The sequence below is a fragment of the Benincasa hispida genome, chromosome 8 (genome assembly GCF_027475165.1).
Source record: "Benincasa hispida cultivar pf3 chromosome 8, pf3_genome.v1.1, whole genome shotgun sequence".
In the NCBI taxonomy this organism is placed as follows: domain Eukaryota; kingdom Viridiplantae; phylum Streptophyta; class Magnoliopsida; order Cucurbitales; family Cucurbitaceae; genus Benincasa; species Benincasa hispida.
The window spans coordinates 50,841,705-50,913,793 of record NC_143485.1 but is presented as its reverse complement, the minus strand read 5'-3'; the positions used below and the strand labels follow the sequence as shown (position 1 = coordinate 50,913,793).

General features: G+C 33.0%; 5 protein-coding genes and 1 long non-coding RNA gene across 7 annotated transcripts; 4 read left to right on the top strand and 2 right to left on the bottom strand.

Moving 5' to 3' along the window:
• Positions 1-19,087: 19,087 nt before the first annotated feature.
• Positions 19,088-21,039, bottom strand: LOC120083672 (uncharacterized). The gene is made up of 5 exons (XR_005483494.2): positions 20,664-21,039; positions 20,476-20,549; positions 20,219-20,386; positions 20,063-20,134; positions 19,088-19,333 (listed from the first exon to the last, which is right to left on the bottom strand). It is a non-coding gene; the product is annotated as an uncharacterized LOC120083672 (long non-coding RNA).
• Positions 21,040-32,068: 11,029 nt separating this feature from the next.
• Positions 32,069-34,904, top strand: LOC120082653 (glyceraldehyde-3-phosphate dehydrogenase, cytosolic). The gene is made up of 12 exons (XM_039037909.2): positions 32,069-32,132; positions 32,290-32,313; positions 32,437-32,537; positions 32,650-32,765; positions 32,860-32,959; positions 33,294-33,440; positions 33,539-33,599; positions 33,695-33,792; positions 33,890-34,032; positions 34,161-34,244; positions 34,392-34,481; positions 34,592-34,904. The coding sequence occupies exons 1-12, from the start codon at positions 32,129-32,131 to the stop codon at positions 34,635-34,637; spliced, it is 1,014 nt and encodes a 337-aa protein (XP_038893837.1). The 5' UTR covers positions 32,069-32,128; the 3' UTR covers positions 34,638-34,904.
• A 373-nt stretch (positions 34,905-35,277) lies between these two features.
• LOC120082654 (glyceraldehyde-3-phosphate dehydrogenase 2, cytosolic-like) lies at positions 35,278-39,443 on the top strand. The gene is made up of 12 exons (XM_039037910.2): positions 35,278-35,657; positions 35,771-35,794; positions 35,877-35,977; positions 36,060-36,175; positions 36,282-36,381; positions 37,104-37,250; positions 37,350-37,410; positions 37,521-37,618; positions 37,703-37,845; positions 38,184-38,267; positions 38,915-39,004; positions 39,092-39,443. The coding sequence occupies exons 1-12, from the start codon at positions 35,654-35,656 to the stop codon at positions 39,135-39,137; spliced, it is 1,014 nt and encodes a 337-aa protein (XP_038893838.1). The 5' UTR covers positions 35,278-35,653; the 3' UTR covers positions 39,138-39,443.
• A 1,270-nt stretch (positions 39,444-40,713) lies between these two features.
• LOC120082652 (uncharacterized) lies at positions 40,714-45,119 on the top strand. 2 transcript variants are annotated; one of them, XM_039037907.2, is made up of 8 exons: positions 40,714-41,421; positions 42,020-42,187; positions 42,301-42,396; positions 42,485-42,586; positions 42,707-42,826; positions 43,077-43,208; positions 43,669-43,989; positions 44,619-45,119. In XM_039037907.2, exons 1-8 carry the CDS (start codon positions 40,909-40,911, stop codon positions 44,904-44,906), a joined length of 1,740 nt encoding a protein of 579 aa, XP_038893835.1. In that variant the 5' UTR covers positions 40,714-40,908; the 3' UTR covers positions 44,907-45,119. The 2 variants fall into 2 exon arrangements, with proteins under 2 accessions (XP_038893835.1, XP_038893836.1); XM_039037908.2 differs by having other exon boundaries at positions 40,752-41,421; positions 44,598-45,119.
• Positions 45,120-50,165: 5,046 nt separating this feature from the next.
• On the top strand, positions 50,166-53,597 carry LOC120083701 (lysine histidine transporter 1-like). Its single transcript, XM_039039545.2, has 6 exons — positions 50,166-50,233; positions 50,407-50,793; positions 51,077-51,576; positions 52,074-52,165; positions 52,543-52,611; positions 53,402-53,597. The coding sequence occupies exons 1-6, from the start codon at positions 50,181-50,183 to the stop codon at positions 53,498-53,500; spliced, it is 1,200 nt and encodes a 399-aa protein (XP_038895473.2). The 5' UTR covers positions 50,166-50,180; the 3' UTR covers positions 53,501-53,597.
• A 2,777-nt stretch (positions 53,598-56,374) lies between these two features.
• LOC120082604 (AtIII18x5-like protein) lies at positions 56,375-57,973 on the bottom strand. Its single transcript, XM_039037853.2, has one exon. The coding sequence runs from the start codon at positions 57,639-57,641 to the stop codon at positions 56,655-56,657; it is 987 nt and encodes a 328-aa protein (XP_038893781.2). The 5' UTR covers positions 57,642-57,973; the 3' UTR covers positions 56,375-56,654.
• Between the last annotated feature and the right edge of the window lie 14,116 nt (positions 57,974-72,089).

Below are 72,089 nucleotides of genomic sequence, written 5' to 3'. Positions count from 1 at the left end.
GGAATGGTAGACGAAAAAGTGGAAACTTGAAGAAAAGAGGAAATTTGGAAGTTTAACTTTTGGGAAAATTTTGGAAATTTGGCTAAGTATAAATTTAGGATGATGGATGCGTTGGATGCGTTGGATGCGTTTGGAATGCGTTGGGATGAAGATTCGTTGGAATGCATTTATGCGTTGGATGTGTAGATGCATTGGATGAATGGATGGCCGTTTGGATGCATTGGTGAAGGAAAGAAAATGGAAGTGAAGGAAAATGGAAGTGAGTCATTGGGATGGCAGGTGCTGGAGGGTGGCATGATTTCTACAATTCTCGACCAAATGCCCTAGCCATGCATCGAGCAGCCTCGACTAGCGCCCAACGCACATGCGTCTATCCTCAGCCACACCACCATGCAATGGTGCCGATCAGCCTCGCGCAGCGCCCATGCAATGCATCAAGCAGCCTCAGCCAGAGCGCCTTCGCAATGCGCGAGCAGCCTCGAAACCAGACGCCCTGCCATGCATCGAGTGGCCACACACATGCGTTGAGGCACCCTGCCGGAGCAAAAAAAAGACCATGCCCGTAGCGTCGAGGGTGCCTTCCCATGCAGCCAAGCACACAGCCCATGTAGCCAAATCAATGCAGCCCATGTAGCCAAGCACGCCCACGAACCGCCCCATGCAGTCGAGCAAGTGAGCGATGGCCAATATACACCACACGCCCATGAATCGCTTTCGAGCGGCTACCTGAGCAGCACGCCCATCGCAACGGTGGCCATTACCCATGCGCCCATAGCCAAGCAATACCGTGCACATGCTACCTAGTGCGAGAAGCCATGCGTCGATGATGGACGATCACCCTATGCATTGGATGGTCACCCTATGCATAGGTGATGGTTAGCCTTTTTGCGATGGAAAAGGTGAAATTTAAATGATAGTGAATTGGCATGTTATGAGTTGATGATAGGCTATGCCGGGGGGGGGGGAGGGGGGTGGAGGGGGAGGGGGGGGTATGGATTATGTGTTGAACATCCAAGAGTTGGACGCATACAAAGGATGAGATCATCAAAAGAACATCATCAAAACCATGTGTCTTCTTGGGAGGAAAGCCTTAAGCCTTAAGAATTTGAGGTGGTGGCATCATATTGGAGGCCCATGCGTTGGCAACGTAGGAAGAAGACACTTAGGTTACGTTGATTATAGCATTGCGTTGATGGGGTGAGAATGAGACACTTGGACATGCAGCCAAGTAGGTGGTGTCAACTCTGGAAAAGGTTTGGACGCCAATAAATAGAGCCAAAAGACTTCATTTTTAGATCACACAATTCAGAAATACCGTAAAAAGAGTGGAAATGTTGAGCAAACCTTGCGTTGGAGCCAAATCCGTGCGTTAGTCATAGAATTTAAAAGAGGACGCATTGGACAGTGAAGTCTAAAGAGGACACATCAACTTGGACGAGGAGTTCTCCCAATTTACTCGTGCATTTAGAGTGATTCCAAAGCCACCCAAAAGCTCTGAGAGTCTATTTTTTAGGTAGGGCTACCGGAGGAAAAGCTCAAAGGGATCGAGCTGGAATCTAAGTAGAAGACAGAAGGATCGGGCTGTCGGATCCGTTTGGGCCAGTCTTGAAGATTCTGTGATTCCGAACAAACCACGAGGATTTGTGAGCTCAAAGTATAGGGTAAGCTTCCTGAGAACTTTTAGAATATGTTTGTAGAAGGAAGTATCTCAAAATAAGATTTAGTAGCTCAAAGTATAGTGGCTAAAACGTTTTGACTAAAACATTTGCTTAAAATGTTTGATTACAACGTGTTATAGAAAGCATGTTTTAAAGAAGATTATTCTCATGCCAGTTAGTTTTACAAAGTAATTTCTAAGCAAACTATGAGTTATGTTTTAAACGCATGCATGTATGAGAAATTGTTGAAAAGCGATTTATATGTGTTAAATATACTCAGCATGCATTAATACCGTTAAAGCCATGTTTTTATATGTGTTATACTTTACATGCTTTAAAGAGAGAAAGCCATTTATGACTAGTTTTACTTAAAACATGATATCGAAGGACGTTTGAGAAGGTATCTGCTCAACTAGATACCGAAGGACTTTGAGAAGGTATCTATTAGTACTGAAGGACGTTTGAGAAGGTACCAAACCAGATACTGAAGGACGTTTGAGAAGGTATCTATACAAAAGTACCAAAGGTATGACGGTACTTAGTATGGCCACGTGCACGTAGGTAGTTAGAGTCAAAGATTGAGGAAAAGGGTTCTCTCTTGACTAGCAATTGGTGTTGGGATTGTTTTTACCCACCATGGGATTGTTCTCGACTGAGAAATTGTTTTACTGTTTTATGTTTAAAATAGCTTTATATGTTTCATGCTTGGAAAATGTTTATACTGCAGTACAAGTACTGTAGAAGCTTATTTCAATTAAATTCTTTATTGAGATTTTGCATGAGAATCAATTACCTTTATTAAGTCACTCACTGGGCGCAAGCTCACCCTATTTTCAAATGTTTTCTCCACCCCCCCCCACAGGTAGTAGTCAAATCCTCTGAAGATAACTCTGCATCTGCTCTGCCACTAAAGAATAAAGAGATTTGTAACCCGTCTATTTAGGTGGTTACTGTTAATATTGTACACATGTTACTGTTGTTCATATAGGGACTAGAGTTTTTGGGTTTTGGGACTTGTAAATCTAGTGTTGTAATAACTCTAAATATGTTATGCTTCTAAATTAATAAATTTTGGCTAAAGATATTCCGCTGTATATGAGTTATATATTGGTATCAGAGTTATTCCGCAAGAGTTATTAGGCAGTAAGTGTTAGCCAAAGGGTTGATAACTGCTGCAGTCACGCCCTTCTCTAGGCTAAGAGGGTGATCTGGAATGGGGTGTGATAGTTTGAGACTGACTGTGAAGATTATACAAAGGATCGTAGTATGCGGTGGCAAGTCTTTATGTATGAAACAGAAATAGAAGGGATAATTAGTACAAACATCACAAGTTATTAATTGCGTTAAAGATATAACTAAGGTTCCGCTTTCCTTTGGTGTACACCTCTCGATGATCAGCCGTGTTCCCACATCTCTGTGGTGAAACAAGGATGAACGTATGAACGCAAGGTTGCTTCCATCTCTGGACGTACTTCTCGCTTTAGTTAATGCATTCTTTCAACCTTCTCTCGACATGAGGAATGGCATCTTCACTTCTGCTCTCACAGGTGACGATGCCTTCTAGTATGCTTTAGCTAAACATATTTATTTCCTTAGCACAGATTAATTTCCTTGCTTAATTCTTACTAATTACCAGGGGATTAAGAAAACATCATGGAGAAAGCGATTTACGGGTGAACGGAAATAGACAGAAAGAGGGAGATGGAAATGATCATGACATTCAATACTAAGATTTAGCGTCTGATACATGATGTGAATGATAGAGATTAAGGAGATGAATACAATTGATGATAAAGAGATAGAAACAAATACATAAGAGTGCTAATTTTTTGACACAGATCTGAACGGTGGATTTGCTTGCCGACGTATGAAATGGATGAAGAGAAGAGCTTCCCTCTCAGGCTTTCTCGTCCGGTAGAAGTGACCTTGGTAGAGAGCTTCAACGGCGGGGATTGAAAGATTTGCCCTGAGACTCACCTCTCGGCCTTGTCTCTTAATTCTTCCCGGATCTACTCCGATTAGGCTCTTCAGACCACTCTCTCTCTCAATATACAAATATCAAAATATGCCCGTATCAAGTATATCTTCTCAGTGGAATGGCTGGAGCTATTTATAGGCTCAGCTGTGACTCTCTACAGTGTGGACCTCACTTGATTGTTATGGCAGCTCCTGAAATGGTGGAATGAATATTCCTTCTGTTACACAATCAATCCCGTCAGAAATGCACAACGGTCAGCTGTACACGTGTCAGAATCCTCCGCATTTGCGTTGCTCTTTCACATCTTTGATCGTTTGCCTGCATGCGATGTTATTTTTTATTAACACATGTGATTGAAGTTACGTCGATCGCTTAGCTCTTGATCGATTATCGCATGTGTCGTCATTGCGTTGATCGTCTATTCATTCCTGAATGATGGGCGCAATGCAACGTAGATGCGTTGTTTTTATCTTGAACCTTGAACGCATGCGATGATTTGATTTCCTACAAAATATAACTGAAATATTCTTTTCTACCATCGCAATGGTGTCAGTGGGTGTATTGACGACAATTTATAATTCTCGCATTTTTTAGCCAATTTTCATACAATTGATGCAACTTTCCTTTCTTTTGGCCGCAATATCTAAATAAAATAGTATAAATAACTTGTATTTCTACAAGTTATCAACAATCCTCAAAGGCAAGAGTTCCCAACTCAGTCAGGATTGAGGTCATGTTACCTATGGTCATCCTAGTGAAGTGAAGTCTCTGTCACGAACGACATTATATAATGAGACGTTAACACTTCGTGATCCGATCTTATACAAATTCTTTGTATTAGGATACCCCCGCTCGCATGTCCCCACGTGAATGATCAGAATCAGACCATCTGTAGTAAGTCACAATACTTGTAACTATTCTGCAAAATGGGCAGCATCCGTAGCGTTACCAGGATAAGGTTTCCCTCCTATATCCATATACTACAAACCATTTTGGTTATCACTTATGACATGATCCACTTGTATGTCTCCACATACATGCTTAAGTTACAAACGACAACTAGGGATTTAATTTTATTAGTTTGTTGTAAAGCAAATAAAACATCCAATGTTCATAGACAATAAGTGAAGAAAATAGAATATACATCACAAGCGTTTGTTTAAAACTGTGTTTACAAACTATAGGACACGAGAATTTAGGGCATCATCCCCAACAGGGCTGACCTCTGAAGTCTGAAAATGGAGGGTTATACTTACGTAATTACTAAGTGTTAGTAATTTCTGACCGAAAATGGCAACTAAATGACTATAGGAATAGGAGTTATTCATGAAATAGTATTTAGTCAAGAATGTCTTGCTTTAGTGAAGGAGTATTTGACTGCCTCTCGGTAGCACTTGTTCTGACTCACTATAGTATCGTTGTAAATAAATAATGATCATGGGTACATTATTATTTTTTGCTAAAACTTGTTTTGGATTTAGTTGCAATTTACTAATAAGAATTTGTTTAAATTTTCAGCATGCCAAATTCTTCTAAAATACTCACATTCGCATTAATTAATGGTAATAACATTTCAACATGAAAATTACTAGCAAAATATTACTCAAAGCAAGTTTTAACAGAGGATTGTCCTCTATCTCCCAACTCATCTAAAGTTTTGAACTATATAGATGAGAATGCGAAAATCAAAAGACAGATATGATTTACTTATCATCGAAACATGCTTAGTGGAAAATGATTAAAAAAAAAAAAAAAAAAGACCTAGATAATAGATTTAGGTGCCGCTAATCATATTTGTACTTTCTCTCAGGAAACAAGTTCCTAGAGATAATTAACAGAAGGCAAAGCAACCTTTAAGGTAGGAACCTGGGAGGTTGTTTCAGCTAAAGCAGTGAGAGATATGAAGTTATTTATAGGAGATAGATACATTTTACTAGAAAAAGTTTATTACATTCCTTCTATAAAAAGGAATTTAATATTTGTCTCATGTTTAATAGAACAAAATTACAAAGTTTCTTTCGAAAATAGTGAAGTGTTCATTACTTCGAAAGATATCAAAATGTGTTATGCAAAATTAGAAAATAACTTGTACATGTTAAAATCGACTAAGATAAAAAGCCATTTTGAACATAGAGATGTTTACAGCTGAGATTCAAAATAAGAAACGAAAAATTTCTCCAAATGCCTATCTTTGGCACTTGAGACTTGGTCACGTCAATCTCAACAGGATTGAGAGATTGGTTAAGAATGATCATCTAAATCAGTTAGAAGACAGTCCATTAACGCTATGTGAATCTTCTCTTGAGGGTAAAATGAATAAAAGATCCTTTTTTGGAAAAGGTCTTAGAGCCAAAGAACCTTTGAAGTTAGTGCATTCAGACCTTTGTTGTCTGATGAATGTTAAAGCTAGAGGAGGGTATGAATATTTCATCAGCTTCATTGATGATTATTCAAGGTATGGCCATATTTACCTAATGCATCATAAGTTCGAAACACTTGAAAAGTTCAAGGAATATAAGGGTGAGGTTGAGATTCGATTAGGTAAAAGGCTTAAAACACTTCGATCAAATCAAAGGAGAAATAGGACCTTGTTAGACATGGTTCGTTCTTTGATGAGTTATGCTCAGTTACCAAGTTCTTTTTGGGGTTATGGAGTTTAGACTACAGTACATATTTTGAACATGGTTCCCTCAAAAAGTGTTTCTTAAATACCTTACGAGCTATGGAGATGATGTAAAGGTAGTTTACATCACTTCAGGATCTGGAGATGCCTAGCACATGTGTTGGTGCAAAATCCTAAGAAGTTGCAATGTCGTTCAAAGGTATGTCTATTTGGAGGTTACCCTAACGAGACAAAAGATGGTTTCTTTTATGATCTTAAGGAAGATAAGATATTTGTATCGATAAATGAAACTTTCCTGGAGGAAGACCACACTCAAAATCATCAACCTCGCAGTAGGCTAGTAATAGATGAAATGACCAAAGAAATGTCAAATGCATCAACAAGAGTTGTAGATCGCACATATCCATCAACAAGAGTTGTTGATGAAACTAGTACTTCACATCCTTCTCAAGAGTTGAGAGTGCCTCGATGTAGTGGAAGGGTTGTGCAACAGCCTGATTTGGTATATGGGTTTAACTGAAACTCAAGTCATCATACCGGATGATGGTCTAAAAGATCCATTAAATTTCAAACAAGCAATGGAAGATATGGATAAAGACCGGTGGATTAAAGCCATGGAACTTGAAATGGAGTCAATATACTCCAATTCAGTCTGGAATCTTGATCAACCATAAGGGGTAAAACCCATCGATTGCAAGTGGATCTACAAGAGAAAACGAGACCAAGCTGGTAAGGTACAGACCTACAAGGCCAGACTTGTGGCAAAAGGGTTTACCCAAAGAGAGGGGATAGACTATGAAGAAACCTTTTCTCCGGTTGCCATAATAAAGTCTATTAAAATACTCTGTCCATAGCTGCATTTTATGATTTTGAAATCTGGCAAATGGATGTCAAGACAACATTTCTAAATGGCTATCTTGAATAGAGTATCTATATCTCTCAACCAGAAGGGTTTATTGAACAGGGTCAAGAGCAAAAAGTTTGCAAGCTTAATCGATCAATTTAAGGGTTGAAACAAACATCTCAATCCTGGAATATGAGATTTGACACTGCGATCAAATCTTATGTCTTTGAACAGAATGTTGACGAACCTTGTGTTTACAAGAAAATTGTTAACAAAACTGTCGCTTTTCTGGTTCTGTATGTTGATGATATTCTATTCATAGGAAATGAGGTAGAATTTATGGCTGACATCAAGAGATGGCTTATTATGCATTCTAAATGAAATATTTGGGAGAAGAACAGTATGTTCTTGGGATCCAAATAGTTTGAAACCCCAATAACAGAACTTTAGCATTATCTCAAACTTCTTATATAGACAAAATGTTGTCTAGATATAAAATGCAAAATTCCAAGAAAGGAATGTTACCTTTCAGACATGGAATTCATCTGTCTAAGGAACAAAGTCTTAAGACACCTCAAGAGGTTGAGGTTATGAAATGAATCCTGTATGCATCAGTAGTAAGGAATTTAATGTATGCCATATTGTGTACTCGTCCCGACATATGCTATACAATTGGAATTGTCAGCAGATTTCAGTCCAATCCAAGATATGATCATTGGACTGTCGTTAAGAATATCCTCAAGTATCTTCGAAGAATGAGGAACTATATGCTCGTGTATGAAGCTAAGGATCTGATCCTTACAGGATACACTGATTCTGATTTTCAGACCGATATTGATTCAAGGAAATCAACTTCGGGGTCAGTATTCACTCTAAATGAAGGAGCAGTAGTATGAAGAAATATCAAGCAAAGTTGTATTGCTAACTTCACAATGGAAGCTGAGTATGTAGCGTGAAGCAGCAAAAGAAGCAGTATGGCTCAGAAAGTTCCTGTCTGATTTGGAAGTAGTTCTAAATATGCACCTGTTAATCACCCTATATTGTGATAATAGTGGAGCAGTTGCAAACTCAAAGGAACTTAGAAGTCAAAAACGTGGAAAAGACATCAATCGAAAGTACCATCTCATCGGGGAGATTGTACACAGAGGAGACATGATCGTCACGCAGATAACCTCAACAGACAACTTGGCTGATCCATTTACAAAGTCCCTCTCGGCTAAAGTGTTCGAGGGTTACCTAGTGAGACTAGGACTACAAGATACTTAGGACTAGGGAAAGTGGGAGAAATATTGGGTATTTGATACCCTAGTTTATTGTATTTATTCTATGTTATGTTTTACCTCATTGAACTCAATATTGTATATATTTGTATATATATCCACTAGAGTTTTAGTCTAAGTGAGAGTTTGTTAGGTTGAATGTCCTAAAATTCACAGTTTGTAAAGTTAAACATATCCTATTATCAATAAAGATGTTATTTGACATTTATTCAATAAAGTTGTTATTGAATTTTTTAAATTGCATTTGTAAAGACTAAATCCAATAAACTAAGAACCATAGACGTTATATGAATACTTGAACTTTATGTGGAGACATAAAGATGTATCAAGTTCGAGTAAATAGCCAAAACGGTCTATAGTATACGAATAAGGTTGGATACCTTATTCTGGTAACACTATCGGATGTGGCCCACTCTGTAATTATTACAATATGTTGTAAGGTGCTACAAACGAAGTGATCCTGTTTCGTTCATGTATTGACATGATGAGTGGGAGCGTCCTATGCAATGAGTTTTCATAAGATCAGACCAAGAAATAAGTCACTCTTACTTTATAATGTTGTTTACTGTTTAAGACTGACTATTTCGCTTAGATGACCTAGGTAACTCGATCTTAATCCTGAGTTAATTATGAACTCCTGTTTATTCAGGATTATCATTAGATTTGCATAGATGAGGGTTGGCTCAACAGCACTGGCTTAATAAGCCTTCCATTTCAGGGGTAAGATCGAGTAGATAGCTAGGAACATAGGGTGCAAGATAGGATTCAAGCTACTTGATTTAGGGATGGGAGGAAGGTTTTTCTCTATTGAATCTAAGTCTTGAACAAGGGGCCTGATAACTTATAGAAATACAAGTTATTTATACTGTTTTATTTAGATATTGCAGCCAAAAGAAAGGAAAATTGCGTCAATTGTATGGAAATTAGCTAAGAAATGCAAGAATTATAAATTGTTGTCAATACACCCATTGACATCATTGCGATGGTAGAAAAAGTATATTTCAAGTCTGTTTTGCAGGAAATCAAGTCACCGTTTGCGTTCATGGATCAAGATAAAAAGAACAACGCATCTACGTCGCATTACGCCCATCATTCAAGAATGAATAGACGATCAACGCAATGACGGAGCATGCAATGATCGATCCAGAGCTTAACTTCAATCGCATGCGGTAATCAAAAACAATATCACATGCGGGCACACGATCAAAGATGCAAAAGAGCAACGCAAATCCAAAGGATTCTGACACATGTACAGCTGATCGTTGTGCATTTCTAACGGGATTGATTGCGTAACAGAAGGACTATTCATTACACCATTTCAAGAGTTGCCATAACAATCAAGTGAGGTCCACACTGTAGAGAGTCAAAGTTGAGCCTATAAATAGCTCCGGCCATTCCACTGAGAAGATATACTAAATACGAGCATATTTTGATATTTTTATATTGAGAGGAAGACTGGTCTGAAGAGCCTGATCGGAGTAGATTCAGGAAGAATTAAGAGACAAGGCCGATAGATGAGTCTCAGGGCAAATTCTTCAATCCCCGTCGTTGAAGCTCTGTACCAAGGTCACTTCTACCGGACGAGCAAGCCTGAGAGGGAAGCTCTTCTCTTCATCCATTTCATACGCCAGCAAGCAAATCCACCATCCAGATCTGTGTCAAAACATTAGCACTCTTCTGTATTTGTTTCTATCTCTTTATCATCAATTGTATTCATCTCCTTAATCTCTATCATTCACATCATGTATCAGACGCTAAATCTTAGTATTAAATGTCATGATCATTTCCATCTCCCTCTTTCTGTCTATTTCCGTTCACCCGTAAATCGCTTTCTCCATGATGTTTTCTTAATCCCCTGGTAATTAGTAAGAATTAAGCAAGGAAATTAATCTGTGCTAAGGAAATAAATATGTTTAGCTAAAGCATACTAGAAGGCATCTTCACCTGTGAGAGTAGAAGTGAAGATGCCATTCCTCCTGTCGAGAGAAGGTTGGAATAATGCATTAACTAAAGCGAGAAGTACGTCCAGAGATGGAAGCAACCTTGTGTTTATTACGTTCATCCTTGTTTCACCACAGAGATGTGGGAGCATGGCCGATCACCGAGGGGTGTACGCCAAGGGAAAGCAGAACCTTAGTTATATCTTTAACACAGTTAATAACTTGCAATGTTTGTACTAATTATCCTTTCTATTTCTGTTTCATACATAAAGACTTGCCACCGCATACCACGATCCTTTGTATAATCTTCACAGTTAGTCAAACTCAGTATCATGTATCAGTATCCTGTATCCTGTATCATAATAGCTTAGGTTTAATTTTATGCACTTTTATCTTATTATCGCAACTTTATTTTACTGCACAATTTTACTTTATCATAATTTAAATTCATGTAAAAACTAATCTTTTATTAATTGTAAAAACTGGTCGCATGTATCACGAATGTAACACAGTAACGACAACAATCCCTGTGTTCGACCTCGGATTACTCTGAGAAACTTGCGTTGGAATTATACTTGGTTTCAGCGTAAGGAAAATTGTGACAACGCATAGCATACTACAAGCATTCCATTAATAACACATACATCTAGAAGTAGTATCGCATAAAGTGTACATGAGCAACAACACAACATAATATTACATTTTGTGTTACAAGTTTATGGCAACATGAGCTTGTAGCACATCATCAAGCATGCACATTAGAATCAACAAATTTCATGTCAACAGGGGCCTCACCCTCTCATTGGCCCGAGAGGGATCCAGTTTAGTGATTGAATTACAAACCAATTGTTCATTAGAGGATCAGTGGAACTTAAGGAGCTAGATGTAATTTTGGGGATAAAACAGCATATTGACCTAGCTGTTATTACGAACAACCTGTGAAGGGTCGACTTACTACTTATGGTTAAATCAAGTGAACAAAAATATATCTATAGTGAGGAGAGTGCAACCACTGAGCTATAGTGATGTGTCTCGGTCGTTAACGAATATTGATTAATTCAGTTTAAAGAGTTTAGCCCATTAATCTCAAATAGTTGGAGCTCATGATCTATAGGTCCACAAGGTCCCTCTACTAGCTCGTAAATCTTGGATTAGTATATTGAGTGAATTTGAAGCGTTCAAATTCAATCTGGAAATTAAAGTTGAAATTTTCAAATTTTAAATCAAGACTTGAATTTGAATTGTTCAATTTCAAATAAGGGTTTGGATAATTATATTCGATATAATTAACGTTTAATTCATTGAATTTCAATGTAATTGGAGAGTTTAAAATATTTAAATGTTGACTTAAATATCGAATAATATGAATAGGATTCATGTATGAAATAGGTGTTTTATTAATTTAATATTTGATATTAAATTATCAATTAATCAATTAATTAAATCTATTTAATTATTTATTTAATTAAAATCAATTTCATTTTTTGAGAAATTCAATTTAAGAAATTCAATTTTACATTATATTTAATTTAATTGTAAATTAAATATACTTTAATAAAATTGAAAATAGGAAATCGATTGAAGTTAGTGGAAAAATCTAAAATTTTGGGTTTAATAGTGGATTAATCCCAAATGCCAGCACCTAACCACTAAGATTATGCATTTTGAAGTGTCAATAAGCATTATTCTTTAGTGCTTGTATGTAATTGTTACATAAAAAGCTCAATTTTCTCAGATTAAAGGTGATGAATTTCTGGAATTTGAAAAATTCTGCTGAAACTCTCTCTTTCTCAAAAACCCTCTCCATTCCCTCACTCAGTTGTCTTGAATCCTGAGTTCCACTCAAACCTAAGTTTGAGAATATTGGAGAAGATCTCTTGGTGGTTCACTGTTGATTTGAAGCTCAATTTCGTGGAGAGTAGCTTGGAGTTGAGAGAATTCATCAAAGGTATAAGTTCTGAAACCCTCTACTTTGAAATTCTTTTCAACGCATGCTTGTACTTTCCTTTAGAAATCTCACGGTGCAACCTAATGGAGAAGACCACAGGATATGTTGACACATTTCCTTCTCCCACTTACTATGAACTACTTCCCCTATTCACCTTGCTATTGACCCATGCAAACACTTTCCGAATGGAGTAGTCACGGTAAAAGAGACACAAAACCGAGTATGAATCTCACATTGTGAACTCTTAAGAATGTGAGAGCTAAAATTAATATATCATATATATTATTAATCTTCCACTGAAGTGTTCTAGACGGTTTGGGTATACTTTCACTTTAGTATATTTTGGATAATTAAAACAACCTAAATCTAGGAGTTTATCTGAGTATGACTCTTATATTGGATTTAACCTGTGATGTTTAAGTGATAAAACATTTATTACTTCACATCGCTCACACATGCTTATAAAATCGGGTTAATCAAACTCAAACTGGTTCGATTCCTAGGTAGCAGGTATTCTATAAACCATCAACTTAAGTACCTCCAACCTTAGACGGGATCTTGCTGAGTGAATTTGTAACCGAAGTTTTATAAGATAATGACCTATTTTAACTATTAAAACAAATTGTTGTTTGTCAATCCTAGGTGAGTATGCATTTATCTTTGTTATAGATTCTAAATGTCTTATTCATTTTATAACAATTATAACTTAGAAAAATCTATAATATACATCAACATTCCATAATTTAATATAACAGCTTATATCAAATCTCATGAAATCCTAAACATACATACTATACATTATAACATTTATAACATACTTTCAATGCATGTAACATGCTTTCCTGTGGTGGAATTTTTAAATCTACATGGCCTACTTTATGCATAAACAAGATTTATTTAATTAAAACATACATTCATAACGTATAATTAATTAAACACACACTCTAATGGACCAGTTTTAGCATCCTAATCAAGCAAACACCTAAATTATTACAACAAAATTTACAAACTGCTTTGAACCGCTCCTGAACCCTTCGAATCGGCCCAAACCAGCTGAGAATGCTTGAACACGACCTCCAAGGCTGCAAAAGGGGCGAACCGAATCGCCAGGGCTTAAAACTGGCTGAACCAAACCGAAAATGGTTGGTTTAATCGGACCAAAAACTCGTATGTGCGTGTTTCTGAGTTGAACAAAGAACAGTGCCGCAGTGCTCCCATAATTATAGAAAAATTTGAAGAATAATGCCACGGTGCTGTTGAAGAGTGTTGCGGCGCCTCTTGACAAAAGCAAAAACCAATTTCATTTTTCTGCTACGCATGCTCTAAATCTTCTCCAATTACGGCCTAAATTTAATTCTAATTAATTTAGCAAATTTACAGACCCTTCTTAACACACTAAGACCCATAAACAAGGAGTCAATTACAACAATTGTAATATAAATGAAGGTAAACCCAATGCCAAAACTGTAATATATCCATTTCAGCAACCCTTGCATTCATCTCATGAAAAACACCCACCAAGCTAAAATTTACGTAAATTGAGTGTTTAAATCATGCTCTGATACCAATTTTTTGTGTTAACAATTAATATGCAGAAGCAATTAGGATCTTACGCACTCTAATAACATTAATTTTAGAGATTCAACAAGCATGTTCATAAGGAAAAATAGGGATTTGGAGCACAACCTTTGTAGAACTCCAAATTGAAGTAAAGTCTTCTTGTATCCAGAATACTAACTATTTGTGGACCATTACTAGAGTCTTTCCTGCTATTCTCCAGCCTTGGAACGGGTTGTGGGATCCAAATTTGAGAAGAGATTTCAAGGGAATTTGAGATTGGAGAGTTTTGGTGGAGGAATTGAGAAAACAATTTTGTATCAATTTAAAAAATTGCATGAACTTTGTTTAAGCAAACAAAACTTGTGTTTATATTTCAATTCCATGAAAATTAAGTGCATAGTACAATGACACCAAATATTGCACTATCAAACTTGGATTAGGTGTAAGAATTAGTGGGTGTTTTAGAAAAAAACCCACTAACTCAATTTTCAAATAAAAATTGAAATTCTCAATTTCAATTTAAAAGGAAAATTTATTAAATAATTCAACTAATTTGTTTAAATAAATTGATTTTAGATAAAATCAATACTAATAATTAATTTTATATAAAATTAACTTTAAATAATTAATTAAATAATTTAATTAATCGAATTAATTTAATACCAAATATTAATTAATAAAACAACAATCTTGAACATTTAAATCATATTCAAATATTCGCAATTCTTCAATTTATTTAATTTCATAATTAAACGTTTAATTATATCGTATATCATTAATACTTCCCTAAACCGAATTTGAATATTTCAAATTCTCTCAACATACTGCTCCAAGGTTTAGTTCGATATGAGCTAGCAGGGGGACCTAATGGACCCACAGATCATGAGCTCCAACGGTCCGAGATTAACAGGCTAAACTCATTAACATAATTAATCAACATTTGTTAACTACCAGCACACTTCATTAAAGCTCACTAGTTGCACTCTTCTCACTGTAGATATATTTCTGTCCGTTTGATTTAACCATGATTAGAAGTCGATCTTTCACAGGTTGTTCGTAATTATAGTTGGGTCAAAATTACCGTTTTACACTTGTAATTACATCTTTCTCCTTAAAGTCCCATTGATCCTCTAATGAATAATTGTTTTGTGGTTCAACCATCAAACCGAGTCCCTCTTAAGCCATAGAGAGGGCGAAGCCTCTTGTTCAAGATTTGGATACAACACTTAGAAGAACAACCTATCTACTAACCCTAAAAGCGGGTAGGAGTGAATTCTGTCTTGCGGGACTATGTTCCCAGCTATCTACCTGGTTTTACCCCTAAGTGGGAGTATAATTCAGTCAGCGATGTTGAGCCACTCTCATCAATGTAAATTAAAGAATAATCCTGAATAAACAGGAGTTTATAGTTAGCTCAGGATGTGCATTGAATAAACAGGAGTTTATAATTAAGTTGAATTTTGAATTTAATCAAATTGATTAAATCAAAACTATAGGTTAAAATTAATGCACATTAGATTTGCATTAAAACTATAGGTTATGTGGAGGGAACCATTTAAATATGATTTAAATAGTTATTATTTTTATTTATTTAATCTTCATTAAATAAATAATTTTATTTAATCTTAATTAAATAAAATGTAACTCCCTACATAGGGGAGTTAGGGAGTTGACGTGGGATTTCACTTTCACCCTCTCTCTCCCATTGTCTTTGTATCAAAACAAAAGAAAAAAAAAGGCAGAGAAGATCAATTGATCGATAAGAAAAAATTCTCTGCATTTTTTGTCTTTCATCTTCCTCCCAATTCTTAAAAAAACAAAAACAAAACCAAACAAACAAACAAAAAACAAAGAATCCCACAATTCTCATCTCCTCAATTTTCTTGCAAAAGTATGGAGGAATCCAAGTGATGATGCCCAATCCCAATTTCTAATAGAGAAATTCTACCATTAAAAAGTTTGCAAGGTAAGATTTCTTCCTCTATACAATTATGTTTTTGAATTACATGCTTAATTTATTTTTCTATTTTATTCCAATGCAAAATTGTTTGATTTTAAATGCTACTTTTAAATACGTTTGGGTTCTGTGTTTTGGCTTTCGCTGTGCCTTAGGGTTTTCATCCCTTCAACAAGGTCATTCAGACTCTAAAAATTAGTTCTAGCTTCAGATCCAAAATAGAAGCTATCATGCTAGAAACTCGAGGATTCTTGTTGGCTATGGAAGGTTTCCTACACAAATTCACAAGTGTTGTTAGAAAGCTTCCTAACCAAATCTTCTAATGAAATACCTAAATTGACAGAAGAAGTATGCATTAACATCGGAGTTTAGCTAGAAATCTCCCAAGGAGGATAATAATCGCACACAGAACCACGCAAAAACTGAGGACATGCTTCAGATGAATGACCTTGGAATGAACATTAATTTCCCCTACCTTTGTTCTTCTTTCCATTGAGCTTCTTGTCTCGCAAGAAGCTCACAATTGAAGTTTATATCTTCCGCCATATTTTTTTTTTTTAAAAAAAAAAAAAAGTAGACTCAAAGATAAAGAAAATTTTTTTTTGTGTTTTCAAAGTTTACAAGTCAAATTTAAATAAGAAAGAGATTAATTGACTTGACTCCCCGACGATGGTGCCAATTTGTTAGGTCAGGATTTACCGCCCAAATAAACTCTAACCTAAGCAAATAATATTTATAATTCACCGAACCTACTTCTTATACTAACTAATAGCATAAGCGACAAGTTCGGGGTTGAACCTCAGAGAGCCTAGAATTAAATCTCTTCTTAAGCTAAATTCAACCATGGAAAGCAATAAAAATGGGAGGAGGGGGTTTTGGTTTGAATAGAATAGAAAACATGCATGAAATTAAAATGTAAGGGATAAATGTAAACTAGGATTGTTTTATTTAATTTCTAGAGCAAGAGAGACATTCAATGCATTTTCTATCATTGACTTCCGCAAATTAGTTATGCATTTGATTTATGCGTGCACAAAACCTCGCTTGATAGACCGAACTAACCTCTACAAAGATGGACAACTAGCAATGACCGAACCAAGAAAGCGTCCTAAGCATTAATTAAGGTCGAAAAGGCCAAACCCTAACTAATCTACATGCTTTAAATTCTACTAGGTTTGATAGTGTCCATATATAATTAAAAACATGTGCATTACGATTAAGGATTCTATTGTGTTGATTAATCAGTTAGATAGCCTAATTCATTAACAAAAATTATCTTTGAACTTAGCAATTAATGCATTCTAGGAATCACCATCAAATGTACAATTAATTATTGCTACATAAGTGATTTTAGCTAAACATTCTAAAAGAATGTGATGTAACTAAGAATCGATCAATAATGCATGCTTATGAGTGGAAAGTCAACAACAGAAACATACTTATAGAAATTAAAGCGGATTCAAAGATGACATAAATTGATAATGCGATCAATTCAAGAAAACAGAGATCTTAAGAAATTAACAAAGAATAAATGCTCTAAAAACTAGAAAGAATGCTTACCTCATTGGTTCAAAGACAAATTAAAGAGGAAATCCAATCCATGCTTGCAGTCCAAAAGAAATAGAGAAATCTAACCTAATGATGCAAAAAAGATAAAGGAAGGGAAGAAAATGGAGCCTCTCCTTGGTCTTCATCAGTTTTTGCATAAAAATCGTAAAAATCAATTTATAGTTGAAGGGGCAACGTAGCTACACTGATAGGAGCATACCTACACTCCAACTGCAATCTACCCTTTAGCATAAAGCAAGAGTATCAGTAGGGTAATGACGCTAGGCGATTAGAAGGCGCGCGCGCGTGTTGACGTTCGGGCAAAATTCGTAGCATAACAACACTGAGGCTAGCATATTACGTTGCCTTGTATCCTTAGATACTGCCTTGTAGCGTAACGCAAGAATAACTACGCTCCGAGCGATAATGCCAATCTATCTTTAAGTATAGCTTTATGTTGTGTAGAGGGTAGCTACGCTCCATGTAGGGGCATTTTGGTCATTTTTTCTCATGTGAAGCCTGAGTGCTCATTTTAACTCCAATTTGCTTCAAATTAATCCCATTTCACATCTTAAGCTCGATTCTACCTCTTTGATGCTCGATACTTATAAAATAGCATAATTAACATGTAAAATTCATTAACGAGTTTCAACTAAGCCAAGGTGAATAACATTTTTATAGCCCTAACAATTAACTAGACAGAGTCCTTCTCCAATGAAAAGACATTGAAATGGAATTAAACATGTACTTCATTATCTCTAAGGAATAATTGATATGAGTTTATTTTATTCAAATAAATAAAATTTTGATCTAGTTGGTTGTGCAGATTCTGGATATTTATCTAATCCACATAATGTTAGATCTCAAACAGGTTATCTGTTCACATGTGGAGGAACTGCTATATCATGGCGATCAGTGAAACAAACCATAACGATTATTTCCTCAAATCATGCTAAAATTTTTGCAATTCACGATGCAAGTCGAGAATGTTTGTGGCTAAGATTAATGATTCAGTGATAACTTGTAGAAATACAAGTTATTTATGCTGTTTTATTTAGATTATGCGGAAAAAATAAGGAAAAGTTTGGTCGATGGTATAAGAATTGGCTGAGAAATATGAAAATTATAAAGTGTCATAAACACACCCACTAACCCCATTGTGATGGCGAAATGGAATGTCCAAGTCTTTGTTTTGCAGGAAATAGGTCACCGCATGTGTTAATTGCTCAATGACAAAATGTACAATCCATCTACACAGCATGCGCCAATCGATCAAGAATGAAGAAAGATCAACGCAATGGCAGCGCATGCAACGATCGATCATGGATTCTAGCGATCAACACATATCCGCCGCATGCAGTAATCAAAACAACTACACCGCATGTGGCGATCGATCGAAGATGTGAAGAGCACTGCATTCATGAGCGATTATGACAAGTGTACAGCTTTCTATTGTGCAATTCTGACAGATTGATCGTGGAGTAGAGCAAACATTTCCACTACGCCATAGCAGAAATTATCAGAATTACACAGTAGGACCACCAATAACAAGAGTCAAGGTCTTGTCTATAAATAGCTTCCTTGAATTCATTGCAAAGGAGGTTGGTCTAAAGAGACTTTACAGAGAAAATCCGGGAGAACGACGTGTAACGACCGGACCCCCTATGACTTAAGTTAGGCCATTACTAAAATACATGCATGCATGGCACTTAAAGTGACACTTCTTTATGTTGAAATAAATGCTAAATAGATAAGGAAGTTCAAAAGTCCTTTATTAAATGCAAACGTTAAAACAAGAATAGGGTACCCGTAAATCATAAAGGTTAATAAATAATTATGAAAAACAATTCTTACTAAAAAGTTTTCAAACATCAAAACTAGCATTAAAAGAAACATGAAAAGAACTCTAAATCTCATTGTGCGGAAGCATAAAAACTAGTCCCAATGGCTCGATCACGAATTCCGCTTGTCCATCGCCGGTGTATCTCTACCCTTACCTGAAACAACAACATGAGAAAGAATGAGTATAAAATACTCAGTAAGCAACCCCACTACTAGGGTCAGGCTGGGCATCTATGTTCTCTAGATACCCACCTATGGCACATATACATATGAAACAAGAAGGAGACTGATTCCTATTCTACTGTAGTTAAGTATGCCTACTACCTCTGGTGAATCCCGAAGAAGACACAAACTGGTGAATCCCAAAGGAAACACAAACTGGTGAATCCCAAAGGAAACACAAACTGATGAATCCCGAAGGAAACACAAAATTTAATGGGCATCTAACTAATCAATAAGCACATTCACACGGTCTCAACATCAAAATCATCACCGTACGAATCTATGACATACATGTAATCCTCGATACCATGGCTCTACCACATACACATATACCTCAACAGCATGTTCTACAACATTCATGTATACCTTAACATCATAGTTCTACAACATACATGTATACCTTAACATCATAGTTCTACAACATCCATGTATGCCTTAACATCATCAAATCAGATACAATCATATGGAAACACATACCATCTCATACTAGCATTCAAGTATCTATGTGTATATTTAAACAATTCAGATCTCGTGCTAGAACATACTTTGATTCAGATCATACTATAATTTATCATGCTAACATTTGCCATAACATACACTTATCATGCTAGCATACAACTAAAGTCTGGCCCGTGGGCAGTTCCAGTAGTAAGATTACTTACCTCAAATAAAGTCCAAAAGTTAAGTCAAGCGAACAAACTCCTTCTAGCCTTCCACACCTTTTGAATGAGATCCTAGAATATGGACAAAAATCGATTTTAACCTTTAAGCCCAATTTTTAAACATTAAATCATTCCCAAATTACCAGCACAACTTACCCAATAGTGGTTTGACCAAGATCACCTCAAAGTTCTAACACCAAAATTTTGTTGGAATCATACTCAAGTCGTTCGCGTCTAAATTCAAAACTTCTCAAAACTTGAATCTAAAGCCCAAAGTGTAGTTTGTTCCAAATTGTCTTCAATCTCTCAAACAAATGCATTAATCTAAGAAATTCAATAATATTGGTTAGAACCTCAAACAAATTCTAGCAACAACATTTTAATTCAATCCTTTCAAGGCTTAATATACTTACCAAAATGTTGCTTGGTTCAAAATTAGTTTCAAACTCAAATCCATTTGCGAACCCAACTTAATCCTGTGTAATGCCTGACAACACACTTCGACCTTAAAATTCCTTCACTACTTGAATCTAACAATTTTAGCCAAAGCCAACTGAGTAACCAAAATCTTCAAGAAAATTCTAAAAGACTCATATCTTACCCAAAATTTCAACACAATCCAAAATCCGACGAACGACGGCAAAGGGAGGCAGTGACCGGCAGAGATCGGTGGCTGGGCTGGCGGCATGGCGAGACTCAGATGGCTCCTCCGGCTGGCGAGCGAAGCGACTCCAATGGCGGCTCTTCGATTGGGCGAGCGGTGCGAGATTGGGTTTGGGCAGTGAGAGAGGCTGCGGCGAGATCGATTTGGGCAGTGAGGGAGGCGATGGCACGGCAACTGGCTTGGCCCGTGCGGTCTACGACCTTCGACAGCTGGGGCTGGCAGCGGCGAAACCCACGTGGCTAGAGGCGGCGAGCTGAAGGCACGTGAACGGCAGGAAGAATTTTGGGGGAAAGGGTTATGCGTGAGGAAGAAGACAAATTCCCTTTTTATTTTATAATAATAATAATAATAATTATTATTATTATTATAACTAAAAAAGAAAATAGTATAATTATATTTAAATCATTTCCTTATTCCACTTTATACTATTTAATTCATTTCCTTTTCCAAAGAAAATTAATTTCTGCCATTAATTTTCAAATTGAATTTCAAAATTGAATAATTTTCACGCCAACACTTAAATTCCCGCACTTATACTTCAAATCTAAAATTTCAAAAATGCTCTCCAACTAAGGACAATTACTGAATTTTCAAATAATAAAGTTACTAAAAATTACATTATTAATAAATAAAAATGTGCGGGGTGTTACACGACGAGACAAGGCTGAAAGGTGAGTCTCTAAGCAAGAAATTCTTCCCATTCCCGAAACTGAAGCTTTGTGCAAGAGGTCACTTCTACCGAGAAATCAAGCCTGAGAGGGAAGCTTTCCCTTCCATCTCATCCACATGCCGGCAAACACAACGTCTCCGATCGGGATCTGTGCCAAGACATTGACACTCTTTCCGTATTTGTTTCTATTCTTTCATTCATCTACTGTGTTCATCTTCTTTAATCTCTCATTCACAAATCATGTATCAAACGCTGATCTTTAGATTTAAATGTTATTATTGTCATCATTATCATCTCTTTGTTCCTTTCCATACATTTATCATCTATTTTCTCCATCATGTGTTCTTAATCCTCTGGGTAAAGAGGAAGAATTAAGCGAGTGAGTTAATCTTTGTTAAGGTAATCGGCTAAGTTTAGCTAAAGCATGCTCGACGGCATCTTCACATGTGAGAGCATAAGTGAAGATGTTATTTCACCTATCGAGAGAAGGTTGGAAGAATGCGTTAATTAAAGCGAGAAGTATTTTCAGAGATGGAAACAACCTTGCGTTCATCACGTTCATCTCTGTTTCACCATAGACATATGGTAACACGGCCGATCACTGAAAGGTGTAAGCCAAGGGAAAGTGGAACCTTAGTTGCGTCCTTAACGAGATTGACGAACTTGTGATGTCATTTCCCTTTACTCATTCTTTTTCTGATTCATTCACAAGACTTGCCATCGTATTCATTAGATTATTTTGTACAACTTCACTGCCAGTCCTCACTCTGTATCATAGTAGTTTAGACATTTATTTTATCAACGCATTTTATTTACAACGCAATTTACATTTCTGCATAAACCAAATTCTTTATTCTTTATGACAACCGATCGCATTTACCACATTAGTATCGCGTCTAAACAACAACAATCCCCATGTTCGACCTTAGGTCATTCTGAGAAACTTGCGTTGGAATTATACTTGGTTCCAGCATAAGGAAACTTGTGACACACACTACATCATCGCATACTATGAAGCATTTTATCATCAACGCATACACTTAGAACGTAGTATCGCAAAGCACTTGAGCGTATAGCAATCATCATTTTCATTCATCAGCACATAGATAAAGATAGAGATACAAATTTATTATTACAAGTTTATGGCAACATGAACTTGAATCATTCATCTATCATCATAGTGCATGCATATAAAGACTACTATAAATTTAAGTCATCACTCAGCACATTCGTAGAACATGTGGTTTGTCTTCTCGTAAAAATTTTTCAACGATATTATACGAAGACAACACAACATGATAACCCAAATCAAAGAAGGATATATTAAAAGAGATATAACATAGCATATTTCACCCAAGCTTTTCTACACTCATGATCTTGAAGAAAATGACAACATCACTGTACATCAAATTTGTTCGAAGGATAACCTGGCAGACTTATTTATAAAATCATTACCAACTGCAACTTTAAAAAATTGGTGCACGACATTGGAATGTGGTAACTCAGAGATCTTAAGTGATGTTTTAATGGCGGAGAGCAAATATATTGTATTCTCTTAGGAGCATAAATTATATGAAATATGTACTCTTTTTCCTTCACTATGTTTTTTTTTTTCCATTGGATTTTTCCTACTAAGGTTTTAGTGAGGCATATTTAATATATATAATATCACAAAATATGTGTAAATTAGATGTCTATGCTTAGTGTTCAAATACCAAGTGTCACTTCTCAATTACCCCATGTGTTGACCAGAATACAACAACCTATGCTTAGTATCCAAGTGTGCCACATCCTACATTCCAAAATCCCTATAAATAAGTAGTCATTTGTGGATTTTGTTAATGCACACACATTGGTGAGAAAATCTACTTCAAATTCTCATTTTCCATCTTTTCTATTTACATAATTTCTTATATTTTGATATTTTATTTTATGGGCCTTTTTAAATATAAAAAAATTAATATATTTACATTTTATAGCAAAAAGTTCTAAAAGTACAAAGCACTTTTGAAATTTTTTACTATACACAGTAAATATTTTTTAGATTTTTGTTTTTATAAAAAATTTTCTTTATTTTCTTTATTATTATTATATTATATTTGTGCTCCTTTATTTTATAAGGACTAGTATTCCTTTTAAACACAAGTATTAAAAAGACGACTATATTTCAGAATCTTATAAACAAAAAAAGTACGATTTAATTTAATTCTTTTAAGTAGATTAGACAAAACTCATCTTGGACCCTCTTAATTCTACCTCTAATCTAAGCCACACAAACTATATGCCCTAAATAATTATAATATTATTTTAATAAAGATATTCCTTTTTTCAATAATGGTAATAATAATAATTTTTAATTTAAAGAAAGATATAATCATTGGACCGCCTTTTACAAATTGCTTACTAATCAACGGGCGTGGCGACATGCACAAGCATAATAGTCAAAATTGAAAATACCTTCCAAAATTTAAATAATGTTCATTTTCTAAATACCTTTTCTAGGCCCACGTTTACAAATTTGTAATGAAAATTGGTGTAATTGTAATGAGATTTTATTGATAAATATATCATAATGGACTTAAATCACAAACATATTAGATTGTTTTTATCACTTAGAACCCGTTTGGATTGACTTGAGAAAAAAATATTTTTCAAAAAACTCATTTCTCTTTAAATACTTTTGATAAAAAAATGATTAAAATACACTCGAAAAGTTATTTTAAGTAATTGTCAAATACTCAAATTTCTTCTAAACTGACTTATTTTTTAAATAAAACACTTGAAAATGTAGTTTAAACATACCCTTAGAATTATGAATCTGTCATATTTTACTGACACAATCATCGTTATCGTTACTACTTAACCTGACAATAATGGTAAAGATAATAATAAATCTGGTAGGTTCACAATTTTCATATTGTTACCGTGACAATATATATAAAAGTAATTATAACAGTAACAGTAAAGGTAGTGGGTCTCACATAATTTGCAACCATAATCAAATTGGGCACCCTATGTTCCTCGATCAAATTAAGCATTTTGATTACAGATTTAAAAGGCGGGCCCTATAATTCATTACTATTATGGAACATGCGTAAACAACAACAAGTGTAATCAAGTAGGACCAACTTTTTCAAATTACCATTGATAGATTACATTTCACTTACGTAAACGTAACCTTTTAAAAAAATATATATTTGGTCTTAAATCTTAAAATCTCGCATTCTAATACTTGTTGGTCCTAAGACTCAAAATGTTATATTCAAACCTGTAATACCCCCGGAGTTTTTTTTTTCAAGAATGAACTTTCAAGGACGAAAGTTCTTTGAGGAGGGAAGAATGTAACACCCCGCATATTTTTTTAGTAATAATGTAATTTCAGTAACTTTATTATTTGAAATTTCAGTAATTGGTATTAGTTGGAGGACATTTTTGGAATTTTGGACTTCAAGTGTAAGTGCGAAATTTAATTGTTGGCATGAAATTATTCAACTTGAAATTCAAATTGAAAATTAATGGTAGGAATTAATTTTCTTTTGAAACGGAAAGGAATTTAATAGTATAAAACGGAAAGGAATTAAATGTAATTATATTTACTTCCTTTTTTGTTTTATTATTATTATTATTATAAAAAGTGAAGCTCCACCCCCCTTTTCTTCCTCACGTTCGTGAGCCCGTCCAACGCCGCCCAAAGTCGCCACGTCAGTTTCTTCTTCATGACCTTCGTCCACCACTACTCCAACATCGTTCGCTTTTGCAGTCACTGGATCTATCGATTTGGGTAAGATTTCTGCTGTTTGGGTTTGTTTTCGGTTGATTCTTGAATACTCATTTACTTTTGGCATCAATTGGTTGATACCCATTGTGTTTCAACTTTGGATTCAAGTTTATGAAGGTATTGAGGTGTTGTTCAGTGAAGTTAGAGTTTGTTTTAGCGAGTTTTGGTAAGTTTTATGCTTTGATTACTCTCTTGTGGATTAATTTGGTTGTTGAGAAATTTTGGTAAAGTCATTTGGAAGTGGTTTTTTTGACGAAGCTACATATGGATAATTTATTTGAGACATTGGTAGTGAAGTATGTATTTGATTCAAGCTTTATTCATGTAAGCCTAATTTCAAATTATGATTAGGGGGTTGATTCAAGAATTTCATTCAAGATGAAGAAAAGTTTGGTTTACTAATTATTTGGGCTTAAAATTGGAGGTTTGGAAGGTGAATTCGAATTGGACCACACCTTAGGTAAGGTTATCTGGAAATATTTTGTAATATTTGGGTGTTTGAAATTTGGCCTTAACTATTAATTTTAAAGTCTGCTTTATGTTTAGGCTTGATTAAGGATTCAAGAATTTCACAAAGATTCAATTGCTTTTTGGTTCGACCTAATATCAAGGTAAGTAATCTTACTATTGGAACTGCCCACGGGCCAGACATTAGATGTATGCTAGCATGTTAAATGAAGGTTATGGCAGAATGACAGCATGAAAGATTGATAGTATAACATGATTAAAGTATGTTCTGTTACGAGATCCGAATTATTTATTTATGCACATAGACACTTGAATGCTAGTATGAGATGGTATGTGCTTCCATGGTTATATTTGATCTGATGATGTTGAGGTATACATATCTGTTGTAGAATCATGATGTTGAGGTATATGTATATGTTGTAGAGCCACCATATTGAGGTTTATATGTATGTCGTAGATTCGTACAGTGGTGATTATGATGTTGAGACTGTGCAAATGTCCTTACTGATTAGTTAGATGCCCATTAGATTTTGTGTTTCCTTCGGGATTCACCAGTTTGTGTCTCCTTTGGGATTCATCAGTTTGTGTCGTGTCTCCTTCGGAATTCACCAGAGGTAGTGGGCATACTTAACTACAGTAGGATAGGACTCAGTCTCTTTCTTGTTTCATGTGCATATGTGTCCCATGAGGACTAGAGCAGTCTCTCGACTTTTAATTTTGATGTTTAAAACTTATTTTTAAGAATCGTTTTTCAGACTTATTTATTATCCTTTATGATTTATGAGTACCCTACTATTGTTTTAATTTTTGAATTTAATGAAAGTCTTTTGAACTTACCTTATTTAATTAGCATTTATTTCGTCATAATAGAGTGTCGTTTTGAGTTCCATGCATGCATGTATTTAGTAACAGCCTAACTTAAGTCCTAGGGGGTCGGGTCGTTACATCAACCATTGAATTTTAAATTTAGTATTCTTTTTTTTCGTACAACAATTACAGGGTGGGGGATTGAACTTTCAATCTCTTAGATCAGAAAACATGTTAATATCACTGAGTTAAGCTTACTTTGGCAATTTACTATTCATTTGGTTCTTATGTTATAATATTTTACACTTATATTCTTGAGTTTCCACTAAGGCTCATTTTGGCTTCTAACAATGACTTTTAATCAATTAAAAATAATTATGAAGTGAAATTTTATAATTACTTTTAATAGCAACAGAAACTTAGTGAAAACAAATTAATTATCATGTCTTTTAAATTAATCCATATATATTATCAATAAAGATTGAAAGTATGTATTTAGTGTAGAGATGTCCACAAGGACGGGGAAGCCCTCCCCGTCCCCGTCCCTACCCCTATTCCATTTCCCGTCCCCGTGAATTTTCCTCCAGGGATTTTGCGGGGATCGAGTTCCCCACGGGGAAAATTTCTCCACCGTTATTTTTCTCTAACAATTTTTTTTTTCAATTAAATATATATTTTTAACAATTCCTTAAATATATCCAATACAACTTTCATTTAAACAAAATATTGTCAATTTTGGTGATTAAAACAATAATACACATTCAATTTAAAAAGATATAATTAAAATGCTAAATTCTCATAATTTTTATAAATTAAAATTCAACAATTAGAACATCCTATCTTAAATATTACAACATCTAAGGAATTAAAGTAATCAAATCTTAAACTTATATAATTATGTTGGGAATGTCCTAAACTTGTAGTTCGTAAGTATTGTTAACTTATTCTATTTATCAATAAAAGTATTATTGAGTACTTTTTTTTTCAATAAATTGCTGTAAATATTGCATTCTATTATAAAAATCTAATAAACGAATCCACGACTATAATATGAATACTTTAACTTTATATGGTGACATAAAAGAGGATCAAGTTTTAGTATATAGTCAAAATGGTCTATAAGTATATGGATGAGATTGGGTACCTCATCCTGGTGACACTATTGGATGCGACTCATTTTGTATACTGATACAAATGATGTGATCCAAAATCATTCATGTGGAGATATGTGAATGGAGGCATCCTATGCAATGAGTTTGCATAAAACCGGGCCTCGAAATAGTCATTTTTCTTTATAACGACCGTTTGCTGTTAAAACTGACTATTTCAAATTCAATGACCTAGGGTAGCTTGATCTTAATCCTAAGCTAACTATAAACTTCTGTTTATTCAAGATTATCCTTTGATCTGCATAGGTGAGAGTAGTCTAATAGCACTACTCAGTAAGTCTCTCATTTTGGGGATAAGACCAGATAGATAGTTGGGGACATAGTTTTACAAGATGGAATTCACTTCTACTCAACTTAGGGTTAGCAGATAGATTGATCTCTTAAGTGCTTATTCCTAGTCTTAAACAATGGGGTCCCGCCCTCTCATGATTGAGAGGATCATGGTTTATAAGTTGAACTATAAACTAATTATTCAATGGAGGATTAGTGAGAGCTTAAGAAGCAAGATGTATTTACAGGGATAAAACGATAATTTTGACCTAGCTATAAATACGAACGACCTGTGAAAGAACGACTTACCGATTATGGTTAAAATAGACAGAAATATATCTACAGTGAGAAGAGTGCAACTATCGAGCTATAATGATGTGTTTTGGTAGTTAACGAATATTGACTAATTTAGTCTAAAGAGTTTAGTCAATTAATCTCAAATCGTTAGAGCTCATGATCTGTAGGTCTATAAAGTCCCTCTACTAGCTCGTAAATTAGATCTTGAATTAGTGAATTGAGCGGATTCGAAATGTTCAAAATCGAAATTAGAATATTGAATTTGAAGCGTTCAAATTCAATTTAGGGTTTGGTTAATTATATTAGATATAATTAATGAAATTGGAGTGTTCAAAGTATTTAAATAATGATCTAAATATTTGATGAGGTGAAATATAATATTTAGTATTCAATATTAAATTGAATTAATTGAATTAGTTTAATTAATTATCCAATTTAATCTAATTTTGAAATTAGTATTCAAAAATTGACAATTTGATTAATTAGAATTTTGGATTTTTTGAAATTTCAAAAATTATAAAACTTAATTTAGAATTTTATTTTTGAAATATCAAAACTAAAATTAATCCGATTTTATCAAATTAAATTGGATTTAAATTAAACAAGAAAAAGAAAAAGAAAAAGAAGAGAAAGTGAGAATATCCATAAATTGGATTTTCCCACTTAAGATTCCATTTCAGGCCACTTCAATTTCAAGCCATGTTGATTGATTTGCATGGTGTTCATCTATAAATTGAAGTATTGGACCTCAATTTGATGATCATGCAAGTATATAGATGCTAAAAATCTGGAAAAAAAAAAAAAGTTGTTGTTCTTCCTCTCCAAACCCTCCTCATTTTAAGTTCAAATCCTACTCAATTTAGTGTTTTCACCACACAATCTAAGCTAGAGATTAGTAGAGAAGGTCTCTTTGGTGGTCCATTGCTGATTTAAAGCCTTAATTCGTGGAAAATAACAGTGTTTTGAAGAGATTCATCAAAGGTATATGTTTCTTTGCATGTTTTAAAACTCAAATTAAATGTAATTAGAGTGTTTTTTTATTCTAATTTCTTCCGTTGCACGTTAGTTTATTCTATCAAATTAAAATCTCTACAATTATCCTAACAAAGTCTATAATATATATATATATATACAAAATTTATATATAAAAGTCAGGTTGGGGTCAGAGTCGGGAAATATATTCTCTGGCCCCGGCCCCGAATTACAAACAGGAAAAAAGAAATTTCCACTCCTTCCCCTATTCTCCGCCCCTTTTGGGACTTGTCTTCGCAGGGCCCCGATCTTATGGGTTTTTTGGACATCTCTAGTGACAAATCGAACTTAGGAACGAAATGGAAGAAGAGAAACTTAAAACTCAAAGGGTAAAATTTAACCACTTGAAACAGAGAGACTAAAATGAAGATTAAACTTGAAATTCAAAGTGTAAAAGTGTAATACTTAAAATTTATGGAAAAAAAAAAAAACTAAATCCAAATTCTCTAGACCAAAGGGTTTTTTCTTTTTTCTTTCAGAAAAGAGGAAAGAGAATAAAAGAAAACTATATTTGTCATAACCAAAGTCATGGCAACAAATTAAAAATAAAAAAGTTAAATTAGAAATAGAGGGCTGCATGTCCACTTGTCCACTGCATTTTTGTGACATTTCCACTATTTGAAAAAGACATCTGGCTACCCATTATTAATCTTTTATTACAATTTAAAACCATTTTAAATATGTACCACGTCATCGGTGACAGTATCAAAAAAATTTTGGGATTATTCTTTTTTGGAACTTCTAGTAATTTATGTCATATTTCATATTATTATTATTAGTATTATTATTATGTTGCATATATTTAGTATTTAGGACTGAGGAGTGCTATGTGATGTCCGCAAGAAGAATATTACAGTTTATTTTTTCATTTCAAATATATTTTATTTAATATATATATATATATATACACGATGAAGTCTCAATTGTCTGGATTTTAGTTGTTAATTTCAATATTAACTCCGTTAAATATATTAAGTAAAATTATAATTGAATATCCGCCAAAGGATGCAAAATACCATTAAAGTTTATATTTTGCGTAAAAAATACTTTTTCAACTTTTAAAAAATTAAAAAAATATCCTTAAATTTTCAAAACGAATTTAAAACTAACGACAATGGTATTTTTTAAACTCTTTTTTTTAGTTTAAATGTATCTTTAAAACTTTTATAAGTTTAAGGTTATTTTTGACACAAAGTACAAAATTTAAGTGTGTTTTTTTATAATTTAATCTTGAGTCTCCCCAACTCAATTATAATTGAAATGAAAGAAAATATTAAATTTGAGATAAAGGCTTTTACATTCCTAACAATTTGACTTTTTGTTTTTAGTTTTTAAAAACTATCAAGCATATAAACGCTAATTCCATCTCTAAATTTATTGGTTTATTATATGTTTTTTTACCTATTATTTAAAAAACAAGTCAAGTTTCAAAAACAAAAATGCTTTTAAAAAATTATTTTTGTTTTTTGAATTTGATTTAAAAAAATATGCAAACCATGGTAGAGAGAGAGAGAATACACTTAAGTTTTTAAAATGAAAAAAAATTAAGGCATGTTTGGTGATCATTTCATTTTTTGTTTTTAGTTTTTGAAAATCAAGCCTGTTTTCTTCTAAGTTCTTACAATAATTTGCATATTTCTTAAATATAATGATTGAATTTTTAGTTAAATTCCAAAAATAAAAGCAACTTTTTAAAAGTTACTTTTTTAATTTTCAAATTTTGGCTTGTTTTTTAAACCATTGGTAAATATAGATGACAAAAGAAAAATTTTGGAGGAATAAATGGTATCTATAGACTTAATTTTTAAACAAAAAATAAAAAATCAAATGATTATTCCACCCAATATTACATTTTAAATATAAGTAGAAGAAAATTAGGTTCCTTTGAAAGTAATTATATAGAAAGAAGAGTCAACTAACAATTAATCACCAGCCATATTTGTATCTTTTTTTTCTGGTCAAAATTCAAGAAGTAAGAGATGACATGTATGTCTTGTGAACATAATACAAAATGTTAAAATATTATATCTTATATTAAAAAAAATTTAATGTTCAAATTCTCAAACTCCACCCCATTCATGCTCTACCGGTTGAATTCTAAAAAAGGGTTTGGCAAAGTCTTTAAGTTAATAAAATAGCTATCTTTCAAATTGTCCAAATTCAAATAAATATTTATGAAAGTTCAAAAACAAAATATGAAAGTTGAGGAAAAAAAAGGAAAAAAGGATGGGAGAAATGCTAAAACAGATTTATTATCATCAAAATTGCTTATTAATCATAAAATATTTATCCAAATCGTTATATTAAACACGAAAAGTTTATAAATAAAGAACGTATAAACGAAACGGGACCTGGATGAGATTCAAATCGGGATCTCAACTTTTTATAATTTTAGTAACAAAATATTTTCGGAGCAGAATCAAATTGGAAATTTATATTAAAAATAGAATCAAGACTAATCATAACATCTTAATTTAAATTTAAAGAAATGAGAAAAAGAAAAAGAAGAAAAGTTGAAATCTTCACCCATGGAAAGAAACCGAAAAGAAAATGTAATAAAATAAATGAGTCAAAAGCCACACGGCAGCGTTGAAATTGGGCCTAAGAAAAGGGCCTTTCCTTAGAGAACTCTGGGCCTCCGGCCCACAAGAAATTGGGAAAGTGAGTGATGATGAAGCTCTTCACAAACACGGAAATATTGCCTCCTTTACCTAAAATTATAGCGCACTTTTCAACAATCACCGATTCAGCAGCACGGACCATAGATTCATCACCTTAATACCACCGGCAGTTCCGGTTTCCTGTCTCCCTTTCCTTCGAATTTAAACCCCACGCTCCCCACTCTCACCCCATATTCACCACTCTCGCTCTCGAAGTTTCGGACCGATCTCTTAACTTTTTCATCAATCCAATGGGTAAAACTCCCCTGTTCTTCCTAATTTTCTTTCGACGATTGGATTTAACGAAAAAATATGTTATATGTTTGGTTTGGATCATACATCGTATTTGATATCGTGACTGATTGTGTGTTTTTTTTAATTTTTTTTGGTTGGGTTCTGCGTTGATTTGCAGCCAAGATCAAGATCGGAATTAATGGTATTATTACTTGTTTCCTCTATTCTTTTCTTTAGAGCTTGTTTGAAATGAGATGAGTTTCTAGTATAGATCTGATTGATATTGTGTCATGTTCTTGTGTTTGTTGTGGAAATGAAAAATCAGGATTCGGAAGAATCGGCAGGTTGGTTGCTAGAGTTGCTTTACAGAGAGACGACGTTGAACTTGTTGCCGTTAACGATCCTTTCATCACTACTGATTACATGGTATTGTTAGTTTCTTTTTGTCTTTTTGTTTCATGGATCGATCATGGGACGTAGTGACTTAGTTGTTATTTTGTGGATTTTGAATGGTTTCCTGTTTGTTTGGTGGAAATAGACCTACATGTTCAAGTACGACAGTGTCCACGGTCACTGGAAGCACAGCGAGGTGAAGGTGAAGGACTCTAAGACCCTTCTTTTCGGTGACAAGGCTGTCACTGTTTTTGGCGTCAGGTATCATGATTTGTTTCAATTTCCGAGGGCTATTTAATTCGAATGAGAGTATCTTTGCAATGGATTTAAAGTTGAATGTATCATATGATTTTAGAAATCCGGAGGAGATCCCATGGGGTGAGACCGGTGCGGAATACATTGTAGAGTCCACTGGTGTTTTCACAGACAAAGATAAAGCTGCTGCTCATTTGAAGGTTTGTTAATTCCTCTGTTATTTGTTTGTTAGAATTGTTTATTCAATTCTGATGGTTTTTCCAGATGTAGTCAACCCTGTAATTTCTTTATCAGATATTGTCGTTCAAAGATTGGTTTCTTTTGTTGCACTTCTATTATTGTTAATTTTAGAAACTTAGTTTTAGGATCTCTTCTAGTTTACGTTTTATCATTTTTTATACTTTATTGATGTTTCAACAGTGGCTTTTAAGATTTTGGGTTTAGCAATGCGATGATTATAAAAAATGCTTCAATATTAGCATAAATCAAGTGTATGTTTCCTTAGCTGATCTTTATCTTTAATTACTGATGCAGGGTGGTGCTAAGAAGGTTATCATCTCTGCCCCCAGCAAGGATGCCCCCATGTTTGTTGTAGGAGTCAACGAGAAGGAATACAAGCCGGAACTTAACGTTATTTCTAATGCTAGCTGCACCACCAACTGCCTTGCTCCTCTAGCAAAGGTTATTCTCTACTTGCACGCCTGTTTGTTCTCTTGTAATTCCTTGTTATTGATTGCCTTTCTTAAAGTTCTAACTTAATTTCTTACAAAAATTTGCAGGTTATCAATGACAGATTTGGCATTGTGGAGGGTCTGATGACCACTGTTCACGCAATCACTGGTGGGTCTTTGGATTATTTACACTATTTGTATCGAGAGGATCTGTCTTAAATACTCAGTTCTGGGTTTTTCTAAGTCCCGTACTCTTGTTTGCAGCCACACAAAAGACTGTTGATGGGCCATCCAGCAAAGACTGGAGAGGTGGAAGAGCTGCTTCATTTAACATCATTCCTAGCAGCACTGGAGCTGCCAAGGTATTGAATCTTACACTCTGATGCACGTCTTTTGAGCATTGTCTTGAATCTGATTGCTTTAGGCACAACTAAGGTCGTTCATTCCGTCTCTATATAGGCTGTTGGCAAAGTCCTCCCTGCATTGAATGGGAAATTGACTGGAATGTCTTTCCGTGTTCCTACCGTTGATGTCTCGGTCGTTGATCTTACAGTGAGGTTGGAAAAGAAGGCCTCTTATGAGGACATTAAGGCAGCCATCAAGTAAGGATAGTGTGCAGTTTCTACAATTACTTAAAATTGGGTTCTACCAGCTACAACTCGCCCTGTTTATTCAACCTCTTGGTGGGATATGACTGTGTGATTAAAAATCCCTTATTTGTTGTTCTTAGGGAAGAGTCTGAGGGAAAATTGAAGGGAGTTTTGGGGTACACTGAAGACGATGTCGTGTCCTCTGACTTTGTTGGTGACAGCAGGTTTGGCTTCACATCCTTAACTGTTACTGATTTCTTCTCTATAGCCATCTTTCTATTAGTTAAAAGAAACAATGATCAGTTGATGGTATGGCTTTGTTCCAATTCTTCTTCATTGATTATCTTATGTTAATTATGCAACTATTACAGGTCAAGCATCTTCGATGCCAAGGCCGGGATTGCATTGAATGATAACTTTGTGAAACTTGTCTCGTGGTATGACAACGAAGTAGGATACAGGTACATTTTTTAACCGGATCTTCCTCATTTCTAACATTCATCTTGTACTGTTGAGTTGATGAACTAACTCCAACTTGTTTATTTGTTTGTTTGGGTTATTTTTTGGGCAGTACTCGTGTCGTTGACTTGATTGTGCACATCGCATCTGTCCAGTAAGATGGACCTGATGATGAGAAGGGTTTAAGGTTCTACGGTTTCTTCTTGTTTGTTCCCAGTACTAGAGAGACTCAGCGATGAGCGAGACTATTTGAATAAAACAACGTTTTCAAGCCGCCGGTTATTTAAAGTTCTTGAGTCGTAATGTCTGGTTGTCTTTTTTGTTGAGACGATGTTGTGGGATTTCCCACCCCTTTAGTTTGTGTATTTGTAATGTTTTTGATGTGTAACAAAAACTCCCAACTTGAAATAGATTGGTTTTTCCAACCTTCCATCTCTCGGCTATTTTCCATCTCTAATAAATATCTCCAAAAGTTCGTTCTAAAGAGTTCCATGCCCCTTCATTCTTTCAAAAGTCATTGCCCGAATTAAAAGAAAATGTGTGGCCATGACTTAGAATGGTGTGTACAATTTCCATTTATTCTTCAGTTTTGGGTCTCAGTTTTATGAAAAGGATCCAGGGTATATGCTAATTCGAGACAGTGGGCTCAAAACAGAAGTAGACGTGTGAATGAAAATGGAACAAGTTAGGGACTCGAACCAATTTTAAACCAAATATCAATGTCATTTTCCATATCCTTCTGATTACTAGTAATTGCATATTTATATATAAAGAAACTATCATAAAATTGTGGAAAATATAGAACCACTACATCACCATCCCCGTCCCTACCAAAAATTCTGAATCAAAGCGCCTTACGAATTCAAAACATTACGCTAAACTACAACCATGCATTTGGCAGTGGACATCGACCCACCACTTTTAGCTTAATTATTTTGCTCACTTTTCAAGGCTCCCCATTTCTTTCAGCTACCTCTTAACGGACCATCATACATTCCCGTTCCGTTTCAGACCAGTTATCCCTTTCATTTGCCACCGACCGCCGTTCCCACTTTCTTGTCGCTTTCTTTCCTCTGGACTTTAAAACCCTTCTTCCATTCTCAGCCAGTAGTCATTTTGCAAACTATTCACTCCTCTCACCTTATCCCTCAACCTCCTTGTGAATCTCTCTCCAATGGGTATGATTTTGATTCTGCTTTTTGTTTACTTTCCTAAGTAATTTCTACTTTTTGGAGAACATTTCTGATTGTTCTTTCATTTGGTTGGATTCTCTCTCTGCGTTGTTTTGCAGCCAAGATCAAGATTGGAATCAACGGTATTAAATTCGATTTGCCCCTTTGGTTTAAACTGATTAGAATGTCCTAGATCTGATTAATCTTATGGACATGAAATTTCAGGATTTGGAAGGATTGGGAGGTTGGTAGCAAGGGTTGCTCTCCAGAGAAACGATGTTGAACTCGTTGCTGTTAACGACCCTTTTATCACCACTGATTACATGGTACTGTTCAAATTGTCTTTGTTCTTACAAACAATTGTTGGATTCTAAATAGTCTTTTGTTTGTTTGGTTGGTTGGAGTTAGACCTACATGTTTAAGTACGACAGTGTTCATGGCCAATGGAAGCATCAAGACGTGAAGGTTAAGGATTCTAAGACCCTTCTCTTTGGTGAGCAGGCTGTTACAGTTTTTGGTATCAGGTAATAATAAGATATCACTGTTTGTCCTGATCTGTTAGAAGATTTGAGAGTTTCCCTTTTGTATTTGAACTGATAATTGAATGTTGAATAAAATATATAACTTTAGGAATCCAGAGGAGATCCCATGGGGTGAGACAGGAGCTGAATATATTGTAGAGTCCACTGGTGTTTTCACAGACAAAGACAAGGCTGCTGCCCATTTGAAGGTTGGTTTCTCTTTATGCATGTGGGATTTTAATCAATTCCGTAAATTATTGTTTCATTGGTTAGCTTGACAGATATTTATATATTTAAATGGTTTATTATTTATTATGCTTTTGTCCATTGATATACAATAATCTAAATCTATATGTGAATGCACCTAGCCTACTATTGTTCGCTTCAAATATTTAGTTATATTTCTTTTCTTCAGGTTAATGAACAACTAGAATCGAATATTTTAGAGTTTAGGTGTGCTTTAAACATTTGTTTTAATTTAAAAGTTACTTTATTGATGGTACTATCCTTTTGATGTCTTAACCTTTTTATCTTTTGTCTACGGATTCAATTCGATTGAAAAATTAGCAAAAGTAATGATTTAGTTTCGTCTTGGGTTTTGGTGTTTTGGGCCCATATGGGCTTTGGGCCTGTGTAGTATTAGGCCATTTATTTACTGGTAGAATAAGTTTCCAGTCTTGGTAATTAGCCTAAAAATATGCTTCATTTGTACAATTCTTATCCAATTTAGGAATAAAATACAAAGACAGATTCTTGCTACATCAGTATTGCACTTGGTCGTCTTCATTATTTTTTTCCTTATTATTTTACATTCATTTGTCAATTTCTACTGTTTTAACATTTTAGATTCTATCAGTAAACAAAGTGTCTTACTCCAACATGCAATTACGTATATCGCATTCACTAGCTAATCTTTGATGATTTGAGGCAGGGTGGTGCAAAGAAGGTTATCATCTCAGCTCCCAGCAAGGATGCTCCCATGTTTGTTGTGGGAGTCAATGAGAAGGAATACAAACCAGATCTTGATGTTATATCTAATGCTAGCTGCACTACCAACTGTCTTGCTCCTCTTGCAAAGGTTAATTTCTACTTCCATGACTTGTAATTCATTCTTTTGGAAGATAAAACTTGATTATTTGTTGAACTACCTTAACATCTAAACCTAAAATATTTGCAGGTCATTCATGATAGATTTGGCATTGTTGAGGGTCTGATGACCACTGTTCACTCAATGACTGGTGGGTCTTCCGTATTTAGGCAAAATTAGATAATAGCTACTTGACTTAAGAGGTTTATCTGGTGTGTACTTATTTTGTTTGCTTTCTGCTAACTTCTTTCTTGCTTATAGCCACACAAAAGACTGTTGATGGACCATCTAGCAAAGACTGGAGAGGTGGAAGAGCTGCTTCATTCAACATCATCCCTAGTAGTACTGGAGCTGCTAAGGTTGTTGATGAGCCCTACATCTGACTGATATTTTGAATATTGTCTTTCTTAGCATATCCAACTCCGATCTTTGTGTTTGTTTAGGCTGTCGGAAAAGTTCTGCCCGCATTGAATGGAAAACTTACCGGTATGGCCTTCCGTGTTCCTACTGTTGATGTCTCCGTAGTTGACCTTACAGTGAGGTTGGAGAAGCCAGCATCGTATGATGATATTAAAGCTGCCATCAAGTAAGGATACAGTTGTCTTCTTCAATGAAATCCAGGCTCCCTGTTATTGAAATTTATGTTGGTTTGATGGTTTCTTTTCAATTTTTCAACTATGGTTTGCATGTGTTAAAGAAAACATTTAAATTTCTAGTCAAATTCTAAAAACAAAAATATGTTTTTAAAAACATTTTTTTCCTACAAAGCTTGGCTTGGTTTGAAAATAATATAGAAACTTTTGGGTTGAAGTAGTGTTTATAAGTTTAATTTTCAAAATTCTAACGTGTTATTACAACTTGATCTTTTTCGTTTCAAGAGAAATATTATCTTCATTTTGATTCATCCTCTCTTTTGGTTACTAGGGAGGAGTCTGAGGGAAAGTTGAAAGGAATTTTGGGTTACACCGAAGATGAGGTGGTGTCCACTGATTTTTTGGGTGACAACAGGTATGGTTTCTCATGGTTTTGTCATACTTATTTTTTGAACTTGTTTGGATTGACTTTTTAAGTGCAAAGAGGTCATAATTATCTCTAGTGCTTTACTTCACTCTTATTGTGTTTGAATCGTTCTATCAGATACTTTTACATCTAGGATCTTAAAGATCAAATGCATATTTGAGAGTGATTTTGAAATGGTTGAAACATCCGTGAGTTTCAAAATCACTCACACATCTTTTAATCGCGTAGAATCATTTTTTTTTAGTATAAATTGATTTTGAATGATTAAAAGCATGTTTTGTATAAATATGTCGAAAAAAGTGATTTTAACTATTTCAAAATCACTTCCAAACATGTCATAAATCTACGGTGATAAAGCTTTATAAGTTGGCAAATATAGCCTAAGCTAATTCGCTACATCCATTTACCCCCATTGAATGAATTAGATAGCTGGCTAATTTAATATACTTGGAGACTGGAGCCATGTTAGGTTTAATTATGAATTTACATGAACAAGATGTATTACGATTGTAGTTGTACGACTGACAACTTTATCCTTGACTCAAGGAGACAAGATTTGTTAAGGACTCAATCATTACATTATTAAAAACAAGTCTATTATTTCTAAGACATGTTGCTCTGCAACCATCCACCAGGTCAAGTATTTTCGACGCCAAGGCCGGGATCGCACTGAATGAAAACTACGTGAAGCTCGTCTCGTGGTACGACAATGAGTTAGGCTACAGGTAACGATGAAGCCTTTGCATTTCCATATTAATCATGTTGGGGTTCCATTTCTGATCCCATTTTCTTTTGATTGTTTTGTTTTGCAGTACTCGTGTTATTGACTTGATTGTTCACGTCGCTTCTGTCCATTAAGGGAAAGATGCAATGGGCTTCCATTCAATTGCCCGTTAGTTTTCTTTCTTCAGCAGTGTTCCGAGGCTCCATCGATGAGTGAGTTGAGAAATTATAATAATAAAAAAAGAGTTTTCAAAGGCTTCTCTTTACTCTTTTGAACTTCTTCCCATTTTATGAAAAGCTCTGTTGCTTTTCAAATGTGACACTTCAATTTTCCCAGCATGTTCTGTTCTTCTTCCTCGGTGAAGATATCTCATGTTTTCTGTGATATTTCTACTTGTTGATGTATTCGTTAATTCGAGTTATGGAATTTTTTTTTTTAAATTTGGATTATTATTGATGATTGATATTTTCTACGATGTTTGTTTCATTGCATTTTAATGTCCATGGAAATTGGTTGTTACGTTGGATTTTTCGATCCACACATATATTTTTAATAACTATAGGCGAAACGATAACAAATACTCTTGAATTTTCTTCTTTTGTTTCTAAATTACCATTGCAATATTAGTCTCAACTCTCATTCAAATTACTTTGGAATATAATATCATTTTAAAATTTTGAAGAGAAATCTAGAAGTTGTGTGGTGAAGACCCGACAACTTTTGAAAGGACGTTCAAATGTTATTATGTTCTATATTATTTCTTAGAGAAGTGTTTTTACACAAGTTATAGTTATTATCAATTGATTGAAAGCGATCTCAATATTTTTTACGGTTTAAGATGAAAGAAATTAAAGGGTAATTAATAGACAAATCAAGACTGGATTTGTCCAATATTACTTGATGAATAAAATACTAATTGATACATACTAATTTAACATATCAAGCAGTTTTTAAATTCAAACACATATAAATCATGATTGCAAAAATTGGAAATATATTTTTCTCTAAATTTACATCACCAATTCGCCATTTATAAGGTTCAATATCATAATAACTTAATAAAAAATAATGTTTGAAGTTACAATTTTAAGGGTTGATATGAATGAGTTCAATTTAACACTACGTATAAAAAATGATGTTAGGACAGTGATAGGGACAGATTGTGTGCATATCAATTTAACACTATATAAAAGTTGATGTTAGGATAATGATAGGGACAGATTGTGTGGTTTAATTTAAATGAAACGATCATGAACTTTGCTTGGTCCTAATTAATCTATAATAATTTTATGAGATTCGAGGTTCAATTCTTGATATTCTCACATTAGATAGGAATCAATTGAACTATATAATTTGAATATAAACTATCAAAACTAGAAGGAACCGAATTTTAAGAATCAAAATAAACTTAAACTCAAACTTTGAGGGAAAAAATGTAATTTACCATTTTCTAACTAAAAAATACAAAAATTTTCTCATTAAATTTTCTCCAATGTTGAAAAAAAGAAAGAAAGACAGAGAATTTAAGTCTGGAATTTAATTTTGGTTTTCAAGAGAAGAGAGATAAAATTTAGGGTAGAAATTGTTTTGGGGAAGTTTAGGGTAAAATCCACCTGTTACCTTTTTATTGCATTCATGCGCCACCGTGGACCATACGACATGGTACAACTACCACATTTAAATTCCAATAATAATAATAATAATAAAATTGCTCCAAAAATAATAATAATAATAGTAATTCAAAATTCATATAATTTCGATCTCTCCGCCAAATCACGTTACTGTACTTAGCTCCTCTTTCTCTCTCTCTCAGAGACCTCCAATGGAATTTTCTTTGACTGCTTAAAATGGCAGTGTTTCAAATTTCAAAATCTTCAACTGTGTTTGTTTGATTTTCAATTTGAAATGGCGTCCTCTGCTTTCAAATCCACGACGAAACGGACGCCGATCGGAGCATCGGTGCCTTCAAATGATGACTCCGCTTCCACCAATCGGAGTTCGATTCACCGCCGCTCTCGTAGTCTCAGCCGATTTTCCCACCCTCTACCGTCGTCTCCCATCGACAAGGGCTTTGGTGAGGCTTCAGCTCCCCGCGGTAGGTTTGTCAACACTTCGAGAGGCTCGGGGTTCCCTGAAATCAGTCTCGATGACTTGGCGGTCGAATTCTTTGGTTCTGGTGATCGAGGGCGGTCCGCTGCGAGAAGCTTCGAGTCGAGTGGTGCTACGAATGCTGCCGTGGCTTCTAATAGACGAGGGAGGTCGGTTTCGAGACACGGTAGCGCTAAAACTAATGGCGGTGGTAGCGAGGGCAAAGGACGAGCTGGTTCTGGTGTTTCTGTGGGGAAAGTGGTTCCGGAAAGTAATTCGAGAAGAAGACGCTCTCTCTCGGTGGTTCGCTACCAGATTAGTGATTCCGAGGTGAATAATCCATTCCATTTTATCCGGTTCGGTTTTGGTTTGAATACTTTCCTACTTGGCTATTGCATGGATATGAATTCAATTTTGAGGATCGGAAGAAGAATTGAACTTTTATTCTTATAAAAGGTTCAGATTGGACAATTCTTAATTTATTATTATAAGTGATTTTTAACGGAAAGTGGAAAAGGTGTCCAATGTATATACTGTGAATGCTTAAGTTCTAATTATGTAGAAATGGTAAGCTTACGAGCTACATGCGGATACTGTTGTATTATTGCACGTATATCTGTGTGAGTTTCCCTTTTGTAAAGAATTAATGGCTTAACAATAGCTTATAAGAAGGACATATTTGTTATCTAAGAATAAATGCCTAAAGCAGTTCTAATTTTCCTTTGAGGAAAAATATTGTATTCATAGAAAAAATGGAGACTGAGATCCAGTGTTTGCTGCTTTTGCTTCGTCTTCATGTTTTAAATTTCTTATTTCCATGTGGATTCAAGTTGGTGCTATTGCAATTAGATGTTGATTACGTTGTATTTTGATGGATATAGTGGGAAATTTTGTACTAACCCCATGAAAATGTTCCATTGCAACACAGAGTGATCTTGATCGATCGCAGAGTTCTGGAACTCGTGTCAAAGAAATGAGCTTTGGTATTGGAAATAAGCAGAAGCCAATATCCCATAAAGCTGATGATTCAAACCGTAGACCAACGTTGCGAAGATCTCTTAGCCAGAATGATTTTAAGTGCCATGATGGCTATTCAGTAAGCTCTTCCCCCTTTTAATTACCGTCTATTGTATTCACTCACAGCAGGGGACGGGGAGGAGGGTTTGTATTATGTGGTTTTCACCCTTTTATGACCACTTCCTTTTACAGAGCCATTCTTCAGTTCTAACTGATGATGAAGGCAAGGATGCTTACTTCGGTAATAGTGTAATGGAGAAGACTATTCGATCAATTTATGCAAGAAAGGTCCATCACTCTCCAATATACGAAAGTTGCAAACACAAAATTTGAGACTTTATCCATGACATATCTGGGTTTACGTCATATTTTTCAGGCAAAGCAGGCCAACGGGGGTGTTGTTGACAATGGCTTGTATGAAGCAATGCGGAAAGAACTCAGACATGCTGTGGAAGAGATAAGGGTGGAACTTGAGCAGGTGTGTGAGATCCTTCTCATTGGTTCAAGTTCTACTCTCCAGTAGTAAATAACTTTTATTTTGGACCAACTTATCTTAGTTGTTTATCTAAACTTCATCACGAATCTTTGGATAATACAGGAAATGGTGAACAGAAATTCGTCTGTTGAAACTTTCAGTGATGACTTGCATTCCAGTGATTCTGGTGTTCGTCAGCATACATCTCCATTTACAAGAAACTATTCAACAAAACAAGAACAAGTAAGGACACATATTTTTTTCTTGTGATTCATCTTTGATGTTTTCTATAATTAAACTAGTATCAGATCTGCCCTGACATCAGCTGGAAATTTCTATTGTGAGTTATGGTCTTTTGGATGTTCATCTACTTTAGCTTCTCTTCCACTTATCAGTATCTTTTCTTCTCTGGCATTCTATTATAAGATCTTATATCCTAAGTAAATTATTCTATGTTCTGGTGGTTACCAAAAATCTATGTCTACAATGACAGTCAGAGAAGCGTAGAGAGTCATTGGGTAAGATGGTGATGGAGGAGCAACGTGGTCAAGAACTTCCAAAGATGGTTAAAAATTTGCCTCCTGATATGAAAAATGTTGCAGAAAACTCCTCACGAACCAGAAAGGTGATTGATTCTTGTTTACACTTTGACAGAATACTGAGGCAAGATATCTTAAATGACTGTTCTCATCTAGGAACACGGACACTCTGAAATTAGTTTTGATGCACTTTCGTGACAAATGTCCAAAACATCTAAGCAAATGGCAATCTCTTTCCATTTCAATCAAGGGTGAAAAATGCCAAGGATAAAACTAAGACAGATGGACCCAAACTTAGGACTCTTACCGCATTGTTTTACAATTTTAATTGTAGTTAAGATTAATTGGGCTATTCAGCTACGTCCACCTGGAACTCGAACCCAGTCCTTCTAATTAAGAACATTCAATCTCCTACATCACCTACTTCCTCCTTAAACTGGAACCTTGCCCCACCACCAAATAACATTTAACCTCCTGAAAGTGAAACAATTCAGAATCTCTCTCTTTTGTCTAATATTTATGATTATTTCTGTTTCTATCTCTCAGAGGAGTAACGATAGAAGTAGGATGTCTAAACGATTGAGTGAGGAGGCAGAAAAATACATTGAGGACTTCATTTCCAATGTCGAAGATACAGATATTTCATCTCTTGATGGCGACAGGAGCGACACCAGTTCATCTTTAGGGGGAAAAGCAAAACCAAATTTCAAAATTTCGGCAGCCAGCAGATGTGTTCCTCCTGGAATGGATGGTGTCCTACTTCCATGGTTGCAGTGGGAAACCAGTAATGATGCTACTCCTTATCCTCGAAAGAATATGTTCGAACCTCCTACAACTCCGCAAACTTTTCCATGGGATGTAAATCAGGTAAAATCTAATTCTTAAGGCATCTAAAGACTAATACGCTTTGTATTGATATTTTATGTGAGCCAATCCGAGTGTAGCTCACCTGGTTAAGACATATATCTTTGACTAAGAGGTTGGAGGTTCAAATCTCCATTTCCATGTGTCGTTGGACTAAAAAAAATTGATAGTTTCTGTCAAGCCATTTTTTATTCATAAGAGCCTAAGAAGCACAGATATAATGACATGCCATTTTTTAAGAATCTGGGACACGGACACGGTAAGGACACATTTATTAAAATATACATTTTTGAAACTACATATCATTTATATATCAGAAGATAACTAAAAGTAAATGGCTTGATGCATTTATATGCTGAATAAAATAATTTGATGTATTTCATATTCAAAATTTATCAATATTGTCATTTGCGTCTTTTAGTCCACTTGATAAGTGTTTTATGCATGTCTAACACATCTATTGTACTAACAAGTGTTCAATACGTGTCTAACAAGTGTTGGTGTGTCTAAGTATCCAACACGGACATGCTAGACAAATCAAATTGTCCGTTCTTAAGAACCCAGTAAAGTTAGGATATTAATTATTCAGATTCTTTACCTCCAACCTTTAGAAGTTGGGATTTTTGTCTTAGGATACAAGCAATACACAAGATATATGTAACCATTCTGGTAGCAGCCAAGGAAGTTGGAGCCCTGGAGTTACCATTGGCATTTCTCGGAAAGTTGTTGAAGATATAGGAAGTAGATTCAAGAAACTTGGTAATTATCAGAATCAGTCCTTGGAATCAAGAGAATCTCGGTTCGACATAGACGAATATTTAAAGCGTCCAAGCAATGAAAATTTTCTCCTAGAAAGATGGAAGCAGCAGCACAAAATCAACTGCAGTGGTCTCTTGCTTTGTAATCGTGTATTTTTATAGGTTTTTTTTCTCTTTCTCACATAAGATTGTTTTGGTGACAATATGTGAGGTGGAGGATCGAACCTCTAACCTCGAGATTGATAGTACAAGCTTTACGCTAGCTGATCATGCTCATTTTGGTTCTTTCTCTCTCTCTAGTCTTGACCAATTGTAAATTAGAGTTCTATCTGGGTAAATTATAAAAATAGAGTCCTATAAGGATTTTCTTGTTGATGTTAATGACTCTTTTAGGCTGAAGTAGGCTTAGTTTAGATTTAAAAAGAAAAGAAAAAGAAACCTGTGACTTTTGGAGGCTGTTTATATTTAATATTCTTTCAATAATATTTGTTTTCTCCAATTATTTATGTATTGTTTATAATTTTATATAGGGACAATTAAAATCAACTAACTTAGAGTGAGTTTTGGATGTCTTGAAGCAATTTGAACATTTATATTTAATGTAGACATTTGTCTTGTTAGGTGTTCTTAATTTGTACTTTTAGAAAATTCTAAACTACCTTTAATTATCAAAAAATTAAAAAGATAGTTTTAATAGTTTAAAAACAGTATTTAAAATTTTACCAAATATTCGTAGTTTGTTGTTTTTGTTCTTTTAATAAAAAATTTAAATTAGTACTCCACATAAATTTTAGTGGTTTCTATCAAATTTGAGCAATTCTTTGACCTTATATTTTTTCTGTTTATTTAGAAAGAATTGTGTGATAACTTTTTTAACTAAATTAGATTGGTTTGGTTCTCACTTTTATTATCCAAGTTGGATTTGATTCAGTTTGATTCTTGATTATCCAAATTGACCCATAAAATGAGTTAGGGTTTCTCATTTTCTAATCAAACTTTCCCTCCATTGCAGTAGTTAATCTCTTCTAAGGTGACAATGCATCAATTCCTTACACAAACAACAACTCGGGCGAATCATCGATTTCACACAATTTTTTGGCTCTTTGACAAAATTATATCCTTAAACTTTAGGAGGTAATTGGGCCGGGTTGGGTCGATATTCTTTTTCCAAAATTGACCCAACTCGACCCATTTTCACCTCTACTACTTTATTGAGATTTTGGGAGAAAAAATAGTTCTATTTAAATGATTTTTAATTGTAATTGGAACAAAGTAAAAATAGCTATATATAACTAACAAAAAGTCTAAATTGAATAAGATAGGTAAGTTCAAAGATAAGATTGCACAATTATTAGTTTGAGATTTTAATTGATATAACTTCCAAAACTTAAGGATATAATTTGAGCTTTTCCTTTAATAAATTTATATTTATATTTATATAACATTTCCTTAAGAAAATAATGTATTATCATTGATTAAAAATATTTCTAACTTATAATAGTACTTTATTTTATAATTTTTTAGATAGATATTTATTTATTGAAAAGAAAACCCAAAGTGCCACAACATCACTCAATTGTGAGTTATTTGTTTATTGATTGGTTATATTCAAATGAGAAAAAAAAGATATGGAATTTGGACCTAAGATCTCATATCAAAAGCTTATGCTATAAAATTAAAGATAAACTCAAAATTTATTTCAAGTTGCTTTCTTCAAAAGTACAACATGTTGGGTATAAAATGCAAAAGAGAAAAAAGCACCAAAGCCATGAAGAAGAACCATTGAGAAACCTTTTCCTTGTACAACTTAATATATTTTGGGACCCACCATATCCATAATTTAAACTAGTTTTATTTGAAATTTTGAAAGGTATTCCTTTAATCCCTGTTAGAATAATAAAGCACAACTTAGCCAAACAAGCCAATACATAGAAGACACCCAAAAAAATAAAATAAAATAAAATAAAATAAAAGGAGAAGAGAGATCAAATATGAAGAACCAAATTAGAATGGTAAAAATTTTGACTTTGAGTAGGATGAATGTGACTGAAACTCCAAAAGCTATATTTCTTCTAAAATCAAAACTTCTCTTTAATACACATGCATTCCTCTCTATGTGTACAAAGCCACAATCAAATAAATTAGCATTAAGTTTTGGTAACTTCCAAATATGTTAAAATATATTGTTGATTTAGGCTTCTCATACATATTTCTCTCCCATTATATATATATATATATATATATATATATTGGATAATTAACATTTCATCGACTATAATTTTAAATGGTGATTAAGTTAAATTACAAGTTTGGTCTATGAACTTTTAAGGTTTGTGTCTATTTAGACCTTGAACTTTAAAAAGTGTTTAATAAATTTTAAACTTTCACTTTTCTTGTCTAATTTGGTTTTTGAGTTTTCGAAATTATGTCAATAAGGTACTTGACAAATTTTAATTAAATTTTTAAGCATGAATTGTTTTATTAGATATACACTTGAATTTTATATCTAATAAAATCCTTAATGATCATTTTGATACCTAGTAAATCTGTGATTCTTTTTTAAAAAAAGTTTAGAAATTGTATATATAATTTTGAAAGTGAAAGATTAAATAGACACAAATCTCAAAGTTGAGAGAATAAATTTGTTATTCAACCAATACTTTATTATGATTGTACATAAAAAAAAAAAAAAATAAGAAAAAAAAATAAAAACTTTCAAAAGTGAGTCTGCAGAAGGAAATTGGTATAAAATATATACCTTATAATAGATATAACAATGTTGTTTTAGGTAGAACGAGTGAAATATAGAAATTTGAATCTCCAACTTAAAAAAAAATGAATACATGTGAATTATCATTTAATTATATTCACTTTTGTCATGTAAAAGTTGAATTTCTAGGTCAACTTTAGACAATCTTTAACCCTAGGAGTGTTCGTGAGTTGGGTCGGATTGGGTTGAAAGACTTTTCAGACCCAATCCTTTCAACCCAACCTAATTGTTCGGGATATAAATTTTTTCAACCCAAATAACCCTTATTAAAAAATGAACCTAACCATGAAATATTTGGGTTGGGTTGGTTCGGGTTAATCGGGTCATTTATTTAAAATTTTATTCTAAAAAAAAGCAAAACGTAAATATGTAAAAATCTAATTTAATTATTTTCATATATTGAATTAAGATTAACAACTCAATTTCAATTTATATAGTGAAAATTTTCTTTCTAAAGTGCAAAGAAACTAATTTTGAGAGTTGTTAAAGAATAAATTATTCAAAAAAAATATTAAAATTAAATAAAATTAAAATCAATATATGTATAAATAATTGTGTTATGAGTAATAAAAAAACATATTTTAAAGTTAATAATAAATTCGGGTTGGTCCGGATTATATTAGGTGAACCCATGAACTAACCCAACCCATAAAATTTTGATTTATTTGAACCCAACTCAACCCATATGAGTTGATAACCAACCCAAATTGCACGGATTGGGTTGGGTTGATCAGTTTTTTTGGGTCATCGGATTTTTTGAATACCCCTATTTAACCACTTTGCGTTTACTCCCTCTCTCTTTAATAATAACGATGCAAAAATACATTTTTTGTTTTTAAATTTTGAGTCAGTTTCTATTTGATTCCTAATTCTAGAGTTACATTAAATCCTTAAATATTGAGTTTGATTTCAATTTAATTCTTAAGTTTCAAAATCTATTAATTAATTAAAAATAATTATGAAGTTAAATTTTAAAATTAATTTTAATAATGATGAAAAATAATTAAATTTAAATAATTATAATTTTTTTATTCTATTAAAATCAATTAATAGACATTTTTACTAAAGATGAAAAATAAATATTGATTAATCGAAATTAAAATTATAAAAATTGAATCTAATTAAAGATTAATTTAAAACAAAACTCAAATATCAAAGATATAAAACTATAACATTTTGAAATTTAAAGACTAAACTTAAACCATACTAAAAACATAAGAATTAAATGTATAACATTTTGAAACCTAGGATTAAATAGAAACTAAATCCAAAACTTAGGAACCAAAAATGTACTTTTCCTTAATAATAATAATGAAGGGACCAAAGTTGTCATTTTGGTCTCTTCATTTTCACTTTTAAAGGATAAAAATGATCATTTTTTGAAGTTCAAGGATCAAAATGAGCCAAAATTGAGAATACATGGACCAAAATAAACACTAAAGGTGTGCTTGGAGCGAAGATTATCCTAAGATTATTATAACACCTCTTGCTACACTACATACTATTTTGTATTCTCCAATTAGCTACAGTCAAGATTATTTCAAATCCCTCATTTACTATAATATTTACTATTTGCTACAATTTTTATTATTTTACATTCACCGTTTTTTATTCATAACTATAGTGTTTACTATTTCATTCTCAAACTAAAATGGCGTTTGGGGCAAAGAGTTGATTATTATAGTCTTAGGTTATTATAGTTGGGTTATAATAGTGTATTTGGATTATAGATTATTTTAGTTTGGATTATAATAACAATGTTTGAGGTGTAAATTATTTTAGTTTGAAAATAAAATAGTAAATACTGTAGCAAGGATTTAAAAGAATGATTAATATAAAATGGTATAAAATGTAGCAAATTGGGATTTTGAAATAATATCGACTGCAGTTGATTGAAGATTTTGAAATAGTATATATTGCAAGATGTGGTTATTATAATTTTAGGATAGTCTTTACCCCAAACGTCCCTTAAGTATATGAATAGAGTTAGCAATGGGGTCAGGGCTGAGTAGGGGGACTCCCCATCTCCGTCCCTGCAGAGGTATTTCCCCCGTCCCCGTCAATTGAAAGAGAGGATGGGGACGAGATTCTCCATCGAGGAAACAGGTCTCATGGGACCCATCCTCACATACATACATATATATATATATATATATATACATACATATATATATATATATATATATATATTTAAAAAAAATTAATGAAAGTATAATGAAGAAAAATCAAAAGTATAATAATTAAGGTAGTATTTTAAACCTAATAATAATATCAAGAACACATTATCCTATATTGATTAGGACACAATCTATAAAACGAAAATTTGAAGGATAATAAAACTTTAATTTAATTTGAATTTTATTGTTTTCCTAATTAAATAAGACAACAATGCAGAAACCTATTTGTATTAGGATATTGAAACCTAAGAGGATTCCGAACCGTGCATTATAAATATAGGGTTTGAACTTCTCATCTTCCATTATTTAATAGAGAACTCTGAAATTAAATCAAGTAATATAAGAATGGAGATTAAGAATAACGGAGGAGATTGGCAGAAGTCGTCGGAAGCCACGGCGGAGGTGGAGACGGATTTGAACAACTGGCTTCCGATTACGCAATCGAGAAACGGAAACTGGCAGTACTCTGCTTTTCACAATGTCACCGCCATGGTTGGCGCTGGAGTTCTTGGTCTCCCTTTTGCCATGTCGCAGCTCGGATGGTAACCCTTAGTATAATTTGCTGTTTATTTAGGCCGCGATTTATAACAATTTTGTTTTTTATTTTTGTTTTTGAAAATTAAGTCTATAAATCATAAACGTGCAACTTCCAAATAAGTTAAAAAAAATATAATAATAAATATCTTATCCACTAATCTATCTGGTTTGTTTGCAGGGGACCGGGAGTGGTAGTAATAGCATTATCATGGATAATAACATTGTACACGTTGTGGCAAATGGTGGAGATGCACGAAGTGGTACCGGGAAAGAGGTTCGATCGGTACCACGAGCTTGGACAGCATGTGTTTGGGGAGAAGATGGGTCTATGGATAGTGGTGCCACAACAACTAATGGTGGAGGTCGGTACTGACATTGTGTACATGATCACCGGTGGCAATTCTCTGAAGAAAATCCATGACTTGGCTTGCCATGGCAGCTGCAAGTCGATCAAGACCACTTACTTCATCATGATCTTTGCTTCTGTTCACTTCTTTCTTTCTCATCTTCCTAGCTTGGACTCCATCACTCTCGTCTCTCTCGCTGCTGCTGTCATGTCCTTGAGGTAACTCTATTAATCTTTGGTTTTTTCTTAAGTTACGAAAATTTATCACAATACCTATTCCAACTTTTGAAAAACAAAAAAAATAAATAAATAAATTATAAATTTGTCTCGAGGAAGAAAATTAAAATTTAGTCCTATAATTTTAAAGCTTAGAATTTAATTTTTATCAAACCATAATGACTAAATTCTATCTTTAAGACCAAATTCTAATTTATTTAACGAATAAAATAAAATCCATACATACATAAACTCAATATTAATGGGAATTATTATATTATTGCAGTTACTCGATCATAGCATGGGCCACTTCAGCTCACAAAGGTGTGATTCCAGACGTGAGCTACGGACCCAGAGCCTCGACCACAACAGGCAATGTCTTCAACTTCTTATCAGCCTTAGGGAATGTGGCCTTTGCATTTGCAGGCCATAATGTGGTTCTTGAGATTCAAGCCACCATCCCGTCGACCCCTGATCGCCCGTCGAACAAGCCCATGTGGAAGGGCGTCGTCATCGCCTATCTCATTGTGGCACTCTGCTACTTCCCTGTTGCGCTTGTTGGCTACTTCGTCTTCGGCAACTCCGTCCAAGATAATATCCTTCTCTCCCTTGACCGACCCGCTTGGCTCATCATTCTCGCTAATATCTTCGTCGTCATTCATGTCATTGGTAGCTACCAAGTCTATGCTATGCCTGTTTTTGATATGATGGAGTGTTTCTTGGTTAAGAAGATGAAGTTTAAACCTTCTCGTTGCCTTCGCTTCGTCTCTCGATCCCTTTATGTTGGTACGTACGATTTTCCAATACTTTCTATAGTATTTGCTTGTGATGACCAAACTAAGAGTGTCTTTTATTTAAATTTTTAAATATTCAATTTTGAAAATAAGTCATTTTGAAAAAAAATATGGAATATCTTTAACAATCGTTCAATATAGTTTTTGAAACAATTTCAAAGTATATTTTAAAAAGTTTTTATTCAAAGAGTATAAATAAAATCGATTTTTTGAAAAAATATTTTCTAATCAATCCGAGGAGGAAGGAAGACTAGAAACCTTTGCTTTTTATAAATAACCATGAGTTTGATTAGTGTATTAGAGTAGAGAAAAAGAAGTATGAAATTTTTTTAAGGAACAATGCATTCAAATAAATTCTTTTGATGACGATTATTAAAATTCTATTTGATAACAATTTTATTTTTAGTTTTCTCATCGAGAATTTATGTGGCCCCATTTTACTTGATTTTATAATTCCTCTTCTAATTTTTTATTTTATTATTATGGTAGCGCTTACAATGTTTGTTGGCATGACTTTACCTTTTTTCGGTGGACTTCTAAGTTTTTTTGGAGGCTTTGCGTTTGCTCCCACATCATACTATGTAAGTTTATTTAAGATATTTTATATGTTTCGGTTTGATTCTTTTGATAATTATTTGACTTTTAAAAAGTATACTCATTAATTTTATAGTTCATATCTCATGATTTTTTTATCTTTTTAAGTAAGTATTAATTTGAATTTTTAGCTAAATTTTAAAAATAATTTTGTTTAGTTTTCAAATTTTGTCTTAGCATTCTTAAAACACATTAGATAGCAGAATGAACAAATCAATAGGTATAATGAATATTTATAAGCTAATAAAATTTTAAAAACTAAAAAACAAAATGGTTATTAAATTTAAGTCTTAGCTATTTAATTTTTCTTAAAAGCCATGTATTTATTTGATGTGTTTTTTCTTTATTATTATTATTTTTACAGCTGCCTTGCATTCTGTGGCTTGCCATAAAAAAGCCAAAACGCTTTAGCCTTTCTTGGTTTGTTAATTGGGTAAGAGCTTAAAATCTCCATCTCCATTAATTAATTTCAATTACGATACATATTTTTATTTTCTCTCTCCATCTTCCGTTCTTATTTTAGCTATTTTAAATTTATGGTTAAAAAATATTTTTAGTTCAAAGTAACCATTTAGTTTCAATATTTTTAATTTTTTTTATAATTTAATCTCTAAACTTAAATATGTAACAATTTATTTTCTATACTTCTGACATTGTACAATTTAGTCTTGTTAAACCTTAATATTAATTTCCATAATACTTACTTTATTACATAATAAAGTTCAGAAACTAAATTGTTCCAAAATTGAAAGTATAGGGACTAAATTGATACAAACTAAAGTTTAAGGACTAAATCGTTATTTATATGAAAGTTTAGGAACTAAATGTGATTTTTAACCTAAATTTATTCTTAAAATTTTGAAATTTAAAAGGTTACGGCCTCATTTGGTAACCATTCAGTTTTTTGCTTTTTTAAAAAAAAATTAAGCTCATTTCATCTACATTTCATACAATAATTTGCATTTTTTTTAAGTACAATTGTTGAATTATTAGCCAAATTTTTTTAAAATTTAAAACTATTTTTTTAGTTTTCAAATTTTGGCATAATTTTTTAAACCATTGGTGAAAAGTAGATAAAGAAAAAAATTTGGAAATGGAACTAGTATCCATAGTCTTAATTTTTAAAAACAAAAACAAAAACCAAAATGTTTACTAAATAGGACCTCATATTTAAAAATTTTATACAGAAATTTGATTTAAATTTTGTGAAATTTCAATCTCAGATTTGCATTATTCTTGGAGTAGCCTTGATGTTGCTGGCCCCCATTGGAGCACTTAGGAATATCATTATTCAAGCTAAGACTTTCAAATTCTACAATTGATCATCATCTTCCAAATACCTTCACCATCTCAACTCTCTTATTTTCAACAAGAATTTTACTTCTAAATGCATTTTAGGCAGATTAGTTTTTTCTATTTTTTTTTAGCCCTAATTTGGGTTGTTAGAAAAAATAAAGTTACATTTAATGTATTAGTCGAACTTCTTATTAATTGTAAATTTTTTTTAATTAAAGTTAATATATTATTCTTCTTAAGAGCACGAGAACCCATTATTGTCGCCTTAATTTCTTCTTATTGGATTGACTTTATGAGCTCTGATACCATGTTAGATAGTATGTAATTTCATCTCAAAACCAATTGACAATATGAGAAATAACTCATCTATGTTATAAGGAGTGTAAGTCCTCTTGATTTTTTCAATATGGGATTCTCAATCCTTAATAGACAAAATATTCCTATTATGTTAATGCCAATTGAATCAATGTTATTAATTGTGGATTCGAACTTTTTGGGTATGTCTTATGATTTTTTTAATTAATAAAAGATTATTTTTTTAAGTGAATGAATGAAAATCGAGTTGATATTGAAACAATACCAAATCAATGATTAGACCCAAACTCACTATAATTTAGTATGTTTGAGACCCCAAACAGGAAAGAAGCATGAATTATGTGTACTTTTTTATTCCAATCTTTAATTTTTAATTGTTAATTGATTATTAAATGGTGTTACAAAGCATATTTTTAATTTTATATCCTATGATCTCAAGTCTCGATTTATTATTATAGAAAAATATTGTAGAGATTTTGAAGGGTGGAAATTCACCCATCATAAAAAGATATTATTATTATTATTTGTTTAAGTTCTCCACTTAAAAAGCCCGAATCTTGGACCTTAGCCCCTCTCCAATTTGTGGAAATAATGAACAAAATTTAATAAAGATCAAAGTTTGAAATTAATTATGTTAGATGCCCTTAGTATGTTTCTCGAAAAATACAATTTATGGCCACTAAATGGATAAGGCTCTAAAGTCTTGCATGTTAGGTAGGGATGAAAATCGTAACAAAAGGCTTTTGATATCATTTTCATCCCTCACATTCAAATTTATTTCTAAATGTAAAATTTTAGTTCACGAGTCATATTCTTATTGAAATTGGGTAACAATAAGAAAATATAATATGCAGATATTATTTTAAACTTTATAGTAAAAGTGAAAGATTTAGAGTGACAATACTAATAAAAAAAATATTTTTGTTTTTTTAAAAAACAGTCAACTACAAATTAGAGATTAAATTTAAAATATTGACTAAATGATGGGGTATATAATGGAAGTAAGATGGGTGTATGTATACGGTGTAAATTACAATATTACTTTATTAACCATCTGATTTTTTATAAAAAAAAAAAAAAAAAAATTAAAGTAATATTTGCCCATCTGATTTGGTAAACGGTAAAATCAAAGTACAAATATAGATATTTCTTTCCGTTGAGCTGGAGTTAAGGTCACAAATAGAAGAAACGGGTGTTTTCATAACTCTTATTAATTATTATCTAATCAATTTTTTTTTTTTCTATCTAGTTGTTGTAATAAAATTAAAAAAAAAAAAAAAAGAACCATTTAGTCAAAGGAATCAGTACTTTTACGACTTTAATAATTTTGTTACTATTTGTTGCCACTTGGGAAATAATGAAATGTCTCTTATTATATATATATATATAAAAAAAGGAATTTTTTACTAATAAATAGCAAAAAGAAAAAATAATAATAACAATAAATACTATATTTTATAAGCATTTATTAACTATAGATTTTCATCCATCTTTCCATGAATTGCTGAAAATTCATCCGTTTTTATTATTGATAGACTTCTAGTATTTTTCTATTTTTAAAAATCTTCCTATAAAAATTTCATTAGAAAAAAATATCAATTTTGCTTCAACATGTTTCGTTCTCTCTATCAAATCACTTAAAAAATAAATTTCTCGGCACATTTTTATTTTATACACACTTTTCTACATGTCAACCTGACAAAAATCTACTCAACTTATTATCTTCATTTTGTTTGTCACATAAAATCAAACCTTTTTTTCTCTCTTAACGTTTAAAAATATCATTTTAGTAATTTATTTTTGTTTTATATATTTTCATTAAATATTAAAGGATATTTTAAAAAAAAAAATTGATATAAAGAAATTCCCTGTATATATATTTTAGTAAAAAAATTATATCTTTAAACTCTAAAAGAAACTACTTAAAATCTAAAAAATACTAATTAAACTGTGCAGATGTACCGTATATGGTAATTTTTTCTCATTTTAACTAAAAAGGACAAAAAAAGGCTCACTTTCCTTACATGGTTGCAAAGTACTCATTTTTACTCTATTTTTTAAAAATTATATTATCGTCCCAATATGATACCCAATTTTTATGGTATAATTCAAAACCATACGGCAATTTATTAGAAATCTCCACTATATGATGTATGTTATATCCAATATCTCTACCCAAATAATGAATCTAATTGTACAAAAAAAAAAAAAAGAAAAGAAAAAAGACCTTTCGGGTCGATTTTTTTCCATGTTATAATTATCTCATTTTTTTTCCTTTGAAGAGTTTGAGACAAGGATTAAAACTATAATAACTCTTTTTTATATCATTTCTTCCATATATCTGTTTACTCTCCTAATACTATAATTAATCTAATCCTAATCCACACTATTTCAAAACACCTGTTTAATATCATTATTACTATTTTATATTCATCAACTAAGTAATATATATTACAATTTATACTATTTTATAGTCATCAATTTTTTATTACTTTCACCTCTTTTACTGACGTAAACTAAACGAATAACCTGTCAAATTTATACCAAATACTTTATAAATGAAATAGAAATAAATATCCACATCATTTAAACCCGAACATAATTTCACTGCATTTATATCATTTTTCCCCCAAAAATCAACATTTTGGTCTGAAACAAGGGAAAAAACACAATATTTACATAGGCAAGGAAAAAAAAAGATGTTCTAGAAAATGTAATTGGAAAAAAAAAAAAGAAAAAAAAAAGACAACTTAAAATTGATTAGAACCTGAACCCTAACATAGCCCTCTCTATTCACAATTCTCTTAGAAACCTCCCAATAAAAATACAACAAACGGAGCCGAAACGAACCATGAAACCAACTCATCATCGACAGAAGCCGAGACTGAGCGCCGCCTTGACATCAAGCCTCCAAGCAAACCCACCACCGTCCATCCTCCAAGCATCACACGGCGCCGTTAACGAGCTCGTCTCTTTCCCCCACCGGGTTCGATACTGAACCTTAACTCTACAAGTGAAGGCCGGCCACCACTCCTCCACCGTCTCCTTCATCACCAACCAAACCCTTACCGCATCCCCTGCGGTACCTCCCACCATTTCCCGATACGCTTCGTTCGTCCACGTCACCTTCCCTCCGCCGTCCGATATAAACACAGGACACGTGTCCTTCACTAGATTCATCCTCCTCTCCTCATCCGTACACCCCAACTCCTCCCCTTCCCCCCATGTGACCTCCGCCACGCGCTCCACCGTCACCGACGACGCCACCATCCTCACCGCCTGCGGCACCGCCACCGCCACCGCCGACACCGCCGTCCGATCCTCTTTCACCCCGTCGAAACTCAACCAAACCGGCGCGTTTCTTCCTTCTCTCTTGACACAATCCGGCGTCTCCGGTAAAAGCGGCAACGTCGTCACCACAGAACCACCCAAAACGCCGTCGTTTGTCACACTCTTCTTCCTCCTATTATTGCACCGCTTACTTCCGGTATCCCTCCCGCTTCTCTTCTTCCCTCTACCGGTTCTTCCAGTCACCTCGGATTTCTCCGGCGTGGAATCCGTAGAGCCAGATCCGGAAGAAACCGCTGGCTTAGGAGCAATGGGGCGAAACCTAAGCATTATACGGTCGACTTTCGACATGTCGTGTGAAGGGCCGACATATCGAGCGATGCAGCAACCACCTCTTCCGTTACCGTCCATTATGGAAAGGGAACAAAGGGTGTAGATTGAAAGATGGAAATTTGGCAGCAGAAATGTTTTGTGATTGAAGTGAGGGAAAATGGCGAAGAAAGAGCGGAGATTTATAACAAGCGCCGATTGGGACACGTAATTGTACAGACACGTTGAAAGCATAGCTTCGTACAGCGCAGCTTGTGATTGGGCGAGAAAACAAGAAACGTGGCGTCTTTTTACATTTTTCTATTTTTTATTTTTTATTTTTGGTTTTTTGAAATTAGTGGGCCCAAGGGAACTTAGATTATCATTGGGCCCACCTATCGACCAATCAGAGATGGAGAAGTGTAGGGTATAGAAGCCGAAAGCCACCCACGTATCCCCTATCTCACCTATGCTCTAACCTAAAGTAATCACCTATTTTTTATTTTTTCGTTTATTCCTTTTTTTTTTTTTTTTAGCTATACCAAAATTATTATTTTTTTCTTTTAATATAATTGAGGTAAGGAGATTCAAACCATCTTTCTTATGATTATCAACATACTCGAATGTTTATTGAGTTAGTTTCATAATGACCTCAAAATACTCATAGACATTCTAGATTTTAAAAGGTTACATAACTAAGATGAAAGGTAAAAATTTACCATCGATAATCTTATATTTTATACCAAAAATATGATTAAAAATCTAAATCATTTTTGTACCTAAATTGGTGATGTTGAAAATGATATTAAGCATGAATTCTAATTTTTACTATTTATCTTATTTCAACCAAAAAAATTATCAAATAGATGGAACAAAATTTAAAATTGAATAATAAAAACAAAACTTTTCAATATTTAGAAACATTCTAATGTAGAGGTATTTTGTATAATTAACATTTTTATATTTTATTTGGCCTTTTTAGTTGAAACTTACCTCTCTAGCTCCCTATATTGCGCTGAGTTTTAAAATTAATAATATATTTTGTTATGGTATTAGTTATATTATTTATTCACTTATATTTAAATTGATTTTCAAATTATCCGAATTGATACAGTTATATTTTCATCTTTAAAATTTTAACTAACAAAAAGACAATTGTATGGATATTTTTATGTTATATATTAATTGCATAAATATTGAGAAATCACAGGGTTAGAGTGTATTAGAACTTGGAGGGGAAAAATAAATAAACGAAAAGTTAACCCTCTATTTAGAAATCTTCGTGGAGTTGTTCACGAAAAACATATTTTATTAATTTAATCTTTATTTAAGAAATATACTTACCCGGCCTTAAGAGAATTTTGAAATTTGAGTTACTACTATTTAAAGGATGTCATATATTAACGTAAATACACATTTTTTTAGTACGAAAGGGTAGGAGGATTCAAACCACATGTCTCATGATCGTTAATAATTGACCTATTCTAACTTTAGTAATTATGCAAATGTACCAGAAATTGAACATGACATCAATTCATCAACTTTTGACGCTTATTTTATTTTATATATATATATATTTTGAAAGGGGTTGGCATTAAATTTCAAAATGTAGTGAAGCAAAAGGTCTAGATGTAAAAATGTGTATGAAGTAAGAAGCAAAGGCATTAATAATTTAGAAATAATTAATATAATTAATTTAAGATATATATAATGGTGATCTCAAAAACCGAGGGGATGAGGTGTACATTTTTGGGAAGGGAGGTAAGGTGGTTTAACGCGTGGGCCAATAGGAAGCGGATAGAAACGAGGCCCAAGAGATTTGACATTTCCATAAATAATAGCCAATTAGATTTTGCCAAATGGACGGTCAGATGGCAGTTTCCCATCTTCTTTTCCATATATTTTGATGTGATGGCCTCAGATCAGCTTGATTGGTTCCTGAGAGAATTAAATTATCAAAATTATAAATCTCACTCCTCATAGTCTCGGGTTCATGTTTCTCTGTCCCCTCTGATTGGATCAAATTAAAACTACAAATTACCCAAAATACCCTTCATTTCACATAAAAAATATATGCTCAATTTCCAATTTCAATCAAGGACCAAATTTTGACTGAAAATGGAAAACTTTCCTAAAATTTCATTTTTAATTCTAAGTGACGAAACTTCTAGAACAGGAAAATATATATTATAGGGGTCAATATTCTTTAAAGTTTACGTTTATGTATTTTTAATGTTTAATTTTAGTTAAATTACTTTCACTAAATTTTAGATTTATTTTTTAAAAATAATTTCTATCCGTTAAATAAAATCAATGATTTCCATGTTATAATAATGAAAATGCAATAGATTACAAAAAAAAAAAAAAAATGAAAATATTAGTAATAAAAGGTTATAATTACTCAATTTCAAATTAATTAAAAATATTCGAACCAAAATTAGACATGTGAAAATAACAAGATTGGGAATAAAATTCAAAGTATACGAATCAAGATAGTATTTTAACCTATATTTTATTATTTGGTTACAAATTGTAATAACATGGTAGCAAAAGTACTTAATTGGTATTTGCTGCAACATTTTTTATTTAAACTTAGAAGTACTACTTTAAAATATGATCCAAAACTATTAATATAAGCATTAATTTAGTAGCAATTCACATGTATTGTCTTTTGAGATGGGTTGATGCATTATTCTCATATTGAAAAAAGATGCCTATAAATAAATTACTAAGAAAGCTTTTGGACAATCTCATAATATTATCTATCAATATTAATTTATTTTAATTTCAAATTTTCAAGAGTAAGGGTCAAACCATCGACCTATAAAATAGTAATATGTATCATATTAATTAAATTGTACACAAATTGACTCACCAATACTTTTTTTTGGAATAAAATTGACCTACCAATGTTCAAAAATAGAAAATAAAGAAAAATATTTACACAAATAACAAAATTTAATTATATTTATGATATCAATGTCTATCATTAGATAGATGTTAAGTGATAAAAGTTTATATAAGTTTATCACTAATAGAAGTCTTTCATTGATACTATCAATGATAAAAATCGATACAAGTTTATTATTGATAAAGATCAATAGAAATCTATCGTTATATTTTTTTTTTTTTACTATTTTTATAAATAGTTTGACATTTTTTTAATTTAGAAAAATTTCTCTTTAATTTATGTATTATACATCAAATCTTGAATATAACCGCAAATAGTAAACCAATGCACTTAAAATAATATTATGTGGCATCCATGAGGGTGAAATTTATGATATATAAATATCATTTAAATTCAAAGTACAAAATCATTTTGAATTAAAATTTCAAAATCTTATAGGATAAAGTTGCTTAAATTTTCCATGCTCATCCAGCTGCGAAGGGAACAAATAATATTGAACTACATAATAATAATAATAATATAATAATAATAATAATAATAATAATATTTTAAATGAAGGAATCCAGCTAAGATTGACCTACCATTTTAGTCTAGAATTTCACAATGAATATCTATATATTTTTAAAAATGAATTAAAAATTCAGGGGGAAAAAGTAGGAACCAGTTTGGTTTTAGTGATGATGTTCTAGAAGCTTTATTTGATGGCCTAAAAAATTGCAAAAACCTTAAAATAGAAAATCAATTAGTTTAATACTTAATGTTCTATTATCCACTCAAATCAAATCAAATTTTCTAGTTGGTGTGTGCTTGAGAAATTATGGAATGACTCAAATTTCAATGATCCATCAAATGAGATACAACAACGTTGTGATCTATTTGATTTCTTAATCAATATAAATACGATTAATGAAATTTGCAATATCATTGACAAGATTTATTTTGTAATCATAGATATTATAGTGATCGAATATGAATTTTTTTATTTCTTTTAATAATATTTATAGAGAACCAAAGCGTGGTTATCCATGAACTAGTTAGAAAGGGTGTCCTTAGACGATTTGTTCTATAGATTAATGTATTTTCTACTTAGATTGTGAAACTATTTGATTAGGTAATTGTTTCAAACAAAAGAGAAAAAAAATAATAAAAACTTAATCAAAGTATTGATGGCTCGTCTATTTGATAACTATTTTGTTTTTACTTTTTAATTTTTTAAATATGAACATGTTTCTACGTTTACCTTTTTATAGAAATATTTAACTTATTAATCGAGTTAAAAATAGGATTCTCTTTTCCTTTAACATGATTTGAATTTTGAGAATAAATTTAATTAATAATTAAAAAATGTGAAATAAAAAGGTATAAATAGTATTTACATTAGTACAAACTTACTTTCCAAAAATTTAAAACAAAACAGGGAAAGGGTTATCTTATTAATGCCCTAAAGAGGCTTTGCGTTAATTTGCATTTTTGTTGAATAATAGGCAATAATTATTGATCACTCGAATACATCAAACCACCAATGGGACTTTGCCATGTCTAATACATTAATAATTTAGTGATGAAATTAAATTGTCTCACATGATTTTTTTAATCTAATTGCATAATTGAATAATGTTAATTAATTAATGGAGCTTTCTAATGAACTACAAGCGAGAGTTAAGACAATTAAATCTTCGATTTTAAGATACGAGAATTTTATATTAAAAAATAAAAATTATTAAATGAATAATGGTGAATTTTTATAAGTTGATCCGTTTAGTAATCATTTGATTTTTTATTTTTTTTTTTAAAAAATTAAATCTATTTCATTCATATTTCTTATAACGATTTGCATTTTTTTTAAGTACAATAATCAAATTCAATAAACAAAAACAACTTTTTGAACGTTACTTTTTTTTTAGTTCTCATAATTTGATTTGGTTTTTCAAATCATCGGTGAAAAGTAGATAATGGAGGAAGAAATTTGGAGGTGAAAGTACTTTTCATATACTTAATTTTCAAAAACAAAAACAAAAAGCAAAATGATTACAAAACGGAATCTTAATACATGAAAAAAAAATTAAGCTAGATTTTAATAGAATTTAAAAGGAATTTAATGCTAAGATAGAAACAGTAAAAAAGAAAGGCTTTAATTCACTTGGTTTCTATATCGAAAAACTTCGATATTTTAGTCAAATAACATATATGTAACCAATACAATCAAATTATTTATCTTGTAATAGTGGACGAAAGTGAACTTATATACGGCCAATTAATTTAAATTATCTTAATTTGATTATAGCTTAAGGTATAATTCCTTCTTAAAAAATGTTAAAAGTATAATTACTTATTTTTATTGAGAGTCGCTTTAGTTTAAGATTTTATAGAGGTGGGAATAAAGGAGGTCTGAAAATAAATTGTTTTAAAAATCAAAGATAACTGTATTTTTTTTTTTTTTTTTGTACATGAGAATACTATAGGAATTTTATAAACACAAATTGTGTTTGCATTTAATTATGTAATTAAACGTAAAAATCTTATTATATTATAATAGATTAATAATTTAAAAAATAAACGATATTCAATATATTAATAAAAAGTTAATTAAGAACCAATAATAATTTTAGTTATAAATATTTGAAGATGGAGTAATTTATAATTAAAATTAACCAATTAATGCATTTAATGAATACTATACTAATTATAATCTAATACTTAATAATTTTTATCATTAAATAAGTTCAACATAAGTAATTTTAATTTTAATTAAATAATATAAGAAAATATATTTTAATAGACAATATATTATATAAAAGGGAAGAAAATGAAATAAAAATATGATATATTAATAAAGAAGACTAAAAAATATTTTGTAAATATGATATGTTAATAATGAATAGAGTAACAAAAATTAATCACAATAAATAATTAATTTCTTATAAATAATCTGTGATGATTATATGTTCATAATGATTGAGTAAATTAAAATTAATCTCAATAAATAATTACTTGATTATAAAAAAATTAAAATTAATCTCAATAAATAATTACTTGATTATAAAAAAAACAATAAAGTAATAAATTATCATTACTGAACAAATAAAGTTGAATGCTAACTAAATTTAACTAATCATACTTTACTAATTAAATATATTTAAGATAGTGTTGGCTAATAAATTAATAATTTATGTAAAAAAACAATTCCATTCAATTAATAAATTTTTTATTATAAAAATAAATTAAGTAAATATTTTAATAGATCATTATTGATTTATTAAAATAAATATTTATATTATTTCGATTAAATTAATATTAATTAATTAATTAGTTAATTAACTATATTCAAAGTAAAATTATACATAAAATGAAAAACAGAGAAATGAGGATGCCTGAGAATAGCTTATTATTCTCAGGCAAAGAGTTGAAAACTGTAAAACAAACCTAAGAACTTGATACCTATACCAATTCTCATGCAGAAAACCCTCCAACCAAATGATTCCTAAAAGGTTAAAATTTTAATTTTTATTGTTGAAGTAAAAAAAATAATATAGTATTTTTCTCATGCAAAATACAATATTGTCTTCCTTTATTTGTAATTAAGTTAAAAATGACAAATTTATTGGGGAAAAATTCAAACGTGTTTATCTCTTAGAGTGCGTTTGGACTACATTTTCAAGGGTTTAATTTAAAAAAAAAAATTATTTTGAAAGAAGTTAGAGTGTTTGACAACCACTCAAAATAACTTTTTAAATATATTTTAATATGTGGTTATCAAAAGTGTTTAAATAAAATTAAAAATGAGTTTTTTTTTTTTTTTTTTTTTTTTTTTTTGAAAAAACACTTTTTCTCAAGTTAATCCAAACAAACCCTTAGTCTAGTGTATGTCTTAAATACTTTGTACATAGCCGACATATTTATGAATATTAAATATAGGTCTATGAATTTTAATTGTGTCTAATAAGATTTTAAACTTGATATTGTGTTCACTAGATTTCTAAACCTTCAATTTTGTTTGGTACTAAATCCTAAACTTTCAAGTCAACATTTTTTAGAACTCAAAAATATATTAAACAAAAAATTGAAATTTAAAGATTTGTTTGTTAGCAAACTGCAACAAAAATTTGAAACAAGTGATTGAATGAAAACATAATTATATTTCATGTTTTTGAATATGTGTTTGATAGCAGATTCAGAATGTGTTTGATAATATATTTATAAACAATAAAACTAAATAAATACTCATTAAATATTAAGTTGAATACAAAATATTAATTAATTAACTTATGAACTTGGTTTATATACTGAAAATATAAAAATGTTGCTTTTAGAATTTGCACGATTTGAATCACACAATTTGAAGGGAAAAAAAAATTCAAAAATAGAATCTAGTTTGTCTAACTACCAAACACTTATTCACTAAACTCGATAAATTTGAAACCATAAAACATAATCTAAATTATCTACCAAACAGGCCCTAAGCATCATGCTAAACTTAAACTTAATATTTAATGAATTTATTAATTTTTAGAAAAATGTCAAATATATTAACTACTATGGATTAAATTTTTTTAAAAAAAAATCAAAAGACTTAAAAGATATTTAAAATTAGAATATTTAGAGCACTAGCCTACTATATAACTAATATTTCACGAATGTTCCAAAAATTAGTAATATTTCATAACTAAATTTCAGTAACATTTTGGTAAAATTTTGATAGATTCATTCTCATATCTCAATTTTATAATATTTTAAATTAAAAAAAATCTCATTTCTTGATTTAGTATTAATTATATAAGGATATTATTTTTTGAAATATCATTAATTACATTATCCCTCATCAATACATTTTTTAAATATTTAGTTATTTCCTTATTAACATTATTTTCAAATTTTGACTTATTTATTTATTTATTTAAGTTGATGTTCATTTAGTAGATAATATTTCAAATTAATGTTTCCTCCACTTTAGAAGATTTTGTCTATTTTCTTTCATATTCCTAGCTTAAAATTAATAATCTTTTCATAGAGATCGCAAATATTTGCCAAATATACTGGAAAATGTTAGTATAAAATGTAAATTCACATTGCATATACATGAAAGAAATCAGACATGAGGATTTCCATGAACAATGGAATAATCGTTCCAAATTCCATTTGAAATTGAACAATAACAATTACAGTCACGAAAATGGAAACTTATAGGTCATGCACAATATGAAATTACAGCATGCTTGAAAAACGTCAAGGGATAAAATATTATACTTTTGAAGACTCATCTTCAAACTCCCTCGATCACGAACGCTCATTCAATCTCCAAGACTGCAACACACGAATGCTCGAACACAGCGACCGCAACACAACACGATCAACAACAAACTCAAACTCAACGAACGACCTCCAAAATCTCGACTCAGTCGAATTGAGTAAGACACCACCATAATGGCTACCTTAGTATTCTCGGTGTGAGAATCCAGAAGTGTGGGCTCTGTGTGGACTTGGTTAGAGGAAGAGAGCGAAGGAGTTGAAGAAAATCGGAACACGAGATTTTCGTGAGTAGCGGAAGCAAGACTATTCCAAATTACAATCATGAATCAACAAATAATTTATAGTCGACTTCAAACAAACGGTTATGCGATTATACAGAGAAATTACAGCATGAATAAATACAAATGCATAGAAAGCAAACTCTATGCACATCAGCAGAAATGTCTCCATGCTCCGATGCGCGATCGCTCGAACAATTAGCAATCACGAACGCTCGATCTACACGACCGCAACACAACACGAACACTTCGCGCTCGTCCTCAACGATCTCCTCGGTCACGAACTCCTCCGAAATACAAACGAACACCGCGCTCGTCCTCAACGACACGAACGACCTCCACAACACCACGAACGGCCTCCAGAAAACCTCGACGATGTCGAGTTGAGTCTGACACCACCAACAAGGCAACCTTGGTATTCTCAGTGTGAGAATCCAGAGGGTGGGCTCTATTCGGAATTGTTGTGAGGCAGACGAATGGAGGAAACAACGATTGAGTATACGACTGGGCAAGTGGGAGAAGTCGGAGACCTATCGCATAGGTCGATACCTAATCGTTTAGATAAAGTTATGCGATCATCTAGCAAAAGCTATGCGATCGTTTAGCTCGGTTTGTCGCGTATAGACTCTACATGATCGTTTACCTTGGGCCAGTGATCATCTATCAAAGCTATGCAATCGTTTAGTAAATACTACACGATCGTTTAGCTTGCTTCCTGCACGATCGTTTAGCTCGCCCAACGTCGTTTAGTAAATCTGTATTTACTTGACGACTTATGTGAGCTTCTTTTCACGGAAAGAAAACTCAAAAATCCTTTTCAAACTTTTGTAAAAAACTTCTTTTCAAAATAGGAAATCACTTTCCTTTTAAACTCACGGTTACCATGATCTAATAACCACCCACTACTTTGGTTATTTAAAAGAAGAAGTAGTAATTATTTAATAATTAATATTATTATAAACATAAATGATAAGCAACTTATCATACTATATTTATAACCTATAGTTTTAATATTTCATCTCATGAAACATATAAACCATAGTTCTTTTTCTATTCCATGGTACTTATTGTAAATCTCATTAACATCAATCCCCCACTAGATGTATCTTATATATCATACCGATTATATCATATATAATCAAAATACCTCTTGTCAATTTGAACATTTCAAATCAACACCAAGAACTGATCCTACACAGAATCCAAGCTACTAAGGGGACCTTATGGACCTGTAGATCCGAAGCTCCAATAGTACGTGAATAACTGACTAAACTCTTTAGTCACGGGATTCACCATCCGTTAGCTGTTAGGCACTCCACTAAAGACCGACAGCTGAACTCTCCTCACTACAAATATATTATGTGTCCATCTTAACCAATCAGCAGTGTGACAATCCTTCACAAATCGCTCGTAAGTACAACTGGGCCAATAACCGTTATGCCCTTATAGTTACATTTGTTTCCTTAAGTACCACCAATCTCTTTAATGAACATAAGTCATAGTCCAAATATGACTGAGTCTTCTCTTCCAAAGAGAAGTTGTGGCCACTATGTTCAAGCCCCGGAATCAGCCCTTAAGGGAGCAATCTCTCTACTTATCTCTACTTCGCGAAAGAAGTGAATTCCATATTGTAAATTGAGTTCCCAGCTCCCAGATCAGACAAGTCCCCAAAAAGGTAGGCATTTTGAGTTGGCAATCTGACCACTCTCACCCATACTAATCAAAGGACCGCCCTCAAAGGCAGGAGTTCACAAAACACTCAGGATTGAGGTTGTGTCACCTATGGTCGTTTAGGTGAGATGCAACCCTCTAGTATCAACGGTGTTATATACAGAGTCTAGTCATCTTGTGATCCAGGTCTTATATAAACTCTTTGTATAGGACACCCCTGCTCCACGTCTCCACACGAATGGTTAGGATCTACCATTTGTAGTAGTTGACAATACTTGCAAACCTCTACAAAGTAGGCTGTATCCGTAGTGTCACCAAGATCCCACCTTAATCCTTATACTACAAACTGATTTAGGTTATCACTTAAGGCATAATCCATTTGTATATCATATATACATGCTTAAGTTTACATAAGATAACTAAGGAGCTTATGATAACAATCGTATAAACGACTGAGCAAGTGGAAAATGATAAAAGTCTATCGTATAGACGAATGCCCAATCATTTAGAAGAAGACAAGCTATCATATAGCAAAAGCCCTACGATCGTTTAGAAGACGATCAGCTGAGTGAACTATCGTGTAGTGTCACTCCACGATCGTTTAGTCTCTCTTCAGCTATCGTTTAGTGAATCCAATTCACTTGATATGCTTTCTGTGAGTGATTTCCGAGAATAGCAACTCTTTAGCAAAATCTCAAATCTTCTAAATTTAGGAAAACATATTTTCTTTTATTTCACGGTTACCATGAAACCACTAAACCTCCCACTCAATTGGTTATTAGAGAAAAAGAGATAATTATCCAATAATTAATATTATTATAAATATATATATGATAACCAACTTACCATATTATATTTATAACCTATAGTTTTAATATTTCATCTCATGAAACATTAAACCATAGCTCTTTTTCTATTTCATGGTACTTAACGTAAATCTCATTTACATTAATCCTCTACTTAATGTATCTCATACACCACACAGATCATATCATATATATCAAATTTTCTCTTGTCAATTTGAACATTTCAAATCAACTCCAAGAACTGATTCTCAACTTGAATCCATTGAGCTACCAAGGGGACCTTATGGACCCGTAGCTTGAAGCTCCAACGACACGTAAATAACTGACTAAACTCTTTAGTCACAGGATCCACCATCCGTTAACTGCCAGTCACTCCATTAAAGACCGACAGCTGTACTCTTCTTATTACATATATATTTTGTGTCCATATCAACCAATCAACAGTGTGAATACCCTTCACAGATCCTTGTAAGTACAGTTGGGCCAATAACCGTTATGCCCCTTGTAGTTACATCTAACTCCTTAAGTATCACTGATCCCTCTAATGAACATAAGTCAAAGTCCTACTATGTCTGAGTTCCCTCTTCCAAAGAGAAGTTGTGACCACTATGTTCAAGATCCAGAATCAACCCTTAAGAGAGCAATCTATCTATTTACCATTGCTTTGGGGAAGAAGTGAATTCCATCTTGTGTGATTGAGTTCCCAGTTCCCAAATTAGACAAGTCCCCAAAAAGGTAGGCATGTTGAGTTAGCAATCTGGCCACTCTCACCCATATTAATCAAATGACTGCCCTCAAAGGCAGAAGTTCCCAAAACACTCAGGATTGAGGTCATGTCACCTATGGTCGTTTAGGTGAGATGTAAGTCTCAAGTATCAACGACGTTATATACAGAGACGAATCATCTCGTGGTCCGGTCTTATACAAACTTTTTGTATAGGACACCCCAACTCACATGTATCCACATGAATGGTCAAGATCTACCATCTGTAGTAGTTCACAACACTTGTAAACCTTTACAAAGCGGATCATATCCGTAGTGTCACCAGGAACAGGTATCCCTCCTTAATCCTTATACTACAGACCTTTATAGGTTTGTTGAATGAGAAATTTTAGACCAATCACAAGTCACCACGTCGTTCGCTAAATTAACGATGAATTTCTAAATCATTGACTTTGGGTCCAATTGGAAGTTGACACATGTCTCGAATTGAATTGAAGACAAGTTTCGATGACGTCACGCAGATGAATCGGATAAGATTAAATTGATCCAATTTGATATTACTTTTTGGGCTTAAAGTCCAAACTACCAAAAAAAGTTGAATTGGACCCAAATTCGAGACCAGGCCCAAAACCAAATAATTGGGCCCAAGGGTCAGGCCCATGGACCAACAAGGCCCACGAAGCCCACCTGAGAACTCTATAAATAGAGAAGTTCTCTTCATTTGTAAGGGCGGCATTTTCTACACTCAAAAGACTCAGAGCAAATTCACTAACAAGCAGAGAACTAAAAAGACTTCTGAAGCTGCACTTCTATAAGGCAGAAGACCTTTGAAGATACAAATACTCTTCCAAGGCTTCTACTTCAAGCTTCCAAGACTCCTGAAACCGCACTCCTATAAGGCAGAAGACCTTTGAAGACACAAATACTCTTCCAAGACTTCTACTTCAAGCTTCCAAGACTCCTAAAGTTGCAATTCTATAAGGCTGAAGACCTTTGAAGACACAAATACTCTTCCAAGACTTCTACTTCAAGCTTCCAAAACTCCTGAAGCTGCACTCCTATAAGGCATAAGACCTTTGAAGACTTCTACTTCAAGCTTCCAAGACTCCTGAAGCTGCACTCCTATAAGGTATAAGACCTTTGAAGACACAAATACTCTTCCAAGACTTCTACTTCAAGCTTTCAAGACTCTTGAAATTGCACTCCTATAAGGCAGAAGACCTTTGAAGACACAAATACTCTTCCAAGACTTCTACTCCAAGCTTCCAAGACTCCTGAAGCTGCATTCCTATAAGGCAGAAGACCTTCAAAGACACAAATACTCTTCCAAGACTTCTACTTCAAGCTTTCAAGACTTCTGAAGTTGCACTCTTATAAGGCACAAGACCTTCGAAGACACAAGTACTCTTCCAAGACTTCTACTTCAAGCTTCCAAGACTCTTGAAGCTACACTCCTATAAGACAGAAGACCTTTGAAGATGAAAATACTCTTCCAAGACTTCTACTTCAAGCTTCCAAGACTCCTGAAGCTGCACTCTTATAAGGCAGAAAACCTTTGAAGATATAAATACTCTTTCAAGACTTCTACTTCAAGCTTCCAAAACTCCTGAACCTGCACTCATATAAGGAAGAAAACCTTTAAAGACACAAATACTCTTCCAAGACACAACTACAAAAAAAGTTGAATTTGACCCAAATTCCAGAACAGGCCCAAAACCAACTAATTGGGCCTAAGGGTCAGGCCCATGGACCAACCAAGCTCACGAAGCCTATCTGAGAAATCTATAAATAAAGAAGTTCTCTTCATTTGTAAGGGCAGCATTTTCTACACTCAGAACACCCAGAGAAAATTCACTAACAAACAGAGGACCCCAAGACTTCTGAAGCCCCACTCCTATAAAACAGAAGACCTTTGAAGACACAAATACTCTTCCAAGACTTCTACTTCAAGCTTCCAAGACTCCTGAAGTTGCATCCTATAAGGCTGAAGACCTTTGAAGAGACAAATACTCTTCCAAGAGTTCTACTTCAAGCTTCCAAGACTCCTGAAGCTGCACTCCTGTAAGGCAGAAGACTTTTGAAGACACAAATACTCTTCCAAGACTTCTACTTCAAGCTTCCAAGACTCCTGAAGCTGCACTCCTATAAGGCAGAAAACCTTTGAAGACACGAATACTCTTCCAAGACTTCTACTTCAAGCTTTCAAGACTTCTGCAATTGCACTCCTATTAGGTAAAAGACCTTCAAAGACACAAATACTCTTCCAGAACTTCTACTTCAAGCTTCCAAGATTCTTGAAGTTGCACTCCTATAAGGCAGAAGACCTTTGAAGACACAAATACTCTTCCAAGACTTCTACTTCAAGCTTCCAAGTCTCCTGAAGTTGTACTTCTATAAGGCAGAAAACCTTTAAAGACACAAATACTCTCCAAGACTTCTACTTCAAGCTTCAAAGACTCCTGAAGCTGCACTTCTATAAGGCAGAAGACCTTTGAAGACACAAATACTCTTCCAAGACTTCTACTTCAAGCTTCCAAGACTCCTGAAGCTACACTCCTATAAGTCAGAAGATCTTTGAAGACACAAATACTCTTCCAAGACTTCTACTCCAAGCTTCCAAGACTCCTGAAGCTGCACACCTATATGGCAGAAGACCTTTGAAGACACAAATACTCTTCCAAAACTTCTACTCCAAGCTTCCAAGACTCCTAAAGCTACACTCCTATAAGGCAGAAGACCTTTAAACACACAAATACTCTTCCAAGACTTCTACTTCAAGCTTCCAAGAATCTTGAAGCTGCACTCCTATAAGACAGAAGACCTTTGAAGATACAAATACTCTTCCAAGACTTCTATTCCAAGCTCCAAAGACTCCTAAAGCTGCACTCCTATAAGGCAGAAGACCTTTGAAGACACAAATACTCTTCCAAGACTACTACTTCAAGCTTCCAAGACTTCTGAAGCTTCACTCCTATAAGGCAGAAGACCTTTGAAGAAACAAATACTCTTCCAAGACTTCTACTCCAAGCTTCCAAGACTCCTGAAGTTGCACTCCTATAAGGTAGA

Bases quoted from the DNA above. Each gene is read 5' to 3' on its own strand.
- LOC120082653 (XM_039037909.2), top strand. The intron at 32,314-32,436 runs GTATTATTACTT...ATGAAAAATCAG, and splicing joins GATCAAGATCGGAATTAATG to GATTCGGAAGAATCGGCAGG. The intron at 33,600-33,694 runs GTGGGTCTTTGG...TCTTGTTTGCAG, and splicing joins CACTGTTCACGCAATCACTG to CCACACAAAAGACTGTTGAT.
- LOC120082654 (XM_039037910.2), top strand. The intron at 37,846-38,183 runs GTAAGGATACAG...TTTGGTTACTAG, and splicing joins GATATTAAAGCTGCCATCAA to GGAGGAGTCTGAGGGAAAGT. The intron at 39,005-39,091 runs GTAACGATGAAG...TTTGTTTTGCAG, and splicing joins GACAATGAGTTAGGCTACAG to TACTCGTGTTATTGACTTGA.
- LOC120082652 (XM_039037907.2), top strand. From the start codon at position 40,909: ATGGCGTCCTCTGCTTTCAAATCCACGACGAAACGGACGCCGATCGGA. The intron at 41,422-42,019 runs GTGAATAATCCA...ATTGCAACACAG, and splicing joins ACCAGATTAGTGATTCCGAG to AGTGATCTTGATCGATCGCA. The intron at 42,827-43,076 runs GTAAGGACACAT...CTACAATGACAG, and splicing joins ATTCAACAAAACAAGAACAA to TCAGAGAAGCGTAGAGAGTC.
- LOC120083701 (XM_039039545.2), top strand. From the start codon at position 50,181: ATGGTTGGCGCTGGAGTTCTTGGTCTCCCTTTTGCCATGTCGCAGCTC. The intron at 50,794-51,076 runs GTAACTCTATTA...ATATTATTGCAG, and splicing joins GCTGCTGTCATGTCCTTGAG to TTACTCGATCATAGCATGGG. The intron at 51,577-52,073 runs GTACGTACGATT...TTATTATGGTAG, and splicing joins CTCTCGATCCCTTTATGTTG to CGCTTACAATGTTTGTTGGC.
- LOC120082604 (XM_039037853.2), bottom strand. From the start codon at position 57,641: ATGCTTTCAACGTGTCTGTACAATTACGTGTCCCAATCGGCGCTTGTT.